At 41.2% G+C, this 72,089-nt stretch overlaps 2 protein-coding genes across 3 annotated transcripts; both read right to left on the bottom strand.

The window, feature by feature from the left end:
- Positions 1-10,235: 10,235 nt before the first annotated feature.
- On the bottom strand, positions 10,236-17,958 carry LOC306713691 (uncharacterized protein). Of its 2 annotated transcripts, none has more exons than XM_079183483.1 (6): positions 17,646-17,958; positions 15,700-15,923; positions 15,551-15,620; positions 15,332-15,422; positions 14,660-14,763; positions 10,236-13,314 (listed from the first exon to the last, which is right to left on the bottom strand). In XM_079183483.1, the coding sequence occupies exons 1-6, from the start codon at positions 17,785-17,787 to the stop codon at positions 12,929-12,931; spliced, it is 1,017 nt and encodes a 338-aa protein (XP_079039609.1). In that variant the 5' UTR covers positions 17,788-17,958; the 3' UTR covers positions 10,236-12,928. The 2 variants fall into 2 exon arrangements, with proteins under 2 accessions (XP_079039609.1, XP_079039610.1); XM_079183484.1 differs by having other exon boundaries at positions 15,700-15,920.
- Positions 17,959-25,240: 7,282 nt separating this feature from the next.
- braf (B-Raf proto-oncogene, serine/threonine kinase) lies at positions 25,241-68,440 on the bottom strand. The gene is made up of 20 exons (XM_079184046.1): positions 68,270-68,440; positions 58,572-58,673; positions 58,111-58,398; positions 55,872-55,975; positions 54,958-55,060; positions 52,365-52,513; positions 50,744-50,863; positions 50,397-50,556; positions 47,792-47,831; positions 45,854-45,973; positions 43,925-44,061; positions 43,725-43,842; positions 42,950-43,034; positions 42,638-42,814; positions 42,515-42,561; positions 42,210-42,328; positions 41,965-42,096; positions 38,853-38,987; positions 29,438-29,591; positions 25,241-27,475 (listed from the first exon to the last, which is right to left on the bottom strand). The coding sequence occupies exons 1-20, from the start codon at positions 68,423-68,425 to the stop codon at positions 27,453-27,455; spliced, it is 2,469 nt and encodes an 822-aa protein (XP_079040172.1). The 5' UTR covers positions 68,426-68,440; the 3' UTR covers positions 25,241-27,452.
- Between the last annotated feature and the right edge of the window lie 3,649 nt (positions 68,441-72,089).

Below are 72,089 nucleotides of genomic sequence, written 5' to 3'. Positions count from 1 at the left end.
TTGTGTTGTATGGCCGTTCTGAAAATGTGTCATTTGCGAGCTACTGCAGTTCACAATTAAAATAAAAATTGAATCTGTTGAGATGCCTCAAAATTCCTAGGAATTATTGTTGATGAGAGTTTAAGTTGGAGTAAACATATTGCCTGTTTTAGTAGAAACCGTTTGTCGAACCTCGGATTCAAGAGGAGCAGTGTGGATTCCGTCCCGTCCGTGGAACAGTGGACCAGCTCTTCACCCTCGCAAGACTACTGGAGGGGTTCTGGGAGTTTGCCCAACCAGTCTACATGTGCTTTGTGGACTTGGGGAAGGCTTTCGACCGGGTCCCTCGGGGGTTCTTGTGGGGTTGCTGCAGGAGTATGGGGTGCCGGACCCGTTACAACGGGCGATCCGGTCTCTGTACGACTGCAGTAGGAGCTGTGTCCGCATTCTTGGCAATAAGTCAGACATGTTCGTGGGTGTTGGCCTCCACCAGGGCTGCCCTTTGTCACCGGTCCTGTTCATGACTTTCATGGAAAGGATTTCTAGGTGCAGCCAGGGGGTGGAGAACGTCAGGTTCGGGGGTCTCGGGATCACCTCTCTGCTGTTTGCAGATGATGTGGTCCTGTTGGCCTCCTCGGATCGTGACCTCCAGCATTCACTGGGGCGGTTTGCAGCTGAGTGTGAAGCGGCGGGGATGAGAGTTAGCACCTCCAAATCTGAGGCCATGGTGCTCTGCCAGAAACCGGTGGATTGCTCCCTCCAGGTGGGGACGGAGTGCCTACCTCAAGTGAAGGAGTTTAAGTATCTCTGGGTCTTGTTCACGAGTGAGGGTAAGATGGAGCGGGAGATCGACAGGCGGATCGGTGCGGCTGCAGCAGTAAAGCAGGCACTGCACCGGACCGTCTTGGTGAAGAGAGAGCTGAGCCGGAAGGCAAAGCTCTCAATCTACCGGTCGGTCCACATTCCTACCCTCACCTATGGTCACGAACTCTGGGTCGTGACCGGAAGAATGAGGTCGCGGCTACAAGCGGCCGAAATGAGTTTCCTCCGTAGGGTGGCCGGACTCAGCCTTAGAGATAGGGTAAGGAGCTCGGACATCAGGAGGGAACTTGGAGTCGAGCCGCTACTCCTTCGCGTCGAAAGGAGTCAGCTGAGGTGGTTCGGGCATCTAATCAGGATGCCTCCTGGACGCCTCCCACTGGAGGTTTTCCGGGCAAGTCCAACTGGGAGGAGACCCCGGGGAAGACCCAGAACACGCTGGAGGGATTATATCTCCCAGCTGGCCTGGGAACGCCTCGGGATCCCCCAGAATGAGCTGGAAAATGTTGCGGGTGAGAGGGAAGTCTGGGTCAGCCTGCTTGGCCTGCTGCCACCGCGACCCGACCCCGGATAAGCAGAGGAAAATGGATGGATGGATGGATGGATAGTAGAAAAAGAAATAAATCTACTGGAATATTAAGGAGGGTTAGACATCTTGTCTTCTTATTCTTTATTACAGTATAATTCATCCCAATCATTCATATTGTAATGTAGTTTGGGAAAGTACTTTACTACTCTGCAAAAGATGTTGGTCCTCCAGAAACGTTCTGTTAGGATTGCAACCCGATCAGAGTCACACATCTCACCTGCTCCTCTATTTAGAAACTGCAGATTCTTACTATTTATGACATCAATATTTCTCAAACTTGTGTTTTCATTTATAAGATACTTTCAGGTGAAGGAATATTCCTGATCATTTCAATTCAGGTTCACTCTTACTCAACTCGTCAATCTTCACATCTTCATCCTCCTAAATGACTAGCAGAGGTCAATTTTCTGTAATTATGGAATTACTTTCCCCACCTAACAAAAAAATGTCCCTCTATAGAATGTTTCAAAAGGTGCCTAAAAGAAAATCTAATTGCTGTTTTGTAATAGTTCTTTTATGTCTTATTGTTCATGTATTTCTTGTTTTAGCTGTTCTATTACATTTATAGTTGTTTCACTCATAGGGACTTGTAACATTACCGTTGCTTATGAGTTACTGCAGGTGTATAAACCAAACAAACACAAGCCCATGCGTACTCTCACATGCACACACACTCGACACAATTACATTCTTTTTCTTTTCTTTCTTTCTTTCTTTCTTTTGTTGTTTGTTTTGTTGTGATGTCATTTCTTATGTATATATTATTTTATGTTGTTTGTAATTTTGTAAAATGTTATTATATAGGTGGAGGCTTCAAATAAGCCCTGTTGGCTTTCTGCCTCTTCCTGCCCTGTGATATTCATTTATCTCTGTTATGTTTGTTTATTTTTTATTTTATTGTTTGAATTGCGCAAAAAAATAAAAAAAACATTACCTTACAACAAAAAAAAATAAAATAGCAGGGGTACACCACCAGTATTCATAGAAACGGGCTAATTAGTTATGTGCAAAATAAATATAACATAATAACTCTGTGCAATATCAACACGTCAAATTTCCTACTTATGTGCAATAATGTGAACCCGCCCATTCAGTCCAATTATATCGTATTTTAGTTGTTGTTGTTTTGTTTCGGTTTATTATATTTATTATACCTTTACTCTTAGATTACTTATTTATTAAACTTGTTTCGTTTTTTTACTGATGTCTCTTGTTGTTGCACTGTCCACTTTGCTGCTGTAATACGGCAAATGTACCCGCTGTGGGACTAATAAAGGATGCTGTTATCTAATATACAGTACTGGGAGTTGCTGCACTGAATGGATATTTAGATTTAGTCATACTTGCGGAAAACTGTTTAAAAGACTCTAAACGTATTTGATTTTTAGATGACAAAGTACATTGTCCAATCAATGAACAATATGTTCAGCACAACTGCAGTAAAAACAGTAAAAACTGCAGTTGGCTTTGACTGTGGTGTATCAAGGAGTAGAGTAGTACGTGTAGTAGTATCTGCTGTGGAGTCCCTTACATCAGTTACATTTTCAGTATCGTTTCAGGTCAGGGTCAACCTTACAGGAAATATCACTGATCACCAACAGAGGTCCATCCAGGTCAAACACTACACGAAAAACTACCATCTACTGTGGTAGCGTTACTCATTTGACACAACCTGCTGCTTCCCATTTCAGTTTAAAATGAACCAGCCGGTGAACTTTGAAATCAGGAGCACTTAATGGTTTACTAACGAGGCCATTCATCACAGGTGGTGAAGCATTTTAAAGTGGGTCAAGACGGTCCTTGCCTATAAACAGCCATCCTTGCACTGACCAGCAGAGGAAGCGAATAGCATTCATTCACCCCCCTTCTCCCTCCCAGTAATATCTTCACTAAAAATAGAGCAGCCAGATTGCTGATCTTTATTGGGAACTGGAGAGTGAAAAAGAAAAAAGAAAAGCCATGGTCCTTGGCCAAGTAGAGCCACAGGATCAGCTCCAGAGGGGGCTGGCGGCTAGACGGGCGGCCTTGGCTGCTTCTAATTCAGGTTCACAAGTGCATCAATCAGTAATGCAAGAACAGGAACGTGAAGAACGTGATTGTGTTCAACGTTTTACAAGTAGAGGGTTTGTGAAAAGAAAAAGCAAGTGTCAGTGTCTTATCCTAATGAACAGGAACAACATGGTGCTCAAAATAAAAAGCTAATCTAGGCCACAGGAGAGGACAAGAAGCTGGAACTGCTAAAAATGCTCAATGGGACCAAATACATTTTGGCCAATAGAATAAAGAATGAATGATTGTATCCTTTTGATCCTATTGATCCTAACAGAGAAATGAATTAGATTATGATTAATACTATTGAAATGGTCTCCTTTCACAGTACTACAGAGCAGCGGTCGTGTCAGAGAGAGGCAGGGAGAGTTTTCTGCCCTTTCAGTCTGAACTCTCTGCATAGACTGTCTGCTGGGTTTATATCTGATGAAGCACAATACCTCCGCCTCCCTCCCAGAGGTCTGACAAACAATCCTGCTGACAGGGAAGACATCCAGGGACCAAAAGGACAGTTCACTGTCTGAAACTTCAAATATATTTCAAATGCCCCTTCAAATAATGACAAAAAAACTGAAATACTTACATGCTTAGATCTTGTTTCTATAACAGTAAGAGGGCAACGTGGCACCATACGAAGGCCCAGTGGGCCCTCATAGAGATGGATAAAATAAATAAAAAGGCAGCAGAGGTCCAGACATTTAGTCCCTAGTATGAGGCAAACCCCCAAAAACTCAACCCTACGTCTACCACAATGCCTTGCAATGGAGTCTTTTCTTTAGACTCTCTCTGCCATAAACGCGAGCCCACAAGAAGAGCACCGGGATTTGAAGCTAATTCTAGGTCATGGCCAAACTCAGGACTGGTCACATTGGACCCAAAAATACTTTTTTTTCCATAAACTTACATTTGAAAGAGACGTCTCATAAATCAGCGGATATTATAAAGAAAAAGAAAAGTGAAACAACTTCCGAGAAAGAACAGTAAAATATCCCTTATTTATATCACTAGAGTTCCTAGACTTCCTCCGTTCATGTGAATGAGCCGAAGAACGAGGCTGGACCAGGACTGGGAAACGGTGTTGCAGAAATCTGTAGAGACCAGACGACAACAACCCTAACAGGGAATTTGAGTCCAGTACGTGTGAAACAATGAAAACTAATAAATAGAGAGCTTGTTACAGAATGTAAATACATTGAGAGGCTATTGCTGAAAAATAGAAACCTAAAATATTGAGGTTTGACTTCATGAAAATCTTTTTTATTATTGTTGGAATGCTGTAAAGCTACAGAAACCGTTCAACTATCAAAATGTTCAGCTCTTTCAGCTCATGTATGCTATATCTCTTCATATTTCTAATCTTTAAACTTTTTGAATTATTCAGCTTTTTGGAATTTCTTTTTGAATGGGATATCTATGGAGAATATTTTCAAATCCTGTTAAACTTCTTCAACTTTCAAAGCCTTCTTCTTCCTCATACTTTCAGCTACAGACACCATAGTTCAACATTTCAACCAGAAGGGTTTTCAGCAGTGCAGTTTAAATGCTTTCGGGCTACAACATTTTTCAGACAGGTAGTCTCCCATTTCTGTATTTTCAGCAATTTGTAATCTTTAAACTTTTTGAATTATTAAGCTTTTTACAATTTTTTTTTTAATTGGATATCTATTTTCAGCAATGTTTTTGCAATTAATTTCAGCTTTCAGCATTCCAACGCATTTTCAGCAGGAAATGCATTTTCTAGTTCATTTTAATATTCATGTTTGCTAGTTATCAGTCGTCTTCCCGGCCTTTTGCTAGTGCATTGCAATGTTTCTTGGCATGCTTTACTGACCCAAATTGTCAGTCAGAGGAACGGTGTGAAATCATTGAGTACTCATGTTCATACTCCAGATACAAAGACAATGGGGACAAGCTGCCATAGTGCTACTAGTGGTCAAAGACTGAAATGAGAGTACCTCAAAGAAACAGCGTGGTTGGATCCATATAGTCCGACACCTTTTTCTATGAAAGCAGCACAAACAAGTTGGACAACTCTTCTCCAATTTACCCTGCTTTACTCCCCAGCGTTTAAATCTAAATTGCCCTGATTGAGGCAACAAGACCGTTTGGGGAATAAAATTGGGTACAAGTCCATCACATAAGCAATTACCGCAGCTAACAATTACAGCCAAGTCATCAGATTGATCAAAGAGCATGTAATCTATGTCAATAAGCATATAAAGCACTACTGAGCACCCTTAAAACATTCCTTTATAAATGCTTTAACACCCTTAAGAATGTTTTGTGTGTGTGTGTGTGTGTGTGTGTGTGTGTGTGTGTGTGTGTGTGTGTGTGCGTGTGTGTGTGTGTGTGTGTGTGTGTGTGTGTGTGTGTGTGTGTGTGTGTGTGAGTAGAAATTCCACTTTCGCCCTGAAGGGAGCGGTGGAGAGAATTAGGTTTTTTCGCAGCTCATGCAGGCTCTGCTGCAAACAGTCCCAACCATAGTGTACAATTTAAAAAAACACATGATCCTGCTAACCACGGGCCCTTGGATGGAATTAGGCAGAAGTCCCAGTGGAAGACAATTGAGCTGATTAAATGTTGCTTTCCTAATTGAGAGAGTCAAGCTAATCTGCGATGAATCCCAGATCTTTTTCCTCCGCTGCATGAGGGAAAGCCATTAATAAACTCTGTATGTCTAATTATAAGTTATGATTAGAGGGGGTGGTTTAATTAACCAGATACTTTGGAGAAGCTCTTGAAAATATTTACATTTTGTTGGAATTAATAAGGAGGGGAGCTTGTCCTTCGGTTTGATGTTGATTTCTAGTCATTCCTAAATAAAGCTTTTTTCATTTTATATTTTTTATACCTACAGAATAAATGAAAACTGAGTATTTATAAGTTGATATATCATATAAATGATATGCTTTAGCCACCCAGTGCACAGTGTTGGACATGTCTTACTTTATTGCCTTTGCTTTAACTGTGTACCTGTGGCGCCATCTGCAGAATAAGAAGGGGAGCAACAACTTCCTTCCGTTTGAATCCAGTGCAGGGATCACACACTGTAGCCGACTGGGAATCTGCAGATGCACATAACAGGCAGCATCCAGATGTGAAATGGTGAAAGTGATACATAAGCATATTGATGATAGTAGATGATAGTAGATTAATAATACACCAGCTCAGAGTGTCACTCAGGGATAATCAGGACATTCTGATATAGGATTTCAAAATTAAAGCCTTTTCAAATCTCATTCATGAGCCAACTTCCTTCTAATTTCAAATTTGATTTTAAAAGAAATAGTCCATAGTTTCAAAATCTCACGACAGGTTAACAGCAGACCACCTCACGGTGTCACTCAGAGAGAACCAGGACATTCTGATTCAAAATCATTTAGCCAATTTTTGTTGAATTTCTGATTAGATTTGAAAGGAAATGGTCAATAATTACAAAGTAATTTGCCCTCAGATTAATAGTACACTACCTCAGAGTGTCACTCGGGCATAATCAGGATATTCTGATGTAGCATTTCAACATTAAAGCCTTTTCAAATATCATTCAGCTAACTTCAAATCACATTCATGAGACAACTTTCATTCTAATTTTAGATTAGATTTGAAAGGAAATGGTCTATAGTTACAAGCTAATTTCTATTAATAATATTATCAGACAACGTGAAAGTGTAGCTCAGAGAATATTGGGACATTCTGATGTAGCATTTCAAAATTAAAGCCCTTTACAATCTCATTCATGAGCTAACTTCCTTGTAATTTCAGATACAATTTCAAAGGAAATGGTCCATAGTTACAAATGTACATCACTACAGATTAATAGCAGATCATATCAAGGTGTCAATAACAGATTCATTATTTTCATATCTGGCTTCTTTCTGTTTGTTATATTTTAACAATATTATTTTGTATTACTACCTCTTGATTGTGTCATTGTCTGTCAATGTGATGATTTATATTTAGGAAACCTGAAATGGTTTTAGTGGTATTTGAAATGATGTTTTGCTGTTTAGTTTAGTTTATTTATTTTTGCACAATTTAAACAATAAAATAAAAATGAACAAAGATAACAGAGATAAATGAATATCACAGGGCAGGAAAAGCCAAAAAGCCAACGGGGCTTATTTGAAGCCTCCCCCTATATAATATTACCATTTTACAATATTACAGAGAACATAAAATGAATATGCATAAGATATGATTACGTGAAATATTGACAAGATGTTTTTACAAGATATGAAATATGATAATAATATCAATACATTACAAGCAACAAAATAAAAATAAAATGTAATTGTGTCGAGTGTGTGTGCATGTGAGAGTACGCATGGGCTTGTGTTTGTTTGGTTTATACACCTGCAGTAACTCATAAGCAACGGTAATGTTACAAGTCCCTATGAGTGAAACAACTATAAATGTAATAGAACAGCTAAAACAAGAAATACATGAACAATAAGACATAAAAGAACTATTACAAAACAGCAATTAGATTTTCTTTTAGGCACCTTTTGAAACATTCTATAGAGGGACATTTTTTTGTTAGGTGGGGAAAGTAATTCCATAATTACAGAAAATTGACCTCTGCTAGTCATTTAGGAGGATGAAGATGTGAAGATTGACGAGTTGAGTAAGAGTGAACCTGAATTGAAATGATCAGGAATATTCCTTCACCTGAAAGTATCTTATAAATGAAAACACAAGTTTGAGAAATATTGATGTCATAAATAGTAAGAATCTGCAGTTTCTAAATAGAGGAGCAGGTGAGATGTGTGACTCTGATCGGGTTGCAATCCTAACAGAACGTTTCTGGAGGACCAACATCTTTTGCAGAGTAGTAAAGTACTTTCCCAAACTACATTACAATATGAATGATTGGGATAAATTATACTGTAATAAAGAATAAGAAGACAAGATGTCTAACCCTCCTTAATATTCCAGTAGATTTATTTCTTTTTCTACTAACACAGTCAATATGTTTACTCAACTTAAACTCTCATCAACAATAATTCCTAGGAATTTTGTAGATGACACTTGAGGCATCTCAACAGATTCAATTTAAATTTTAGATAAATCCTTAGTGTACGATCTTTTGCCACTGAAGATAATACAATTATATTTTGTATTTATATTCAAAGATTTTTATTTGTTTATTTAATTTTAACCATGTAGCATAGGCAATTAAACCAGCATTAGCTTCCATAATCAGTGAATTGAAATTTGAATGGGAGAGAACTAGGGTTGTGTCATCTGCAAACATTATGAAGGCTTTTTGACACATTAGACAATTAGACAGCTTTATATAAATAAGGCTTGTATAAATAAGGTTTATATAATTAAGGCTTGTTTAAATAAGGTTTATATAAATAAGAACACGCTGATGTGTTTTTTATGTTTGTGGAGTTGAAAATGTGAGCTCCAGAGCAATATACAAAACTGGTACCGTCTGCTTTCTTTGAGAAATGAGTGGTGAGATTTAACATGGAGTCTAATGGAGCAGTTGGTTGGAGATCATGTCGCTCTGCAGCTCTTTGAGCCAAATGTGTAAGTCTGTTGGATTCATAGACATCTGTGTGCAACAGCACAACATTTCCAAGCTTTTTGGCCAAAAATGGTGTACAAAGAGTAAAAACTGTGGGACTGGAAGCAATTTATTTGGAAAAATCACAGAATATTTTCCTGCTCTGCTCCACTCTGACAGTTATGTCATCACTCTAGCGCTGAACATTCCGTGCAATACACACCCATTAGAAAATCTGAAACGGACCCAAAATGTTCCTAAAACTTAATCTGTGACTTTATGAAAACTGTCCTTGAATGGAGACATTTTGCTCCGTTTTTTGGGAAAGCCGCTGGGTGAATCTCTCTAAGAAATACATAGCACACGATTCCCGATCAGGCCGCACGTTTTGATGTATTTTTTGCGCAGGTGTTGACAACGCTGTGTGAGGAGAAGTGCGGCAAACTTTCTGAATAAATAGTATTATTATTAAGCCCGATGGATTATATACAGAGTACTTTGGCACAGCTGCCTTTGTGCTACAAAGCCACGCTGAATTATGTAGCTACATTTACTCAACTAGCAATGCGCTGAATGCTTGCGTTAGCTAAACCTCAGAAGTGGGAGGAGAGCGCTTAAATGTAATATAATGGACTTACATTTGTCAGGTGTCCACAAACACAACTCCGAATGAATGTTAATGTGTGTGTGTATAAAAAAAGCAATCGTTTGCTACTATGTCGCACGCAATGTCAAATTTGTTTATTTTCGCTGCTCCCTAACTTCTTCTTCTACAACTTCATGCCATACTGATAGAAAGCTCTGATTAATGCTGCGTACATGCTATATTGGGGAGAGATGGGAAAGAACATTCCAAGTTTAGTTGTATGACCGCATAGTTTGTCGTGTGAGTGTCAGAAATACTGTTAATGGACAATATAACATTATATCCATTAGATATGGGTTTAATTGACTTGAAAGACGGAGTTTGTCTGATTTGGGGGCATTCATGTTTGTTTGGTTTTCCATCCCTTCTGTATAATTGAGCGCCAACTGCTTCCCAGTTAATTACAAAGTGAATGTCGACGTTGGAAACTGGTAATTCTAGAATCTCCTGAATTACCTGAACGCAGCATCAAACGTCAACCTGAGCAGTGGTCTAAACAGTCAGATTAATTGAAAACACCCATTTCAGTGTCCACAAGGTTGACAATTCTTAATGAATCCTTCCATAATGTTTATGAAAAAGATATGTGTATATAAATAAAATAAGTCTATACCAACAGCATCACCTTTTTTGTAGTTTTATTTTCTTCTGAGTTCCCTCAATCAACCCACACATGAAACACAACACTCGACGCAGAAATGTAACTACAGTATGCATAAAAGGCGAGGAGTGATACAAAACATTTTACAAAATAAATTAAGGCAAATATTTGTGGGTACAAAGATGTGTAAACCTTTAGTGTCCGAATTCAGTGACGACATGAAACCAATCACAACATCCTGCAGTGTCTCCAGGTCAAACATCACTAAGAAGGCAATGATCTGTGGGCTTCAACATACATATTCTTATTTGGATCTTGTATTATGAGACAACCGATACTACACGGGCATCTCATTTTGGAAAATATGACCAAACATTTAGCTAATTTTATTACGTCAACATTTGGGCTACTATTATGTACTGCAAGGTTAAATGAAACCTCGGTATATCCTCAACTGTGCAGTCCTAATCTGTAACAGACTGGATCATGTGATGCAAAAATCATCATACGACCATAATTCTTGTATAGTTCAGTCATGATTGGGTAGAAACTGACCTCCGCACAAATTACAGCAAGGTTTCTTTTCTTTTAAAATCAGGACCTAAAAGTTTTCATTGTACTTGGATATTTGGAGAAGCACCCCCAATGTAGCTTGGATGTATGTTATGCAACAGACAGCATGGAAACAACCTGAAAGCCCCCCTCACAGTGACCTCTCACGAGGACTTCAACATCACAATTTAAGAAAAATGACTGCGATATCAGCATCCAACAAACAATCACACAAAAGGTATTACAACGGTAGAAAAATGGTTTGAGAGTTAATGTCTCTCTGGTTGATCAAATGATCAACTTTCTGAATAAATAAATGAAAACACCATACAGTCACAAAGTGTAGACACCAAAAGAAAAGTGGAAAAAGACATGCAGTTATGTGTCGATGTATAGGCGGCATGCCGCAAGCCCAGGTTCACACTTCCTCTATGTACATTAGAATATTCTGGAGTCAAAGTAGGCTCATCACATCCAGCAACATCCCTCTGTGATAAAAAAAAAGTAATCTATTAGTATGCATTAATAAAATAGGAAAGCAACATTATTTCAACAACTCTGCAATTTTCTCATCCCCGCTAGCAGGAGGCAGCACAGGATGGTGCCGGGTTAAGATGCAACAATGAGAACACATTTTCTCTAGAAGAACAAACAGAAAAGCCGGGTTATAAAGAGCTCCAGGCTCATGTCCTGTGGCATTAATCGTGGTGGAATCATCAATTTTCATGGCAGACATTTGTACTTCTCATAGCAGGAAACACACAGGGGAACTAATAACATTAACAGTGGTTTGGTTCATTACACTGTCCCAGTAAGACAGTCCTTGAACTGAATTTGAATGGAACGCAGTCATGACTGTTATCAGTGACATCTGACAAGTTGTCCACCGTGAGAAATGTAATCGTAAAGGCTAAAAACATTGGTGGTATCGACCACCACCTCATTATATGTTGATTATACACGTTTGACATTCAAGCAAGTGCAAACCTAAACCAATATGAACGCACAACAGAATATTCCCTACAAACTGCTATTTATAAAAGCACAAAGTGTGGTGGCAATGTGTTGCACGGTCACGCGTGCGTCAGACCTTTTCCACGTTTTTTGTGCGAGGGTAATATGAGAAGTTTTATGCATCTCTTATCCCTCACCGCTACAAATCAATTATGTCTGGACTGCACGGCATAATTATGAGGATGAGTGACATAAAGGAACAATCTGAATAAATGTGGTGGGAAATAAAGCAAATACAGATGCTTCCATACAGGGAACAAGAGCTCACTGCATGGTGAGGAGGATCAGTGATGCGCTAGCGGTTGAGATGGGCTCAATATTTACGTAATAATATTTTGGAAACCTGGTCCTTTTCTCCATTTAGTTTTCCACTGCAGATAGTAAACCCTCAGTGTGGGCGGGATTCTCAGCCGATAGCGACACCGCGCAAAACGTAATATTCAACGCGTAAATTGCTGAATCTTTTCATCGGTAACCGAACAGAGAAACTGCATTTTGTTAGTTGTGTGCGTAGTTTTGAGGGCAGCCAATTTAAAAAAAAATGTGTCATGTTAACTAAAACAAAAATTGTAGTCGCCATTGACGGTAATATGGCGATTTAAAAAAATGGCAGGTTTGTGAAGGATGTCCCATGACGATTTTCTCTCACCAATCAGTGGCCTGCAGTATTCTAATTACTTCCAGTATCGCCACGGCTCGCTTGGAACCTCGACTGATGTGGTGCCAACATTTCTTATAAAATGTAATTTTAAAAAAAGTACCAGGTACTATGAACAACATTTGATAATGAAAACCAAAAAAAGAGCAGAGTGGAGCTTTCAATGCAGCTGGTGTTAAAGCCTCAGTGCTTCAACAAAGCCATCACTAATGGCCTTCTATGGGAGACTTTGGCGCGATACACATGTAACACACATGTAACACACATGTAACACACATGTAACACACATGTAACACACATGTAACACACATGTTGGTGCTGGTCCTTGGGAGTGTGACAGGAAAATAAAGCCCTATGTGTTGGCGAGCTTTCCTTGTTAGGTTATAATGCCAATATATGTTTTTGGTGATTATACTGAAGGCTTTTTGGAATGAAAGCCTTTCAGGTAATAAATATCAATAGTAATCTGTCACATCTCTGCACAGTGCAGAAGTCCCGCCGTGAGTTCAGTCAGGCCTGTTGCGTCGCCTGAGGCCGGACGACAGCTGCTTCGCTCCAGCCTCCCCAATGTTTGTCTCGTACGAGTCCTCTAGTGAAGGCATGAGCCCAGAGTCCTCCAATTCGTCCTCCTCCTCTTTATCCTCCTCCTTCTCCTTCTCCTCCTCCACATTGCCATCTTCCTCCACTTCCCCGTCTGACTCCTCTGGTACAAGCTCCTTCATCTCTTCACCTTCTGTTGCGGCTTCGTCTTCCAAACGCTTCTGATAGACTTGTTCAGCTTCTGCTGTCCCTGGAGAGCTCTGCTCGTCCGCCAGAGGATGTTCCGCTGCCGAGGCGTCGCCGGCTCCGAGTGACTCGATGAGGTCGTCCAGGTTACGCTCGCAGGATGCCTCTGGAAGACAAGCGACGCAAAGTGAAGATACAGTACAGTCTCAAAGAGGAGCCCGACACAAACTAATTAAAGGGATAGTTCGGTTTAGAAGTGGGGTGGTATGAGGTTCTTGTCCATAGTCAGTGTATTACCTAGAGTAGATGGAGTCGGAGAAACAAACGGCAGCGAAACAATGTACTGCTGTGGACGTATTTTAGACACCTAAAAGAATGTGTTTTAACTTTAAGCTATACTTAAAATAGAATCACTTGCTGTCAGACAGACCGGTCTGAAGGGGAACTGAAGCGGTTATCTATGCTCTGTTCAAAGCCTCCAGACTCCATTTGCAAAAACAGTAATTTGACATCACAGAGCACAGGAGTTGCTGGTCTACTGCTGCCTACATCGGTTAGTTAGTTTCTGTGACTTTGGTGAAACCAAACTAACTCTTTAAAACACCAAAGTCACACAAAAGCAGACATTTGTGGCCATAGAGATGAGTCATCATGACAAGAGGAGAAGTGCTCACTGACGTGGATTTAAACAAACTTGGAGAGAAATAAGCAGTTTGTGTGCAAAGAAAAACTTTTACAAATAATGGGGAGAGAATAACAGTAATTGTGTTCAGTGTATAATGGAGTCACATTAAGTAACAAGGAATGGCTGCACAGAGGTGCCAGAGATGTGTTGGCAGTGATTTAGAAACAGTGTGACCATCCCATAATTCGTCCACCAGAGATCACTGACATGCTCATATTTTAAGTGTTAAATGTCCAGCATAGTACATATTTTCTTTCATAGTTATCAAAACAATATACAAAATACAATACAAATATATATATTTGTATCTGATGTTTCTATTGTATCTACTTTGCATAAATGTCTCCTGAAAGTATCAATGGCCGTCCCTACTGTATAATATTTTCACATTATATCACCATCTATCAATAAAGTACAGAGAAATTTGATTTGATCAATGTCTCCCAGAACTAAATGTAAGACAGGGAAAGTTAATGGGACGTGCAGTCAGACATCAGACTGCCACCACATTGAGGAGAGTAAAATCGGATTCAAAACTATTTGTTTTTAAGTGATGCGTCTCCATGTGGCCACTCGACTTGAATTTTAAGTTGTGGTTCGTCACAACCAAACACGCAACATGGCTGGCATGGCTGTGTGTTCTAGATCTTATTCTCTGGCCTGAGGTTTGCCGTTTCGGGTCTTCATTGGAAAAACGCACCCTCAGATAGTATACTGCATGTACGCATGCGAACATTGGAGGTTTGTGATTCCTGAGCCAACTGAGTCTAAGTAACCGTGTGAATATTAATTCCTGAGAAAACAGTCAGACAGTCGGTCAGCCCACCGTTCAGAGGAGGACAGTCCATTCCTCTCTTCTTCATCAGGTGCCGGATGGTCTGGAGTTGAGACATGATCTCGTTCTTTTGCTCCTGGGCCACGGACTTCACACTGGAGACAAATAAGAAGTGAAAACACGTTGATCTCAGAGGCGCTCCTCTGAGCATGTGGTCTAACAAACACTGCCCTTTAAGTGGAGGAGAAAAGAAACTGGAATAATTATTGTGCTATTTATGGGGCGCCTGTGGAGAAGGTCGGTGGTTTCAATCCCTGTCCATGTGTGCTTGGGCAAGACACTGAAGCTCAAATTAACCCTTCGCTAAGTCCTGGCTCTCAAACACAGATTGGCCAATCATAGCGTAGCATCAGCCAGCTGTCACCAGGGTCAACGATTGAACTCTGCTCCATAGACTCTCACGCAATGGTTCGGTGGATCTGGAGCTCCTCTTGGTTAAACGCTGTGGAATAGTGATTCTTGTTACCTGGAGGGGTTGAAGGCTTCTATGCTACGCTAGCTACTGAAGGTATACTGAATGCATACACATGCTGCTTTTGCTTCTTTATACTACAGGCCTGATAAAAGGGACAGCAAAGTGGGGATCATGTTTCAAAACCGCAGCTGTACACAAGGCGTGGTGGAGACCAGAGCGCATGAAAACTAACACCGATCCTCACTCACCAGTTAGTGAGCGGGTCCAGCTGCGTGAGGATGGAATTGAGCATCCTCTCCGTCTGCGCTAGCCTTTGTTCCAGCTCGCTCAGCTGGTTCTCTGCACGCAAAACAAACACGGGAAAGTAGAAACCCCATATTTGAATTACTCACGGTATTCAAATATATGTTTGACCTAAAGACATAACACAGATATGCAAACAGAAGCCCAGCGCACGCGATACAGACCTGCCTCCACTGACTTTTTGGCTCCCTTTGCAAATTTGTCCTTTTGCGCCTGGTCGTCTGCAGACTTGATCTGAGGGTTGAAAAGAATGATGTGATATATGCATTTTTTGCTCTTTCAAAGTTGTAGCTTGTCTCAATGTTTACTTTACCTTCAAAAACTTGTAGGCCGCAAACACTCCGACTCCGATGGCGTAGAGGGGCATCAGCGTGAACACGTAGCTCTTGTTGCTGTTGGACTTGTACTGGTTGTACTTGTCACTCTTCAGCTCTTGCTCCATCAGCTTCTTCATCTGCTGCATGTTCTCGGCGGTCTGAGATGAACCGGGGGCGTTCGGGTTGACGGGCTGACCCCTGACTGCACCCTGACCTGCTGCTACGAATACAACAATGATCAGTGTCTTACAATCAATCTAAACACCTAAAACGCAGACAGAATGTTCCCCCTGAAGGTTACTCTTGACTGCTGCACTGTGGACGTGCTGGTTAGGACACGTTTTCAATTTAAGATTTACGGTGAGCTAAGACACTTCAAATCCTGGTTTAGTTTGTTGGGCTCATTCAAGACAGGCTTTTCAAAATAAAGCCTGGTTTTCTCAGGAACGTCTCGTTTTACGAAATGTCAGTTCAAAAAAGAGGTTCCATAAAATACTCTGAACTGAAGGACTATTTATTGAGAAAGTGACCAATTAAAAGATGTAAACAAAAGATGAAAATAGAAATAAAGCTTTATGAGAAAGGAAATGACCTCATCACGTTTGTTAGAACCCTTTAAGCATCTGTTGCTGTTCTTCATTAAGAGGTGTGGTTCACACATACATCATCATGTATCAGAGGACAGTGACACACATTTGTGTGATCATGTTGAGAAGACCTGGTTCCCACCGAGGTGTTTCCTTTAATAACAAGTTCAAACTTTTGAGATTATACACAAATGCAAGTTACACCAAAATGTTTTTTGACATGAATATTGATACCATAGCACCCATAATGATTAGATCTCTACATCTTTCATTCAGTCAAAAGATCCCAGTGAGGTATACACATTATGAAGCTGCTGCTTCAATCAATATTTTTAAGTTAACAATGTTTCAAATGTGAAAGGTGATGGACCAACAAAGAATTATCCTTACACTGCTGTCCGTGAGCATGTCAGCATCGTTTATCAGCTTCTTATAGCTTTTCAATGGAAATAGCTATTGATGTATTCACCCAATAAATATGTGAAATGTCTGAATCAAGGAAAAAGCTTGCAATTTTACATTTACTCAACACATTTGTAAATCAAAAGGGAAAAGTTCAGGTAATTTGGAGGGTGACAAATAATTCCCCTTGTGCAACATAACGTCTTACTTTAGTCAAGGTGGCCCATGGCAAGAAACAATATTAAATGTAACTTCTACTCCTTAAAAGTGTGATTCAGTCCAGCTAATGCCCAACCCAGACCTAAACCACACAGCTCTGGCACTGGGTGGATTGGGGGGCCAGTGTGTCCCCCTGCGTGTGTACAGATTGTAAAGCCCTCTGAGGCAAATTTGTGATTTAGGGCATTACAAAATAAATTGAATTGAAATGTATTGTGTCCCTGTAGGTTGGACATCAAGCTACAGATGAGTCACAGCTGGCAGAAAGGAACAAACCATCGCCAGATAGGATAATCCTTTACCCAGAGAGTGGCAATACAAAGTACAGAGAGCATTTCAAAAACATAAATGATACACTGTATACTTCTTGTTAGTGGAAATCATTGCGCTGATTTAAGAGACAGATGTGAACATTTGAAAACAATTCGGTCGACACAAAGTGGGTACCGACTTTACTGGCCTGCATCACTTGAATTGTGTTTAACGGAGCGTTGCACCTTTAACAGACACCGGTGCACAACCACACGTTGATGTGCAGGACAGAAACCCTTCTGTCTCGACCATGAACTGTGCATACGGTCTTCTTTCGTGATTTTCACTTGTTAGTCCACGCGCTAGCTGAGGCAAAGTGGAGAGACAAGCGCGCTCGAGGCAAAATTACATGTATAAGGACACGCGCACAGTACCCATGTTGCCGTGTCCTTTTCATCTGCGACTAAAGTGAGCTTTCCTACCTTTCTTGCTGTAGCGGGGATCCACTCTAGTTTCCTTCGCCCCAGTCCCGCTGCCGACGCCGAACATCCTGGGCAGGACGACGAACGTGAAAAGCACGGCCGTGAACGCCAGAGCGACTTGGTGTGATGTTGACAAAACCATCCTCTCGTGAGCGCAGAACACGGCACGAGACGGCTGCCGAAAAGGAGCAACGATGTGGCTGAAGAGACGAGAGGACAGGAAAGGAACCGCCGAGTAGTCAGGATAACGTCCAGAGCAGCAATGTGCTATTTGAACCGTGAATGTAGACTGTTCTGCTCAAAACAGCTGTGCTCCGAGTCTCTGCAATAACAGAACCAGGATTTCCGCGAAGGGCATTTTCAGAATAAAAGCGTCAAGTGGAGAAACTAGATCATGCCATGAAACTGCCTGTTTTAAAAGCACTTTAAACTCGAATGTACAACAACAAAATAAATAGTGGTGACGCGAGTCTGTTTTAATTGAATTATAAAATGTTGCAGGAAACAATGAGTTTTTTTCAAATATTGTTTTCTGTATTGCTTTCCGGATGGCAGGAGAAAGCACATGCATTGTAGACTAGCTTGCATGGGAGCAGTGATTTATGGGATTATTTTCCTCACCGTCAGGTTGCCAGGCGACCAGCGGTGTGTAAAGACAAGTAATGGGCCAGATGTTACAACACTAGCATGCGATGGCCTGAAAACAACTTGCTACATGTGGATTGTACCTGTGTCGAAGTATTCCTCTAATTTTCTTTTTGTGTGTGTGTGGCAGCACTTTCCCTTTCTATACCATTTAGGTTCGACATGGTTGTTCTTGTGGAGCTATACGTTGTACAATTATACACTATCAGCATTGGAAGAGCTGGGTCTGCTCTTTACTCTACGTTTCACTTCTGTTCAGTACTGCTGAATTTGAGGGCCTGCATTTGTGTAGGAAAATACTTGGGATAATGATTTTTGGAAATACTTACGTTACTGCGCTGAGAAAGAAAAGTGTGTACTGGGTGATTTGACACGTACTGTACCTTCTGGAATAGCCACAGTATGTAAATTGCCTGTAACCCTCTTATGTTGCTCCTACTATGCAACTTATAACCTTACAGTCCAAAAATAAACATGTAGTGGTATTTTCAAATGTATTATATCATCAATTAGTTTTGAATGGGTGTGATGATTAGATACACAACATATTATGTACCATCTTTAAAGAATTACGACTTTTGAGCTATTATTTTGAATGATACGTACCCAAACTTCCGGGACTAAACTATTGACTTCTTCTCTGGTAGTAACACATCAAGGAAAGCCTGCGACTGCCCCCTGCCAGCTTCAGATATACACTACATTTCTGTCTAGAGACAGAAAACTTCACCGGCCGGTTGGTGGCCAGTGTGGCGGGATCTTAGGGGGGAAATGAGGGAACCAACAACGCCACCTGGGGAAACATTAGCTTACAACCTTAAGATATTGTTTTTTAGAGTTGTTAAGACACACACACATGTGTTACTGATATGAGGCAGAGACATGTTTCGTAAAAATGAAACAAAAGGTTTTATTTAAGGAATCAAAGAAAATAGTCAAATTTACAGGGACTGGAGTTTCGGGGGAGGAAAGGATATCAATGGGCAAATGAAATTTACCGGAACCAATAAGGAATCTTAAATAATTATTTACTACGTATTAAGCTAAAATACGCTGCTGAATGAGCCAGGAGTTTCCATTGGTGGGTTTGATCTGGCTCTTGGTATCTGCTTCCACTGTAAACTCTGACGGGAGGTTACTGTGATGAGCGTCATGGATGTCAGTTGACATTATATTCAGCAAGGCCGAGATCCTCCTTGTGGCACCGCAGTGACTAGTCAGTGGCAAGCGTCAGTCAGGCATCAGTCAGGTGCCACAACTGCCAACACCTATAAATACACTAACTGCAGAGATGTGTCTCCTCTCTGCTCTGACTGCAGCTGGGACTGCTGTGAGAGCCTGTGAGTGCTTAGGGGCGGCTCACGGCAGCACCTGCTGTTCGTTCACGGCAGTAACTGTAGAACATACGTGCTTTAACGTCAGAGTCAAAACATCAGAAAAGTCTCCAATAACGACAGAACAAGTCGCTAGATTTGTCGCTAGTAGCTTTTGACAAAAAAAAGTAGCCACGAGGGTTTGGAAAGTCGCCAGATTTAGCGAGAAAGTCAGCAAGTTCGCAACACTGGCACCAACTATATATATGTCCCCAGAGCAACACTGGACGTAACAATAGTTCCTATCACATATAAAACCAAACAAAAATCCATCTTCATAAAAACAAGTTGTACAAATAATAATACATAAACAAGCATATTAAAGCTACTGCAGATGTAAAAACAAACTTACCAAAGCTGTTGTTCACTTAAAGACAAAGTCCATCCTCCTTTCTTTGTTAACAAAGAGTTTAATCTCACGGTGGTTCAGTACATCCATGCGTTTCAGTTCCAGTAAGAAGTCCTTCTCGATTCATGGACACCAGTGAAGACAGTCGAGCCTCCCCAGTTGTATTTCTTGAATATGTTTTAATGCGTTTGAAGGCTGAAAATGTCCGCTCCACAGAGGCAGCAGATATTGGGATTGTCAGCGCCCAACATGTCATGTTAGCCCACTGACCAATCACGTACTTGTAGGCCAGCTAGCAGCTCTGACACGTCAAACAATACGCCCAACATGTCAAACTAAAGATCTGATTGGTTGAAGACTATGACAATCAACAACATCGTCCCCATTCACTTAAACTGCACATGGATTCACTCTGCAGGCCTCGGGCCTCTCTGCTTACCTAGAGACACAGAGGTGAAATCTGATTGGATAAAAGCTCTACTTAAAACAAGCTGCACTGAAGCAGAGCAACTGAGGAAGACAGTAGCTGTGCAATGAGAAAATAAGATAATGGGAAAAATATTTTATAAATCATAATATATGTAGCGTATTTATAATAAAAATTATTAAATAGCTCTAACTTTGTGATTCTGTCTAGGCCAGCAGAGAAGGCCTTGCCGGCCCTGAAGGCCAACCACTGAACTAATAAGACATTTCACTAAGAGCAGCAAGAAAGCTACAGCATTGGGTCTGGATTTGGGAGAGATTCAGATCTCTATGAGCAACAACAAAACATTGCCAGCTTGCCTCCGGATCTATGGTCAGGTATACACAAGAGTGTTTCAAAGAACTAAGCCCAAAATTGTCTCATATTTGAGCTTAACTTCATTTAGGTACATCAGCTAGGTGGCTTTCACACTAACAAGCTGTGGCTGTCCTCAGCTCGTAATTGGGTGAGGCGGTCGCTGTGTGGGACTTTGATACTGTGGCTCCAGCCCCACAATCATTAATGCACAGACTCTGGCTCAAAACGACGGCAAAATCATGGGATGGCAGCGCCTATATGCTGGATATCTTTCAGGTCTAAACATCCCCGATGAAACTACAGTTTGATTGCTAACATGCATTGTCAAAACTCTTCAGTCAGTGAAACTCATTTTTCATTGCTTTCACAGGTCGTCAGTGAAGGTGGGAATCCCATCTGAGCGCAGAGATTTGCCCATCCGCAATAAATGGCTATTTTCAATGACTCTGCGGAAAGAGGAGCATCTGATCAATTACGTGTGGCAATATTGAAAGTTGGAAAAGGAAGGTTGTCAAAAAAAAGCATTAAGGGATAAATCACGACTAGGTTCAGAGCAGCAAAACATACATTATTTAATGTTTGAAAACATGCCATTAGTATTAGTTAATGATTATTAAATAAGTTAAGTAATAAAGTGGGCATTAGGTCGCTGTTAAGAAATGTCTCTTAATATTCAGACTTTACATGTTAATAAAGGTACGAACTATTATAAGTAAACTCTTAACTATGTAAATTAATGAGAAAACTGTTGGTTTGTATATTTCTTATTGAAGGATAATGATCACTTACTTGTGACTTATTGTCAGTAGATACGGTTGAGATCAGGACTCCCTCCATGTAGAGGTTCGCTTGTACCTTTAACTTATATTGTAACCTATGAGTTACTGTGCATGCTATATAAGCATTACTTTACCATAATTAACCATTTAATAACACTCTTTGTGAACCTTGTTGGAAAGTTAAAAAACATGTATCCCTTAAGTAAAGCTTCATAATGCATCAGAGTGCTGAATAAGCATTACATAACTATCATTACATATGTACATGTTCTCTCATTAAAATACAGGAATGAACTCTGTTACACTCAATATGGGAGTAGAGCTTTTTTATCCGGTTCCCTTTAACGCTATTGATGTTAATCGTACTATTGACACTGTTCAGTTGAAATGAGAAAAGGAACAAATAAAGTGTGTTAAAAAAAGGAACCGGTCCTATGTTAACACTCAGATGAGATTGTAATTAGGCTGTATTGTTAAAACACACATGTCCTTACAGCAGTAGGTGTTTCTGGGCACATTACAGTGTTACATGCTGCCACCATGTGGATAGAACACACAATACCCCACCCATACAAATGACACATAAACCAAGCTACTTTTCATGCACTTCTTTAATATATCAGTTTTTCATATTCACAACAAATACATTAAGCTCTTTCTCCTTATGATACAGCCTTAAATATTTTTACACTCAACTGGTTTTTTCACAGAAGTCTGCCTATCAAAATGTCTTTTAATCTTCCATCTCTTTATTTTGAACATTTTATAATTAGTTACATTTGTAGTCTCCATGCCTCCTAGCAAACTGAGTGTCTCCTTTGTACAACTATTTACAGGTGAAAAAAAACAATCAAAAAAGGTCTCCATGAAGTTTTTCATTGTAGTTCTCAATTGAAAGGAATTGATGGGTTTTAGGAGGAGGGAGGAGAATGTTTAAGAAGAGAAAAGGAAAACAGAGAACAGAAAGGTTTTGGATGAAGAGGAGACAGAGGATGTGTGTGTGGCGAGCAAAGCCTCAGTGTTTACTTCAAAAGATTCCATGAAGGTTCAGCAGATAAAGGTCGAAGGAAAAATAAATACGATTCATTCTTGCCCTGGGAAATAGTAGTTACCAAGATCAAAAGCTCTAGAACAAGCAAACAAGTCAACCTTGAGTTGAGCTTATATCATTAGCCACTCTTTTCAAGGTTGAAAATGAACATGTCATTGTCAACATTTAAGCCAAGATAGAAATGTACAGGAAGTCGTCTCAGACTAAAGCTGCTCTAAGATCAGTCTGGCTTTATCTAAAAAGAAAGAAATCTAAGTAGGATTCTAGCCTGGAATCAGAATTTAAAACATCTGGTCAAAAGTCTGAGTCTGTAGAGTTCAATGATTAAACTTAGAATTACATCTTTACCTTCCTTTTCTTCCCCACACGAGCTCATCCCTTTCTGTAAGTACCGGTATTATTGGGCTATTACTTTTTACTGATGACAGAACACAATTTATCTTCAAAGATTTAATGACCAAGAAGTTACCGATATTTCTATCTCTAGTGACTCAAAGTCTCCTTCACAACCTGAAGCAGCTCATATCTTTGAAGGTCCACAACATGTCAGCTCGGTCTTCTTCAGAGAGGACCTTGACATATCAGAGGTGTTCCATGACTGAGGGATATGTTATGTTTAATAAAAGGCCTACAATGTCTCCATACATCAGTCTAACCTTAACCTGCATACTAGTGGAAGTCAAGTATGGGTTAGAAGCCCTTAGAATCTATGGGTGAAACCAGGCACTTTCTGCTGATGCCTGGTATTTAGTACAAGGTGTTTCTGTGAGAGTGCACTCCAAAACCCAATGAACACCAGTTTGTGCCGAACAAGTGTCTGCACAGCAACGGACACACAAGAAGGCATGTGCTGATTCGACCAGCCTGAATCAACTACATGTGTGGGAAGAAAACAAAGCTCCATGTGAACCAGCAACATCACTGGCACTGTCAGAGACGGGCAAACATGACTGCTGAAACAGTGAGAACATGGATAATTCCTTTATGCTGTGTTCACACCAAATGCAATGTTTGCCTTGCGAGACGCACCGGAGAGTTACAGTTCAGAGTTGGAGCATCTTTGATACCAACGCTTCTGATCCACCATGGCTGGGTTCAGAACATCATCCGGATGCGTTTCACCTAGCTGTATTCACTGAATGGAGCAAGTCACGTCGGCTGAATTAATGTGGTTTACTACAGCAGTATGAACTCAAAATATACAGATTCTGCTGTGATTTAATTGCAATAAACAAATCAAAATAATGCCAAAATCACTACATCACAATGCAGATTTGTGAAGTCTGAATTCATGTCTTGTCAGGTCTGTCCGCAAGACAACAAACAACTTTTAAAATGCCTATTTTCTGAATAGAGTTTGGATCAACCAGGGCTATGCTATGCTAACATTGTAGCTTCTCCATCAACACTCAAAATAATGTCATGTAAATGACTTCACTGTCGTAATTAAATACATGTATACACATAGATTCACCTCCAGTCTCTGTACAATTATGAGGTGCTATCTCCGAGCTCTGGGTGCCCACAGACAGCTACAATGACTTTCTCTTCATTTCTTACTTAACGTCAGGACGTCAGTGACAAAGGGAGAATCTGGCTAAGTGGTTACAACTGTTGTGTTGGCAAACAACTATTGATTCATACAGGAAACACATTACAGCATCCATTAGAAGTTGCTATTCTGGTCAGAAGAATGTTAAAAGACCAGTGTGTAAGCTTTTGGAGGAGCAGGTCCTCTTCACGCCATAGTTCTCCGACGAGCATAAAACCGAAGGGACTACCAGTCGCAGTCTGACTTACGTTGCTCTTAAAGTAGTGTTATTACGGTAAGGACGGCCTGAGCGAGGCGAATGCCGTTAACACCGTTTTGCACTCTGAAACCACTTTGAGCTTTCAGAGCAAAAGCTCACCGTCCTTCTGTGTTACCAGATCTCAGCCATAAACTTGGCAAGTACAGTGACAGGAATGTTGAACAAAACTACAAATAATAGACCAAAGTTGTAATAAACCTGGAATAACCGTTGCCGTTATGCAGCACTCGGCACGCTGCGAGGCGAGGTGAAGTGCACCTGCATCTTCAGACTGACGTCAAAGACCACCCAATAGCAGTGGACATTATCCTGCTTTCACCAGTAGACATCAGGCTCTACACAGATTTGGGTTCAGTTACTCTTCAAATATGAATCACAGTTAAGGATATGCTTTTGTTTGCTGTCTTAACCTGGGTAATGTGATGTCAGTCCTGAGATACTGTAGATCTTATGTTTTGGAGCTAGGCTAACAAACGATCCCTCATAATGTCTTGAGGCCTTACAGGTGATCTCGCCTGCAACATGTCACTCATTTAATGGCTCATGAAATGTTATGGGCTGAATGTTAAAAATACAATGGATGGTGGAATTCAATCTTTTTAACCATTTTTAAGATATGGAAGAAAACAGCAAGTGGATGAAAAGTAACAAAGAAAGTCCTTTTCTTTAGATTAAATCATGTTTTTCACTATCTAGCATATTTACCCCCCCCCCCCCCCCCCCCCCCCTGGTTAATGCTGCTAACATTTCCTACCAGTTTGTATTTTCAACATGCTTCTTGTAAAACATTTTATGACGGGAAAATGTCCAAATTACTGGAGGTGGTGATCCAGGGCCTTGTTGAGTACAAGACTCTGCTGGGTCAGGGTTAGCACTGCCCCCCTGCTTCCATTCTTTGTGCTAAGCTACGCTAATCTCCCCACAGCCCTATCTCTGTCCTGTAGGCACAAAGATGAGAGGCAACAAAATGTGTGATAACATGGCTGTGGGGTTAGTTAATGATGGAAATACAGAAATCCTTAATGATGAGAAGAACCAGTCTGTCAGTGTTTGTCTAGATGCTTCAGCTGTGTGCTCCAACTCCACAATATCCACTCATCAGACCAGCCGTCTCTTCACTGCAGGTAAGGTGACATACTCGGCAAAGACAGTCCTGAAACAACAACTGAGCCTTCCTGGCAAAATATTCACAGTTCAGCCCCTGCAGATGGCTCATGCATTGGAAATTAAATTTTGGGTCATCAGCTCTGTATGTCACAATTTATTCTTCAATAAAAAAAAAGAAAAGGCAAGTCGCTCATTTGCTTCTATCCATCTCTACAAAGTGCAAGTACACGAGTCACAAAGAGTAAAACAAGCGCCAAAAGAAATACTGATAGCTTCAAAGTAAAGCAGTACAGAAAATAAATCCCCCCAAAAATAAACAAAACAAAAAAATCACATAAATAAGTAAATATCTGCAGGCCTGCCTGTACAGAAAAAGGCAAACACTGACGATAACAAAATAAAAATAACCTGTAATAACACCTGCAACCCTCAACACACACTGGAATTTAAAAAAGTACAGGTGCATGTGTGTAGAGAATGTAAATGGTGTGATTGAAATAACACTTTCAAACCTTTCGTGACTAACAGATCTCTCCAGAGGATCACTGGTCCTTTCAGCAGGTAACACTGCAGCCCATCAGTGAGCAGCTGCAAGTGCGGTCCCCATTGTTAGGTGAGTGCAATATTAAAGCCACATGAGGGAAAAAGGGAAAAGAAACACGACATGCTTTGCTATTACAAAAAAAAAGAAAGATCTGAGGTTGGGTTTTGTGGAAAAAAAATGTGTGAAGCAAAATAAAAGCTTTGTTGAAAAGATGCTGTGTCACAACTTACTGTACACACTCCGTAGCTCAGTGTAAAGGCTGGCCACTAGCTTGGCTTTGACCCGGCTCTTTAGACTAAATAAGAAACCCCTCTTGTGTAGCTTCCATCACCAAACAAATCTGCATTTTCCCCCCTGTAAACCGCTCCTGTGGTCACAGAACACGTCACGCTTATGCTGCTTTTTCACATCGACGTGAACACCTTTGAAAAGGTAGAGCGTCCCTTTTTCCAACACTGCTAAAGCTGGCTAATTAACAAGCATCTCATTTGTTGGCGTAGACCAGGCTTTTTAATGAGAAATCCCTCTCATGGATCTTTTATCACCAAACAAATGAATATTTTTCCTCCCAAAGAACAGCCCCTATTTTCAGTGGAAAAGCGTAGGCCCGACACTTTTCTACCAGAATCCTGTTTTCATTTGAAGGTTTTGAAGATTGAAAAGGTAGAACTAAATATGTCCGTAGATAAACAGCTATTACCGTTTCCTCATGGGTGTTGAATTTGTTGGAGGCAAACATGTATTTTGCAGAATTTCAGTATTGAGCCCTGTGGGGGCTCAATATGTGACCTGTGGTGTGACCAGAAAGCCTGGCTTACACCTGGCTTATCTCAACTGGCGGACGGCAGGCATCTTCTCCTTCCACGGGCCCCGTTTCTGCAGTCCCTCAAAGAGCAGTCCAGCGCCTGGCTGATAAACCAGTCTCACCTGCACAGGAAATGATGGGACGAGGGGCGCCCTAAATCTGGACTTCTCCTGACGTTTCGCCTCCGTCTCTCCTTCTTTTTGCCTTCACCTTTTTCCTCCAGCAGGCAAGTCTATCTGTGGAGTTTGACGTCTCTTCCTCAAAAACTTTTTGGTATGGATAGCTTTGTAACTTGTTTCTTTTTGTGATTCAAGTTTCTTGATTGTGTTTTCTGTATTTTATTTCCTAATTGAGTTGTGTCCGTTGCTGTTTGCCTGCTGGACAGCTTTTTGTTGGAAGAACTCCAGTGAGGCTGCCTTCTTCAGGTTGACAGAGGAAGAATAAAGCACATTCTTTGAGACAATTTTTTTCAGTTTTTCAGTAATGAATGAATCCACCGCATGGACACAAGACTTTTGAGCAGTGACGAAGAGAGATGGACCTGTGGGATCTGCAGCACTTACTTAAAGGCCGAAAACTCCCCTAAAAAGTAATAAAGACACAGAAGATTAGTATGCAGCCACAGGAATATCAATTCAGATTTTTCATTATGTGCATCTTCACAATACGGATCAGAAGTTTTAACGTGGATGGTTCTCCACGAAAACATGGCTTACTGCTTGCCAGGTACCTGGTCAATAACAGCTTTCTGAGAGGATTACCATACAATTGACCCTTTGCCCCCCACTGCAACTCCATCATGCTGTCAGAGCTACGTTGCCATGGAGCCCACGCTGTCATGAATTTAAGGAACAACACTGTTCTTGTAAAGACAGTTAAGTCTTTATTCTCTGTTACAATCATTAAAAAGCAAAAGCAGCTTGTGTATACACTCAGTGCACCTTCAGCAGCTAGCATAGCATAGATGTGCTAATGCTAGTTAATGTGCTAAAGTGCTCTGCTAATGTTAGCTCCACAGGTTTTCACATGTAATGTAACAATTTAGAAACATATCTCCTTCCAACCTGTCTGGGTAACAAGTATATTTATTACACCACGTTTAACCAGGACAAGCTCCAAATCCACTGAACCTGCCTGAACATGAAGAGAAGCTGAAACCAATGAAGGAGTCTATAGAGCAGAGTCAAAGCGGAGCTGGCAGATGCTACGCTATGATTGGGCGTTCCAGGGGTGGGTGTTAGCGAAGGATCAGTTGGGCTACCTTTAAGGACACAGCTTTAATATTTGTGGTTAATATCTGTGCATATTGTGCTTCACTTACGTACTTCATATAGGTTTCTTGGCATGAAATTTGTATAAGTTAATATTTACAATGCTTTTATCAGTAACACATATAAACCAATTTGTTCTGTCTGTGGGCTTGTGGGCTAGATTGATTCTGGTTTTTGATGGGAAGTTGTGTTAGGAATAAAAAAGGGCCAGGGGGTCCAATTAGTTTTGTCCTTATGTTTGTGTTACAGTCAAGATCTTTTCTGATGTGCTTTGGATCAGCCTGCCACGATAATTATGTTATTGAGTTATCGCACATATATGGAAACAACCTCAATCATATTTGATGACCTCTATATTGCCCATTATGTCTAAACGCGTGTATGTTTACATAAGAATGTTAACAAAATTCTAGCCAACATGATGCCAGAATAAACAACAGGGTTTTCCCTACCATTAAGCCACCTGGGCATTGGGCAGAGAATGCACATTTAAGTTGAAAGAGATCAAGAGTCCATTTTATTTATGGTTTTGGTTGTGTGATTTTATTTGTTCTATTTATATAGGATATTTGATTTTTGTTTTTTTACATTTCAATGTGTGAATATTCTTAAGAATGAATAGATTTTTTAAAATGTATATCATTACATCAGTGGCATAAAAAGAAATCTTAAAATGACAATTTTATTGTTTATTGCAATTATTTTTGGGACAATATATCGTCCAAAAAGTTGTTATCCTTACAAGCTTTGAATGTGTAATATCTACAGGAATTTTTTTTTACAGTAACAGCAACTGAAAGAATAGCAAAATAGAAGCAACTGAAATTAATGAATACATTTAAAACAACATTTCTATTACATAAGGGAATGTATCATTTACATTTACGGGGGAGCAAAACGTTAGATATCATTATTCTATAAAAGGTTTTTCTGTTTCATAAAGCTAGTATTTATTGCTGGCCTATCTATAAAGGGCTTTCTTTATATATTTATTAAATAAAAATAATCAAATCTGTTCAAGTGTTTCCACATTCAATCAGTGTAGTACTAATCAAGTGTACAACAAAAAGTCTATATAATCGATATGTCAGTCTAATCCATGTTTTTATCAATGTTTCTTTGAAGGAGTTTGCGTGCATTTACTTTTATTCTTTGATTTAAGTGTAAAAACATAATTGTGAATTGAGGCCACTGCCGACTTCCTTCTTCAGTGGAGTAGTTTACAAAACTAGTAAATACTACTGTTGAGACTGATGTTTGTATATGAGCTCACCATAGCCGCCGGCTTGGATGGGGGTTTTGGGCGAGGCGCAGGCGTACAAGCTGAAGTCCTCCGTCTGAAAGCCGGCTCGGTTTAGCGAAGGCTCTGAGGCGCTGCGGTGGATCTTGGGTAATGAACGTGCCAGCAGCTCGATGGACGCCAAGATCTGACAGAATACAAAGCACAGCCGCAGGACCATTAGTCAGAATACTAAATAACTAACTAACTAACATAACCATCAACAATGGTGTGTGCTGTGTAATTAATGAGTCATTGCTTCAGTTTGGCTGCTTTTTTTTCATCATGTAAACCTCTGAAGCCCTCTGGTGGCTAAGCTAATCAATTCCTCATTGAATGAAATCGGTGGGGTAATGGGATCAAGTAGAAATACATAATTTAAAGAACGCAGATTAAAAAGAAATCAAACTTTTTTAGGCACTTACAAGTAAAGGTCCTAGCATTCTCCCATATTTTACCCATCTCACTACCTCTGCCCTGCAGTTGAAATATTTGACCATAAATCTCCCGTACTTTAAACCTTTCTGAAAAAGGATTTGAAAAAAGGTTGATGGTAGGAATAGCCACCAGGCCTATTTGATGCGTTTGCTACATCCGCCTTCAGTAAAACAGGTGGCAGTATGTCGGACATTAGCTGTAACATCTAGTGACCAGAAGTCATTCAATCAAATGGCATCTACCAATAAAACAAGAGGAAGAAGAACAGTATAAGAATGATCTTCATGATCATTCTTATACTTCTACTTCATGAAGATGAAGAAGTATAAAAAGAAGTATAATAAGAAGTATTGACCTTAATCTTTGCCTGAAGTAGGAGTAGCTTTCGCATTGTGTGATTTTGTGTTCTTAGGGTTTAGACCAGAAGTGTGATTATTTTGCTTAACACCGCCAGCTTTATTATCCTTTACTTGCCAATAAATATTATTTAAAAGCCGTTATTAAGATTTAATTTAAGGAGAGAAGTTAACTTTTTAAATTCCCAATATGCAATTTTTTAATCAAAATAACGCTTTGTGAGACCGGCCACTCGGCGTGCAAAAAGTGTGCTGGTGTTTTAAAAACTGCTCTCACTGCAAAAACAGGTAGACAGGTCCCCACAGCATGTTTAACAATTGGGTATTAAATAAATAAATAATAAATTAAAGCTGCAAGCAGCATTGATCGGGCCCTCACATATTCACGTACGTTGAGGGTACTGGCAGGAGTCTGGTGGAGTCATTTCTTCATCATGCATTTCTCTGACCATCATACACTGAGTTAAACGGTATTTCCTGTGTCAACCAATGGCGTAGCCAGGTCATTTTGCCAGGTCTTAAGCCTCGAATGTTTTGAGTGTATTGAGGAGAAATAGGAGAATGTATAGTTCCATGTGAACAAAAAACATCTTTTTGTAAAGAAATAAGTTTAAACCAAAAGGTGAGCCAATGCCAAGTCATCTACCATATAAATTAGGCTGGGTGCAGTTTGATTTTATTTAACAAACTTCACGTTTCATGAAATTACTTTACATTACGGACTGGCTCCAAAACGAACAAAAACAATTACATTTACTATAAATGAAAACTCCACATACAAACGCAATTTGGAAACCTTTTTTATTCAATTTCTGCTCTCCAAACATCTTAGTTTGCACATATTTAGATCAGAGAAGTCTTTTTCTGGTGGTGTGCCCACGAACCCTTTTAATAAGTTCAGTGTTTGGGCCGCTGAAATGATAGAATCCTGCTTACGGCCATCGTTATCAGTAGGTGGCGCGATGACTATGAGTTAAAATTGGCATGCAGAAGTCCTAAAGTCATGACAGTCATCAAGCAGGTCAAGTTTGGAACAGTTTTGACAAAGTACAGTCGAGTTACAACAGCTTGATGGCGAACCATGTAAAATGGCTCCCATACCACATCCACGTCGTTCGATGAAACCTCAAGCTTTTGGTAACTTTTAATCACTAAGGTCTTTAGATTGTTCTGACCACATTCTAAGGTGATCTGATTAATTCCCTAGGAGGAGTTCGTTAAAATACAAAGAAAACCCACGAGAAATTTGTACAAAATTAAAAATGGCTGGGTTTAGAGCATGGACCACTAAGACTTTTTTTTAAGTCTACATGCGATACATCTCCCTACCAAATTGTATATATCTAGGTCAGATCAAAGCATGCGGCTTTTCGGCCCCTCTGTTGCGGCTCCCTGAGTCCTCTGTCCACACGGGTCTGCGTAACAGCAGCAGCCGTTTTCTGCCTCTGTTGTCAGATTCGTCACACATTCACAAACATATTGCTGGAGATCTAAAAGCCACATCTCATATATATTGCGGGGATTACGATTGTATAAGTGAGCACTACATCACAGCCACGTATGAAGAAAATATATTTATGGAAAGATCGCATCAACCTGGATTGGAATTCTGTCGAGCAAAATAGTAATATATTCAAAAACGTCAGCGCTACGCAATCCGCCACTTGCATCTTACGTCACTATCTTGCGCCTTTCCTTCTACTTGGCTGATCATGATCTGCAGAGCCCCGCCCTCGGTAAATTATCAATGGATAAATCAAAAAACAGAAAAGTCACGGAGGAAAATGGAGAGTTTAATTCTGCGTGGACGTATTCATTTGCTTTCACTGCCAACGATGCTGGCTTACCTGTATGCTTGATATGTGGCGAGAAATTTGCAAACAACAAAAAATGTAAAGTTGAAAGACGCTTCCAGAACAAGCACACAGCATTTGCTGGAAAGTATCACGCTGGAGATGAGTGAAAAAGAGCGATTCCTCTGCTGCTGCAGCAAACTCTCCTCTTCATAAGAGTTTGGTATTGTTATAACAGGTAAAGTAGCAATACAATGTGTTGACATTTCATAAATACAACAAACTATAGTTTTTGTATGTATAATATAACTATATATAAAACTTTATAAACTGTGACATCAAATAGCTTTTGCGGCTCCAGACAAATTTTATTTGGTGGAAAATAGGACTCTTTGGATAGTAAAGGTTGCCGACCCCTGATCTAGGTGAAACATACTGCTAGAGCTGCATCGTCGAAATTTTGTAGGGGGCGCCATAAAATAAAAAATGTCCGACTTTCTGTTTGGATTAGGGCATACTTCCAAGAGGATCTTTTGTACGTCCCGTCAAGGAACACATACCTACAACATTTGATACAGCTAGGTGAAACCCAATGTTGGGGCTACTCAAAAGGGGGTGCTATCGAGACAATTTTTCATACCGCAGCTGGACACCCCAATCAGACTGCAATTTTCACCACGACTGCCTTGCGTGCCAAATTTCAAAATGTTACCAGTATTCCAAGCACCTCTTTTTGCGACGAAAGTGGTACGATAATAATAATAAACATTAGAATAGCAATAGGTCCTCTGCGTCGGTGCTCGGGCCCTAAATAAATGGTAAATGGACTGTAGTGCTTTTCTAGTCTTCCGACCACTCAAAGCACTTTAACACTACATGTTACCATTCACCCATTCATACACTGATGGCAGGGGCTACCATGCAAGGTGCCACCTGGTAACTAACATTTATACCCATTCACACACCGTAGGCACAGCTACGGGAGCATTTTGAGGTTAAGTGTCTAGACACATCGGCTAGCGGAGCCAGGGATCGAACTGCCAATCCTTTGATTGAAGCACGACCCTGCTCTACCACTGAGCCAGTCGTTCAACAACCAACAATTGGGTGATATCTAGCCAGGTAGCTAGCTACTAGCTAGCAGACAGACAGACAGGTTGGTTTAATTCATTCTCTAGATGAGCATATATTTATAAATTATGCTGATATGTCATCCTCCCAGTTACTAATGGATGATTGATGTGGCACTGTAAAATGGTAAATGGACTTTCTAGTCTTCCAATCACTCAAAGTGCTTTAACACGACATGTCATTCACACCACCTGCCCATCAGGACTATCATTCACTGTAGGCACAGCTTTTGGGAGCAATTTGCAAAAAACAAAACTGTCTTGACCAAGGACACATCAACATGGACTGGAGGAGCCAGGAAACAAACCGCCTATCCTTTGATTGAAAGACGACCCACTCAAACTCTGAGCCACAGCCCCTCCACCCGAAAACCATCCGATCGCTGAGGTATGTTAGCTGCTGAATGTTTCCCAATATCATTGTTTACAATGCTAATGTTACTTGCCAGTAGGTGGCGCTATGACCGAGTTAAAATTGGCATGCAGAAGTCCTCAAACCACGACTCTCATCAAGCATGTGAAGTTTGGGACAGTTTTGACAAAGTACAGTTGTCACAGAGTTACAACAGCTTGGCGAGGTACCAACTAGAAATAGTTGGGCTCACCTCCATGCATAGCACTGGTTCTGGACCAAACTCCTGAAGAGGGGGTGGACTATGATTTTCTGGAGTTGCCGTAGGGCGAAAGGTGCGGGGGAAACTTACGAGCCCCTGGTTAAGCACTGCTGTGTTGGAGATTTCCCGAGGGGAACGAGAGGGTCGATTATCTGACTGCGAGTCGCTGACTGTTGTTTGTGCCTATGCACCGAACAGCAGTTGGGAGTACTCAGCCTTCTTGGAGTGTCTGGGTGGCATTCTAGTAAGGGCACCGACCGGGGACTCTATAGTTCTGCTGGGGGACATCAAATCTCATGTGGGTAACGATGGAGAAACCTGGAGGGGGTTGATTGGGAGGAACGGCCTGCCTGATCTGAACGCAAGTGGTGCTTTGTTGTTGGACTTCTGTGCTAGTCATGGATTGGCCATAACAAACACCATGTTCGAGCATAGGTTAATAAGAGTACTTGGTATCAGAACATCCTAGGCCAAAGTTCTTTGATCGACTTTGTGGTCATATCATCAGATCTGCGGCTGTATGTCTTCGACACTCTGGTGAGGAGAGGAGCAGAGCTATCAACTGATCACCACCTGATGTTGAGTTGGATCAGGTGATGGTGGAGGTTGATGGACAGACCTGGTAAACCCAAGCGTGTGGTAAGGGGTGAACTAGGAAAGTCTGGCTGAGGTCCCTGTCCGCAAGGTCTTCAACTACCACCTCAGGAGAATTTCCTGTGCATCCTGAGGGAGGCTGGGGACATGGAATCTGAGTGGTCAATGTTCAGAGCCGTCCGCCGGCTGCTAGGAGCTGTGGTCGGAATGTCATCGGTGCCTGTTGTGGCGGCAACCTGAGAACCCGCTGGTGGATACCAGCGATGAAGGAGGCCGTCAAGATGAAGGAGGCGGCCTTTTGGGCTTAGCTGGCCCAGGGGTCTCCGGAAACGGCAGACAGGTACCGGTTGGCCAGAATGGCTGCAGCTGCGGCGGTTGTCAAGGCAAAAACCCGGGTGTGGGAGGAGTTTGGGGAGACAAAGAAGGACTTTTGGTTGGCCTCAAGGAAGTTATGGCAAACTGTGAGATGACTCTGAAAGGGAAACCAGGGCTTGGCTCAGGCTATGTTTAGCAGGTTCAGGTTACTTTTATTTGTACCCGTAGGTAGACTTGGTTTTCAATAGAAGGCGAGGCATCCATCTCGACACACATTACAATCAATACAGACAACAAGACAAACATGATAAAAGTACACAAGGCTACAAATCAGTCAATCACTAAATAAAATACAGGGGAGGAGAACTGCAGACACGGACTGGGGAAATTGTCGAGTGGTGAAAAGAACACTATGAGGAACTCCTGAACCAGACCAACACGTCCTCCGTAGAGGAGGCAGAGACTCATTCATTTTCCTGGCAGAGGTTGTCGAGGTAGTCAAAAAGCTTCTCAGCAGCAAGGTGTCAGGGGTGGTTGAGATTTGCCCTGAGATACTGAACGCTCTGAAAATTGTTGGGCTGTCGCAACTCTTCAGTGTCGCGTGGAGGTCGGGGACAGTGCCTGTGGAGTGGCAGACCGTGGTAGTGGTTCCCATTTTTAAAAAGGGGGACCGGAGAGTATGCTTCAATTGTCGGGGTATCACACAGTTTAGCCTCCCCGGGCAAGTTTATTCCAGGGTGCAGGAAGGAGCCTGCGACCGATTGTCAAACCTCAAATCCAGGAGGAGCAATAAGGATTCCGTCCTGGCGGTGGACCAGCTCTTTACCATTGCAGGTCTGTTGGAAGGGTCATGTGAGTTTGCGCATCCAATTTACATGTGTTTTTTGGACTGCGTTCGGTATGAGAGTCAATACATCCAAATCTGAGGCTATGGTTCTCTGCCGGAAAGCAGTGAATTGCACCCTCCGGGTTGGGAGTGAGTCACTGTCCAAAATGAGGGAGTTCAAGTATCGAAGAGTCTTGTTCACGACTGAGTGTAAAATGGAGGGTAAGATGAACAGGCGGTTTGGTGCGGCATCAGCAGTGCTGCAGGGGTTGTACCGGACCGTTTTGGTGAAGAGTGAGCTGAGCCGTAAGGTAAAGCTCTCGATTTACCAGTACATCTATATTCTGACCCTTACTTATGATGGTGAGCTTTGGGTAGTGACCGAAAGAATGAGATTGCGTATACTAGCGGCCGAAATGAGCTTCCTCTGTAGGTTGGCTGGGCTCAGCCATAGAGATAGGGGGAGGAACTCAGACATCTGAAGGGAGCTCGGAGTAGAGCCGCTGCTCGTTCATGTCGGAAAGGGCCGGCTGAGGTGGTTCGGTCATCTGATCAGGATGCCTCCTGGACAGCTTCCTTTAGAGGTTTTCCAGGCACGCCCAACTGGTAAGAGGCCCCGGGGAACACCCAAAACACGCTGGAGAGATTACATATTTGGTCTGGCCTGGAAATGCCTCGGGGTTCCCCTGGAGGAGCTGGAAAGCGTTGTTGGGGAGAGGAAGGTCTGGAATACCCTCCTAAGCCTGCTAGCCCAATGACCTGGCTCTGGAAAAGCGGAAGTAAATGGATGGATGGATATGACTTCAATCGTTTTTTACGTTATCGACTTATCGTACGATAACAAATTCAAGCATGCCTTGAAGACATAAAAACCTGAATGACCTGCAAGTTAAACTCAACACCAAAGTTATTTTACTAGGCCCAGAACACCTCCAAAATCAATTATCTAATGATATAGTTTCTCTAGATGGCATTGCCCTGGCATACAGCACCACTGCAAAGAATCTTGGAGTTATCTTTGATCAGGATATGTCCTCCAACTCTCACATAAAACAAATTTGAAGGACTGCACTTTTTCACCTTCATTGCAATAATCTGCTCCCGTAGGCTGTGCCTGTGGTGTATGAATGGGTGAATGACATGTAGTGTTAAGATAAGATAATCCTTCATTAGTCCTGCAGTAGGGAACTTTACAGAATTACAGCAGTTAAAGTGCTTTGAGTGGTCAGAAGACTAGAAGAGCGCTGTACAAGTAAAAGTTAATTTAGCAATATCTGCTCTCGGTCAACTGGTATTTTCCCCTCTAATTATAAGCATGCTACTGTTTACCCTTTTTTAAAGAATTAAGAAAGTTCAGTCTGGCTTTCTCTCCCTACACCGCACTGAGACTGCTCTGGTCAAGGTCACCAATCACCTTTTGTTTTCCTCCTACACATGCCTGCATTCCATTTTAATTCTTCTTGAACTCAGCTCAGCATAAAATACAGTTGACCACAATGTCTTAATCAGCCGTCTGAAGAACTATGTTGGCATCAGTGGTGTGGTGCTGGATTGGTTGATGGGCTCCTCTCTTCTGTGGGTTCCCCCAGGGGTCTATTTTGGGTCCCCCACTGTTTAGGCACAATATTGACTTTCATTTCTATGCAGATGATAGACAGTTGTACACCCTGATTAAGCATGGCACCACCACTGTTTCTTCTATCATGTCGTGCCTTTTCGACAAAGGAAATTGGATGTCAAAAAATAAATGACTCCAAATTGGATGTAAATATAATAACCCCTGCTGGCCCTCAGCACTGACTTTTGTGGCTCAGGTGATCAAATCGTGCAGTCCTGCTTTGCTCAATTGAGACAGCTAACCAAAATCAGGTCATTCCTTTCATCTGCAGACCTAGAGAGAGTCATTCATGCTTGTATTTCTTCAAGACTTAAGTACTGTAATGCACTTCATTTTGGTATCAGCAGGCTGCAATTGATGCAGAACGCTCCTGCCAGGCTTTTAACTTGTACAAAGAGAAGTGACCACATCACATCAATCCTTATTGCCCTTCACTGGTTACCTGTGAGTTTTAAAATGTAATTTAACTGCACGCTTTTATAGCCTTCAATGGCCTGGCTCCTTCCTATATCTGCAGTCTGCTGTCTTCCTAGGAGCATGACCGCTGTCTGAGATCATCCGTCAGGGCCTTGCTAACAGTTCCAAAATCGCGACTAGTCCCTAAAAGTGACAGGGCCCTTGCTGTCTGGGCCCCTCAGCTGTGGAACTCCCTGCCTAAAGATCTAAGGCAGGCAAATTCAGTATCTTATTTGCTTGTATGTTTTTATTGTGAAGCACTTTGTAACTTTGTTATGAAAGGTGCCATATAAATAAAGTTATTATTATTATTACTACAGGGATGGGTAAAGTTAGAACTTTATTGATACTGCTTATGGGTTTGGTTTTTTATTGATACTCATACTGTGCTTGTGTAAACATAGTGCTGATGAATGAGAGACTGAAAACAGAGCAGATTGAAGTATCACTTTTCTAAATGTTCATGCTTGTTGAAAAGGTGTATTGACAGACCTAAGTATTGGCTTTTTACTTGCGATGGTCTTCTTGCACTTTCAGTCTTGAGTTTAGATATTGTAATTTACTGTTTCCAGTCTCGGCTTTGCTCCGTGTCAGTGTGTGTTTGTTGGACACATCCAACTCTCCTACCCACCTTATGTGGCCTTTGCGGTATTTAAACTTCCCTGTTCATCATTATGTGAAAAACATACAAGATCATTTTGTGGGATATCTACGAATTACAGCGCATTGTTTTTTGTAGGTATAGCTACCAGTGCTGGATGAGACCAGTCTGCAGTGTTACGGGTGGTGGGAAAATGTCCCTTGTTTTAAAATTGACAGGTATGATCAGAGTTAAGCTACGATCAAAGAAACTTAACACGTTCTGTTTATGTTTCACATTAGAAAAACTCTCCAAGAAAAGGGAGAGATTATGCTATTTGAATTGCTGGGAGGCTTTTAATATGAAACATCTGTGGAGAAGAAATGTTGCAATTCATGGACAGAAGCTTCACACTTAATGAAAGAACAGCAAAGCAGGAGTGAATGAAATACATTTTTGAATGAAAAATGTGAAAACAGAAGATTTGTGTGATATGACTATTTCTGTATTGATGGAATACGTGCTGTGTAAAGGGACATTACACTGAATATATAAAGAGTAACATGTTTTGCTAATATATGAAATTGATAATACGAGGGATAGTTAAGAATGAAGCACTGTATCTGACGCAAGCCTGTTTTAAAATAAATATGTGATTCTAAAACTAAACTAGCATTTATTTGTCTCACCTGAGGGAAAAGAGGTCGTTCCTCTCTCTTCTTCTTGAGGCAGTCGGCCATCAGTCTCCTCATGGCCTTTGGACAGTTGCTGCGCACCTTGCTGAAGTCAGGAGACAGGTAACCTCGACCTACCATAAATATGATCTATGGGAATAAAGATATGAATCATAACATGTATTTGTGGAGCTGTGGCTTCCAATAAAGCTCAAATGTGCCACTGGAATACTTTTATATTGTTATGTGTTGATTTTATTGTTCGAAAAATAATTGAATAACAACTAATTAGATTCATCTGAATTCAATTGAGTGCATTTAAATGAGGCATGAATAAACTCCAAATAAAGATCATACACTTTGCAAAATATATAATTTGGCAACACTTTATATTACGGTCCTTGTAATAAGTGTTAGTTATTAAGACTGATAAAGGATTTATTATCTCATACCAGGTATTGTTCTCACTTTAGATTTGGTAGCCCATAGTTAACTGCTAATAAGTGCATGGATAACTGTTTATGATGCTATTACATATATGTATATAGTCTTATCATCTTAATAAGATCCACCTTGAATGTTTTGGGTGTGCCTCCGAATACAATCATAACTGTGAGTCTGTAAAAATCGACAAAAAACTGAATGTGTGTGAATGCTTTTTTTTAAGTCTACATGCGATACATCAGTTTACCAAATGTTATACATCTAGGTGAAACGAACTGCGAGGGCTGCATCGTCAACATTTTGTAGGGGGCGCTATCGAGCCGACTTACCACTCTGAAGCATTAAAATCACATCAGATAACTACATTCAGTATTTTAAATGTGTGTGCCATATTTGGTTATGTTTTGAGCATTTTTAGCCCCTCAAAAACACCTTCGCTTTTCATGGCGAAGAATGCGTCACCATGGCAACGGCCTTTCACTAAACAACAAAGTTTGAGTAACTTTTCATCACAAAGGTCTTTAGATTGTACCGACCAAATTTGAAGTTGATTTGATTATTTCCCTAGGAGGAGTTCGTTAAAGTACACCACCTGGAAATGGCAAAAACGACACTAGAAATTCATAAAAAATTAAAAATGGCTGATTTCCGGTTGGGTTTAGAGCATGGCCCCAAGAGACTTCTTTTTAGTTCAAATATAATACATGTGCCGACGAACTGGCATTATGAACTTCTTACATTTGTGTGGAACTAATTTGATGTTGATCTGATTTACTTACTAAGAGAAACAAGCCAAAGCATAGAGACTTTAACTTCCTGTTACCAGTAGGTGGCACTATGACTATTATACATAATTGACCTGTAGATGTCTTCAGGACTGGAGTCTCATCAAACATGTAAAATCTGGAAAAGATATGACCATGTGGAGTCATTTACATCAGTTTATTTGTTCACGACGAAGGATCGAAATTTGCCGAGCCGCCACGTCGCCGCCCTTTAATGAATTCTTACAATCTTTACAATGAAGCATTATTAATGTATTAAGGCTTTTTCTGGCAAAATCTGAGAGGGATCTGATTAATCTGTGAGGAGCAGGATGTCAAAGTACACAACCTGTAACTTCCTGTTGCCACTAGGTGGCGCTATTACTATGATTCTAAATTGACATATAGATGTCTTCAGGGTCAGGATGTTATGACATATGAGAAATTTGGAATAGATTAGACAATGTACGGCCGAGTTACAACAACTGCCTACGAATAGTGTTTTTGCCACCACAGATATATAGTTCGATAACATTTGATCTATGAGTAATTTTCACTACTCCAAATTTCTGAATTCAAACGGGTCAAATCTCTAGGAGAAGTTCGTTCAAGTACGGTGCCTTGAAATGGTCAAAAACGTCATAAAATTCAAAATGGCCAACTTCCTGTTTGGTTTAGGGAATATCTCCAAGAGCATTTTTTGTACATCCCATCATGTTACACATACCTACCAAATTTCATACAGCTAGGTGAAACCCAATGTTGGGGCTACTCAGAAGGGGGCGCTATCGAGCACATTTTTCATACTTTTTTCGCCACGACTGCCTTGCGTGCCAAATTTCAAAATCGTACCAGTATCCCAAGCACCTGCTTTTCGCAATGAAACACATACGATAATAATAATAATAATAATAATAATAAACAATAGAAGAACAATAGGTCCTCCGCTCCGACTACGTCGGTGCTCGGGCCCCAATGATATATTATAAACTGCTTAGAGCTAGTGTTAGGAAGTAAACGGTGTATTCCCTCTCTAATATCTATTTTACATTGCTGTGAAATATCTCGTTCAAAAACTACAATTTAAAAGATTACATTTGAACAGATAACAGCATTATCATTTATCTTTGCAGAGTACTCATTTTTACTGAATAGAACTTAAATGTAGCATTTAAGTTCTGTGCTGTTGGCAGACGCGCTGGTCACTTTGATTGTCTGAGCAGCATAATGGGAATTAATTAGAATATAATAAGAGTCTGATTAAATTAGTTGTTCCAAATGTTTCTATGGTTGTTCCTCTATGGATTAATTGGACATGCAGTTGTCAAAAATGTTGAACTTTATGTCTTCTTCACTCACAAACGTGTGGCTGTGACGATACTGTGAATATGACAAAATATGACAAATTTGAAACTGATCGGCTGATCAGCTGAAACCCGGCCCCTTACAATCAGCAGCCAATCGACCTTTGGGTTCTAGCGATGAGCGCAGTATAGTCAAAATTCATACTGGTGTACTTTCTATACCCTCAATACCGTCCACTCCTAGGGGCTATTCTCAGCTGATCCACCTTAAAGGGAGAGCTGAAGTTGTGGCTAACCCCCTTCACAATCAGTAGGTGGCAAGCAAGACAAAGGAACTTGGCTTTAGTCTTGAGAAGTTGAAGCATTTATTCACCAGCAGCCTCAACTGTACACACTGTTTATGTTGTTTAATAATCGAAAAATCACCACCCACATAACCCTGCCTTTGTTCAATGTCAGCTGGGATCAGTTCATTTTCTCCTACCGTATGCGAAGGGGTGCTTGTCTAACCAGGGAGCCACTGAAATTTATTGCGACTACTATGAAGAAATAAAACTTACTATACAATGTTTTGTTGTTTTTAAAACATCTGTGTGGTTTATGGAGTCCTCTAACCTGGTCTCTGTTGTTGATGTTGGAGTAGGGCAGTGCTCCTGACATGAGCTCGTAGAGCACGATGCCGAATGCGTAGACGTCTGACTGGAAGCTGTAGGGATTCTTGTCCTGCAGCCGTATCACCTCTGGGGCCTGAGAGAGCACAGGTTACACCGACCGATTATGAGTAGTGTAATAATAAAGGACCAACAGAAGAAATGGAAACTGGTAAAAAAAGACAACTTAGTTAAGGGATGAACACTCACCATCCACAGTATAGAGCCAGACAGCTGTTCAAACTGGTGGGAGCCACTCCAGCGGGACTTGACTGTAGCTAGACCAAAGTCACCAATCTTCACTGTCAGATCCTCGTGGAGGAAAATGTCTGGAGAAGATGAGGTCAAGGAAACACTCTCTTCTTCCAATTCTGAGCTATTGAAGTAGGACTTCTGCGTTCTAAGGATGGAGGTTATATTTTCATCCCTCCATCATCAGCTGATTTGAATTTAATTTGGAAAAAAGGCCTCAGCCTTTAGACAAACTGATTGAGTGAAATGTTTTAAAAGGATACTGTTGCTCTTCAGATCTCTGTGGATGATTGATTTGGCATGCAGGTAACTGAGAAAGAAAAGAGAAAAGTTATTAGACCAATTACACGCATGGCAAATGCTTTTCTATTTGTGGGAGGACTTACTCCATGCCCTGAGCAGTCTGCCGGGCGATGTCAATCAGCTTGATCATCTCAAACTTGGTCTCGATGATGTGCAGGTGGTGGTACAGACTGGAGCCTTCACACCACTGGGTCACGATGGCCAGCTGAGGTTTGGTGGTATAGCCCATGAACAGCAGGATGTTCACGTGACGCGTTTTCCTGTTGCAAAAAAACAAGTTGATGAGAAGACAGAACTGCAGCACTTTCTTTGTTAAAGGGAGACACTTGCGTAATAAGATGTTCATTTGTAGGGAAGTAAAAAGGTGCAGGAACTACCCCTAATTGAAGAGTTACCTGAGGACCCCCACTTCATTCTTGAAGGCCTGAAGCTGTTGTGGTGTGGGAGCAGTGACATTCAACATCTTCACTGCCACATCACCTGGGAGGAGATGGACGACAAAAAAATATTCAAAAATGTGACTGCAAAATTCCAGAGCCCTCCACGGTGAGCCCCAACCTAACCTACTGAGCTAAAATATGTTCAGGTGTACAGCTACTTTATAATTTCATTACTTGTTTCAGACATTTTACACAGTAGGAGCAGTGGACTGCTGTGAAGGGCCCTGGGAGCAACTTGGGTTTTCAGCGTCTTAAGGACAAAACGTTAGCATGTTTGTTTGAAACGGCAAGAATAAATTGGTGAAATTGAGATGCGCCTACTTTGTTGAGAAAATATAGTTTCTAATCTTTTTTAAAGAAAGGCTCAGTAATTTCTTTAAACAGTTGGTCACTGTAGTTTTTAGCAATAACTACTCAAATATAAGTATATAATAATAGTGCATTTGCCTGGGACTACTTTCAGTGGCAGACTGATCCACATTTGCTGTCGTGAGTGTTTGTGGCAGCAGGACGGTCTGTGTGGGATTGAGTCAAATGAAACTACAGTGTGTGTGTGTGTGTGTGTGTGTGTGTGTGTGTGTGTGTGTGTGTGTGTGTGTGTGTGTGTGTGTGTGTGTGTGTGTGTGTGTGTGTGTGTGTGTGTGTGTGTGTGTGTGTGTGTATGGTAATAAAGGAACCATGCAGTGCAACAGTGTGGCTCATTGATGCGTTTGTATAGCATTGGTCTTACCATGCCACTTCCCCTTGAAGACAGTTCCAAATGATCCAGAGCCTATCCTCTGACCCAGAGTGATCTGACCCTCTGGGATTTCCCAGTCGTCACTGGAGTCCCTTCTCCCAAGGGTTTTCTGTTCCATAGGGCACTTAGTCAACACAAGCACGCAGACAATGAACTCCAGAAAAATGGCAACATCTGTGACAATGTCTTACCATCTTATTGCGGTCCTCAGACGAGGACGATGACTTGCGCTCCCTCTGTTGGCATGGGGACTTCTGTGGAACCTTGACACTGGTCAGAGAGCCAGGTAAAGAGGCGGGAGGCGTGGCCGAGAGCCCTGTGGTGGAACCTGGAGGGGGATCAGGGATGAAGAGAAAGGAAACAATACAAGAAGAGAGGTAAGGTGGATAGGTAAAAAAAAAAAACAGTTGAGAAAAAGCAGAAAAGTAAAGAAAGGGCAGGGATAGGGATTGAGGCTTCTGGATCAGTTGTGTGTGTGTGTGTGTGTGTGTGTGTGTGTGTGTGTGTGTGTGGTCACATGCAGAGGTGAGGGGGTGCTTGGTTGAATGGCAGTTACTGGTTTAAACATCTAGAATTCAAAGTTCATAACAGTTATTAACTACTTCTGTCAGGATCACAAAGGATTACATGATGTTGATCAAAGAGGAGCCTGATATGAAACTTTAACTGTTGTCTCTTGAATTCTTCAACGGTGGTTTTTAAACTATTTACAACGAGACCAAAATGGAATAAAAAAGGTCCGGTAAAGTTTAATCTTGGTTAGCACAAAGACTGGAAGCAGTGGGGAACTGCTAGCCAAGCTCCACCAAAAGAGATTTGAAAAGAATATCATAAAACACAATTTTGTATAAGTTAGAGAACAATAGAAATGATAAGAAATATTTAAAATACATGCTCAGTTTGGGCTCATGCTACATTTAACCATTGAAAGATGGACATTCTAATCTGTAGTCATTGATTTTGTTGGCTACAACGACGAGCGTTACATGTGCAGATTTCCTCAACTGTAGGTCGTTGACATTCATTCAGTGAATTGGACAAACAAATAAAAGTAATTCTCACCAGTCACCTGGTTGCCTGTGCTTTTTAGTTTGTTATGTCTTAAATGAAGTAACTGGACTATTCAACTTCACTTGTTTTTAGTGTCTTATTTACAAGAATAGGTTTATTCCAGTTTTCTATCCACAACAGTCTACACAGAACATTTGTGAAATTACAGGTAGATTTAGATCAGTGTTCATTTTGCTACTGAAGAATAAATATGTTCGTTGACAACCTTTTTCTCCATGACTAAGACGAGATGGCAAATGACTCCATCCACTGTAGCCTTTATAAATGTCATGATTCTTTTTGATAACAGAGTATCAAGTGAGAGTGGTACTATATGCCATCTAAATAATTACTATATGTACAAAAATGTATCCGACTGACTCATTGCCATATGCATCATTTTATTTCTGTAGAAATAAGATACATTTGTAACTTTGTTTGGTACAAACGTTTGTTTAAATGTATGTCAGCCACAAATACTGGCTGAAATTTCATATATAAATGGATGTAAAGAGAATATAGAGTCGCAATTTGAATCCTAATTGCATTTTTGGTCAGAAACAGCCCCAGCTGACAGAACACACTCATGTCATTAGTCATAAATGGAACCATTTCTTTAGCATAAAGTAGATCAACTTTAAATACCTTAAATCATGTTGATTATGTTTTCTTTAAAATCTTGCAGCCAACTAAACAAATGCAGTTATGTGTGTTTGCATTTTGAGTGTGAATAAAGTCTGGAGTCAGAACAAGTGAACAACAGATTTGAAGAATTATTGACTAATTATTGACTTCAATCAACATTACTTGCTCTAAGGGGCATTTCTGCAACCAAATTACCAACCATAGAAAGAGCCGTGTCTGATCAGAATAGACGGTGAGATCTATGTGTAACCTATGAGCTATCAGCTTGTGGTAGAGAGAGCATGTACGGACATAAAGGGGGAAGAGAGAGAGAAAGAGAGAGGGACACACAGTGGAGGTGACACAGGGCTGAGGTTGGTGTGTGGGGAGTGGGGGTGTGGGGTGGAGAGGGTGAAGGACACAGGAACACACAGAGGCCTAACTACCTCGGAAAACAGGCTCAGGCTCAAAATCAAACACTATGTCATTGGGGTAGGAGTATAGGAGGGGGCTTGAGGTCCGTGTTCGGTGCTTCCTCAAGCAGCGGGCGGGGTGGGTCGGGGGGGCTGCAGGGCAAAGAGAAACAGACAGACCATCACTGCTACTCACCCTGCCCCTCTCACCACGAACTAACTACAGTCCATGGCTACAACTGAGCTTCTGGATGTCCTCCTACCACACTACATGGCTTTTTTTAGGGTAGGCTTTACACTGCTAAATTAAAAATATATGTAATACATTTCATTGCCACGTTTTGGGAAATACTCTTACTTGCTCTCTTTTTCAGAAGCGAGATGAGAAGATTGATATCAGTTTCATGTCTGTGTGTTCAGTAGACTTCAGAGCCAGAGTCAGGCCGTGGTTAGCTTAGCTTATCATAAAGACTTAAAGCAGCTACCTGGCTACGAAGCTACATACACAATACACAGACTAACACTCACTGATTTTCGCCTTGTGTCTTGTTTGTTTAATCTGTACACAAACAGAAATAAAAAAAAAAATGTTGTGTTGCACCATTAACCAACCAGTTAGAAATTGTTGCTCAGCAAGTAAAGCCTCTAAAATCTTTGAGAAGCTGGCGATTCTGGAGAGTGGACGACTAATGGTAATGTCTAATCAATATTACTCAATCTGTAACTTAATTGAATTGAGAATATGTTGAGCTCGTCAGCAGCTAGCCAGCTGCACAGTTAGCACTATTTAGCTACAACACATTCATGTATTGTAGGTATTCAGACTGCTGTGCGTCAAGTCAGTAGAAATACCCAGAACAAGACAAGACATAAACCACTACAGCACTGTGCACTACAGTATGGAAGCCCTCACCGCCAACTGTGCTTTAGCATTAGCATGACGTAGTAGTTTGGACTGCTGGGAGGATTGTTAAGACTGAGATGCAGATTTGTTCTTTAATCACCACTATGCATCAGGTTCTTGCTAGTTTTCTATGAGCTGTCTTAATAATGCTGGGTTTGCAGCCCCAAAATAAAGCATATACATGTATTTTCCAGAACGTTGAACAACTCCTTTAAGTAAATTTCTATTGCAATTTTACAAATGTTGCACTGGATTAATAAACAATGGGTGAACCTCAATTCAGGAATTTGAACGCAACAGTTCAGTGGCGTTGTCAAACGTACTGTAAATATGCCATAGAAAGGCAAGAGTCCTCATTAAGGATGTCGGTTGGATATCTTCAAAAGTTGCTACCAGACTTCTCACAGAAAGTAAGAGCATGTTCATCGCATATCCAAACCCTTTGAATGATCCCTTAACACTGATCTGTTTATTCATGAACTACTGCATCTACTTGAATAAACGAAACGTACAACCTTGGCAGAGTCTGTATGTTTCTCAAACTTTTAAGTACCAGCTGATGTTTCTGAACTATAATTAGCTCTCTTATCAAAAGCATGTAACCTAATCAATCATCTTTAAATCATAAAAACTAAAACAGGCCCCGAACTAACTGACAAACTTAAGCTGTTTTTAACATCACTAAACTTGTGAAAAATACATTAGCTTCGTGTGTTCCCTCCTTCCTCCTCTAAGGAAGAGCTCAGTCTGGAAGAACAGCTCAAAGTAAGAGTGAAAAGAGAAAACCAGGACTGCAGAAGTGGAAGTTCTGTTCTACCAGAAACCCTGACCCACAGATCTGAAAAAAGGTGTCCTCAGCTACTGCTCTCAGTGAATGGTAGGGTGCAGGACTAAACTGAACAGACTCAACTTCTTGGGTCTGATCTTCACGCACACACAAACACACACACACCACACACACACACACCCACACAAACACACACCACACAAGACCAAGAGCACGCAGATGCGGGATGGTGGGAAAAAAGCCACAGAAAGAGAAACAAGTCTCCTATTTTGATCCTTACCTCCATCTGACCTTGGCAAGCCCTGATCTCGAATCAGGTCCTGAAAAGAAGGGACAGGAGAAATTAACAATATACTGTAAATACTTTTCACACACACACACAGACAAAATGTACTGCTCTGTTTACCGTAGCAGCATTCTTATGAACCGTTTGTAGGTTGAGGTTTATACATGTTTTCAGAACCAATGCCAGTACTGAAGGTTTGTTCACACTGAATGTCAAGTCAATTTTAGGATTAAGAGCAGTGGCGGATGGTCAATAGAGGGCCATGGGGCCTGGCCCCACCTTGAGCCCCGAAAGAAAAAAAGAAAAAAGAAAATCCTGCGCTTTTATTTTGAAGGGGATTTTGTATGCAGCCTGTCTGCTCGTCATCTCCGCTTGTGTGCACGTCTGAGAACGCGCACCTAGTGGGCCTGGCCCCACCGAGGCGGGTTTATGAAGCAGTTTAGCCAATCGCTGATTAAAGATATAAATGAATGACATACAATTTAGCCAATCAGCGTCCTCAAATAGATTCAGAGTTGGGCCAAATCGTTTTGGCCCCACTAGCTGCGCGTTCTCGTCAGGAGAAGTCTCTACAGGCGAGCATGAGCGCCAGCGCGAGCACTACTCCTCCAAGACCCATCTGAGAGGAGAAGTTTGAGGAAAAAGTACAGTGAAAGAGCTGATCCCAGATCAGCCTGACCTCACAATCAGACAGCAAACTAGCGGGAAAGGGAAGCAGTACATGAAGCTTCTCTACTAGCTGCACCGGACAGGTTTGGCTAGCTGGATGCAGTCATGCTAATAACTTATTTAGCTTTTTAAAACACCGGGGACAGATCCAGCACGGACAGTTAGGGAGTGAGGGATGAGGAGGTAACATGAGAACATCAGGGCACACATGAGAACTCTGTCAAGCTACATATTAAGCAAAGTGAACATCTTTTCTTCTACATAGTTTCATGACAACTTGGTCATGGAGGCATCAACATTTAATTGAGATGGTAAATTAACAGTGAAAACTCATCATAGCTTATATCTATAAGCGTGTGTTTTATAGTATACTGAATATTATTATATGATATATATAATACTGAATTCCCTGTGAGGGTGACTAAAATAAGATGTCCTGACGTGTTTATCAAAGTGTTATTTACTGCATCAAATAAATGTTGAATATTTAACTGCAAAGTAGTAATGTGTGTTTGATACCTTCATTTTTTTACATTAAATCATACTGGGGTGTTTGCTGAAATTGATTGGATGGCCCCACCTAGAACATTTTCCACCAGCCGCCACTGGTTAAGAGTGACGTTCGCTATGGGGGGCGAAAATGAATGGATGTATCCACATGAGTTGTACACATTTGAATGAATCCACTTCATGAACATCCATCTAAGTCTAAACTGTAGCACAAACTAGGACTGCCATTTTTACAAACAAATAAATGTTCAAATGAATAAGAAGGAACATAATTTGTTCTAGTTCATTCGAACATATGTATCCCAATTCTAAATGATGCTGTAGAACTGAAGTTTATATTCAGTGACAAGAGAGTTGCTTTATAAAAAGGAAGCAAACAGCCTTACCTTTACAAAACAGTGTACTGAACTGAGTGGAACTAGGCGGAGGCCATGAATAATATAGTGCTTACATCATCATTTTCCAAAAGCTCCGTTTTCCGTTTTCCATGATGGACTGTTTTTTACAGTCCATCATTTACCAAGACAAACCATAGTCGAGGCAGGCCCGCCACAGTTTCATAATGCAACGAAAATATTTGTACCCTTCTCAGTGGGTGGGGTCCACAGTTTGCCTGGGGGATTCAACTCTGCAGAACCGGGTACCGCTACTCTGTGTGAGAGGGTTCCCTTGTGGGATCACTCCCCGGCGTTGGCTGGCCTTTGCCGGGTGCTTTTCCCTGTGGCGGTGCGCCGTGACCGGCTCTAGGTCGGCTTGGAAAGGCCCGCTTACCTGGATTTCACCACGTTCAAGGGCTGTGGAATTAGTGCTTGCTGTGCTCTTTCTACCTTTGGGGAGGGACGTGGCCCCTGCTCCCTACGCAACTGTCTACCAGGTACTATGTCCTCAATGTGTCCTGAAGGGATGTCGGTAACCCATCCGAGCAATCTTGAAACAAGGACCCTGTCTCGTTTACCATGCTTTGTGGCGAAAACTTCTTTGCTGTGACACAAAGTCTTGTGGGAAACACTGCATTGTCTACAGGCTGCTCGGGGAAAATACTGGTTTGATGTAGACTACATTCAGGTTTTTACAGGTTGCAATTTTAAAGAACAAGTGGCGTAGGGCTGGCCAATATTTAGAGTTATCCTTTCCTTTTTTGTACGACGTTTGAAATGCGTACATCATGAAATGAATTTCTTAAAAGTGCATAAAAGGTCAGTTTGTCAAAAAATAACATGATAGCCGCTATTAAAATCTGCCAAATGTAACTGCTGCTTCTAGTTGGTTAGCTCCTTTTCTCTGGTTAAGGTATGTTAATCAGTAGTATCAGCTTCTGTTTGGTTGGACCAAAACCTGCAGTCATGATGACCATTCATAGTAAATGGTTGAGAAGCACACATCAATCAGAATCAGTCCAACAAAGTGGTAGCAGACTCACATCGATGTTGACAGGCTCAATTGTATTGATATGGACGTTTGGGGCTGAAGACGAGCGGTCCCGCTGGCCAAACTGGTTGCGGTGGTCCTCCTCATTGGGCCGGAAACTGGGCGGGATGGGTATGGACTTGGACGGGGACACAGTGGTGTGGCATATAGAACTGGAAAGATGAATTTAGTAAGTGAAAGGTAGACCAACCTTTTGGGACTTGCAGAGATATTCACATTTCTGTTATTATTTTAAGCACTCTGAGTAAAAAAACAATGTTGTTGAACATACACTAGAGAAGCACATTAAGAGGAGAATTACTCCTCCTCCACTGAGGAGTGTGAAGGTGGAGTACTCACCCGGTGGAGTCTGATGGGGGGAGTGATGGACAGGCCTCAGACACCGGGGTGGTTCCCTCTGACGAGACCTCCTCCTGGGTAAACGGGTGATGCTCGAAGAATTTCGACACTAGCAACAAGCTGCAGAACAAACATCATCAAGATTACTTTTCTATTATTCAATTATCCTCCACACAACTTGTTTCGGGGCTGGAGCCGAACATAGAATTGAATCAGGAGACACTAGACACTAGACACAGCTGTACAGCAGAGAGCTTGGTTAAGAAAGGGACTAACAAGTTTCATGTTATGTTCTCACATCGCACAATTGTTCCAGAGAAAATCCAGGACAGAATCAACATTTAGTTTGCAAAAGCAAAACGACTCAACACTCAATAGCAAGAAAACAGACCAACAACTATGTTTAGCAACCTTAAAAGAGTACTCAATAGATTTAGCGTCACACACCTACAACATTGTTAAAATCATAATAGACAGTTTATTAAAAATTGGTGAAGCAGAAATATCATCTACACATTCTTTCTTCTTCTTAAAACCTGGCGCCTACATTATCCACTAAGCAACTCAACAGTTCAGTCAGATATTTGGGCATTTTATGTTATTTATGACTAATGTAGCCTGGAGCCTCTACAGATGGGAAGTCTTGTAAGCTAACTTCTTTCTAACTCCACACCTCCATATTTCTTTCCCCCAACCCATGCTGACTCAAGTGACATCACTTGGGGAGATTTATCAGACTACACACACAGCTCCCTCTGGAGACACTAAAGGCTTTATAAAACTTTTTATCACAAGGAAGTAGTACTCAACACATGGAAACACACTGATGTGTAAAATGTGTGGAGTTCGACCAGTAAGTAAGTAAGTAAATAAATAAATATATATATATATATAGTTCAATGTCTGGCAAGTCTGACATGGAACAAATAGATGAATTGCTGACTGATTAAAAACTCTTGAGGCATCACAATGTAATAAAGCATGCAGAGTGAATACATTTCAGTCGCATACACCAGCATAAACCCATCCACCAGGTTCCTGCACAAAATGAACTAAAAGCGAGAAGGCAGCGGGTGAGAACTAGTGTTTTTCTTGTGAAAGCCTGGCACTGATTGGGCAGAATGCAAGTGACTGTTGAGCAGCATGTGTGTTTATTTTTCGGGCCGCGTCGTGGGTCTTACATTAACGCCATTTGACTTGGATATAATTAGGGGGTATCTGGTCAGTTCAGGTACTGAGCTGGCGAGTACGGGTTTGCAAAACTGGACCTGTCAGGGTTTCTGCCATCCGGTACATTTTGACGGAGCTAACGTGGTTTTACATATTGTATGAGTTGTAGTTTACACAGCAGCACATTTTGTCCTCCTCTAGTGGCTCGTTAAAGCAGTACAAAGGCCTATTTTGCGGGATATGTACAGTAACTACATCATGTGTGCCTACAATATTTATAGCTCTGGGTCAGTTGGTACTGAGTAATAAGTAATAGTAATGGCCCCTTTCAAGCACTGCTATAATAACACAATCTCAAGAGATTCTTGTACCATAACAAGAATACATTGTACAGTTGGTACAATCTCAAACTAGTTGCTGCATCAGGGTCCTTTCCTTGTGTGTGACTTACTCTAGTTGGTCGTAGTTGACACACATTAGGGGAACCTCAGTGCTGCAACGCTGGTGGAACTTGTAGCCACAGGTCTGACAGCGGAAACCCTGGAAGAGCAGCTTTCTGCAGAAGTCACAGAAGGCCAGTGTGAAGAAGGTCTTCCTAACCTATAAATCAAACACAAACACAGAATCAGGACCAAGTAGGGTGTAGCGGGTTAGACCCTTTTAAGTGAAGAGGGGTGCCAGTCAGAGTCACGTCTGACAAATAATAGTTATAAAATAGAAAGAAAATAGCTCATTCAAACCATACAAAACAATAAAGCAAATACCCAGTAGCAATGAAAAAAAAATCACCAAGAACCAGCACTGCAAAGCAAATAGACCCCAACCCAGTTCAGCTTTTAAGAAGCGTATTCGATCAAGAGAGAATTGGTGTATGTTTGAGTTGAGTTTGTGTCCCACAGTCTTAAATTCCAGACCACTCGGTAAAGATTTTGTTTGTTTGTTTTTTCACAACTTAAAACAGTTCAGTCCCCTCTAGCACAACTCAAGAAGAAAGACAACTCAAAACTGTGCTCCGGGTGTTACTGCAGATCCCCACAAATGAACAAATCAGGAAATCGAATTACAGTGTCTGCATCTGCCATTTAACAACAGCAATTATACATAATATAAACTATATACTGTACATCGGGTACTCACAGTACCTTTGAACAGTTAGTCAAGAGTCAAGTCAGGTCTGCATCAACCTTGACTCCTGAAAGACACCAGCAACTCCTGGAGAAACTCAGATGGGGAAATATAAATCCACCAGATTCTGCCTCCTCCTGACAGACTCCAGAGAAAATTGGCTTTAGCTTTTTCCAGTTGCCGTTCCCATTTTACGAAAAGCCAACCAAAAGGTAAGATTCAGCTCTGCAGGGAAAACTGGAGTGGACTCCTGGACTGCCGAGTTTATAGCAAACCGGAACTCTGGGAGGTATTTATCCCAAAGCTTATGCTGGTTTCCGGATGCAATCATTGCTTTTAAGGTGCGGTTCACTCTCTGTGAGGTTGGTCTGGGGATGATAGGCGGATGTAAACATAATGCATGTAGCCGCGCGTTGTTTAGCACCACATATTGGTTACAGGAAGTGGTGGACTATTTGCAAAGCATAATTTCCAGGGTCAAATACTCCATGAAGGAAAAGAACATCTAACTCTTGGTCGCGTTGTCCGCAGACATTCTCGGCCGTGTAAGCCAAGGTCTCGCAAAGGTGCGAGGGCCCGTTCATCATTAAAAGTTATCAAAAGCTTTTTGATTTCTCTTTGCTTACAAGATATGGACCAATGAACTTCTTAGGGGTGTGGCTTATATATCAATACACAACTTCAAAACCATTTGTCCTAAACTCACCAATGTTGCAGCATATGTGCACATTACATTCTGTTACATACCCTGACATTTTCATTCCATTCAACCAAACCCACTATTTTGTGCTTTTTTGTCACTTTTTGCATTTTTCAGCCTTTGTACTTTAACGAACTCCTCCTACAGAATTGATGGGATTGACCTCAAATTTGGTCAGGATGCTCTTCAGACCTTTGTGATGAAAAGTTATTAAATTCGTGAGTTTTCATTGAAGAACCTGGTGGCCATTTGGCCTCAATCTGCATGAAAAAGGAAGTTGTTATAACTCCAAGGTACATTATCCAATCTGCACAAAATGTATTATACATGATGCTACTTCAAGCTTGAGCATATATCAATGCCAACATTTTCAATAACTCATAGCACCACCTACTGGCAAAAGGAAATGTCACATTTTACACTTTTATTTACTCCTCCTAGCTAGTTCACCAGATCAGTCTCAAATTTGGTAAAGATAGCCTTAACACATTGATGATGCATAGTCATGAATATTATGACTTTTCGTTGGACGCTGCTGCCATGGCACAGCATCATTCACCTTGAAAAATGAAGCTGATGGTTCAGTGGCTTGGGATGCTCAAAAACTATATATTTGATATGGGTTTTTGGCTTGGCCATTTTAAATTGCCTCCAGAGCGCCCCCTACAATATTTCAAAAGAGCAGCCCCAGCGCTATGTTTCAGGTACATGTATGAAACACGCTACTGAGGCTCCTGACTGTTTGTTAAATGAATAAATTGTAAAATTGCCAATATGTCTTGTTTCTTCCTTGTTACTGATAGACTTCAATCATCCAATCCACCAAACAAGAGTCAATAGCAACAGCAGAATAAGCTGTCTGGCATTGAGAAATAATCTACCAAACAGAAATTTCTGAACTTTTTGTTCGATGTTTATATCATGTATGTCCTTCATCATAGATTATCAGTGTATTTCTTGCCAGAATCGATCATGGCACATGAAGCAGAGACAAAACACCGAGTAAGCAAGCCAGCCGTGGAGCTCTGAGCAGCGGCACATTCTGTGTGAGTAGCCCAATTGGTTTCCATACAGCGAAAGGACGCCGGCAGCGCTATGCCAAAAATCGTGGCTTTTACACGTCCAGTGTGAACCTGGTGTAAGGGTGAGCAAAATAATTAATATATAATGTTTATTGTCATTTGAGTTACAATGTGACATTTTGTCTAACAGTACTTACAAAGTTGTGTGTGGTGAGCGGAACATTCTCCAGCACTTCTACATGTAACTCCTCTCCTGTCAGCCAGGAGATGTCTGTGTCCCAGCCAATCGGCTTCTTCTCTCTGAAAGAGGAAGTGGAGAGGTAGGGTAAAGGTCTACACCTCACACTGCTGTTTGTCATACACCATATAGAAAGTTGCACAAACATGACCATGATGGTTTCCAAAAGAAAAGCAGCACATGCCACATGTAGAAAGTCAACCTTTCATTGATTAATAAGGTCCACATTCAGACAAGGTCCTCTTGTTCCTCCTTTTTTTTGTTTTCCAGCATGCATTTCATATCAAACAGTCATAACTGATATCATTTTCACGTCTGAAATGCTTTAGACTAGAAATGAACTGTTCAGATTTTGAATACGTGAAACTATGCCTTAATTTTCTTTCTTTTTATTTTTTTCATATATACATTTATTGTGCCATACAGCTTATTGCCTACGTTTTCTGAGACCTGCTGGCCTGTCAAATCCAGCCGGTCATCTCGGCAGGCCAGCTCTTGAGGTTACCAGCTGGTCAGCATCCATGGTCATACCAGGAAGAAGAGTGTGACCTCAGCAGCTTTCGGTAATTTACAGCTGGCTCGTTGTCGTCGTTACAACGGCGTATTAGGGCCATTGTAGATTAAAAAAAAAAATGATTATGGAGCAAGTTTTTTTCTCGGAAATGAACTACTTCAATCTCGGAAACTATTTTTCCCCCAATATTACACCCCTCCCCTGGCTCCTTAATTATTTTTACCTACAGTGTGCCTAATACGCAGTAGTACTATAGACTTTTAAACATAAGATATAATTCCTTTTGGAGGAGAGCAACTTATTTAATAAAGTGAGTGAATACTTGACACCAGTGATAGGATGACTTCATGTAGACTTACCCGTCCTGTATCCTATAGACTGCACAGCATTCTGGAATGAGGCCTCGCATCATCAGAGCTTTCTTCAGTGAGTCTCTTACAGTCATCCCACAGCGAGCCGGAACCTGAACACACCACAACAGCACTCGCTGAACTAACATCAAAAAGGAAATGAGCTGACACAACCACACCAAGTGTGGATGTTGAAACTTTCAACTATAAAGTTGGAGTGAGAATGTTCCTTGTAACAATTAGTCTCAGGGAAACTATCTCTCTGAGTGCTGGCCAGAGTGGAGTTCACCAAAGTGAAAAGTCAGTCACACCTTCATTTAACACTCATTTATTTCACACTGATCATAAATCTGCAGAGAGCTAAAAAAGCTTCCTATAAACAGACAGCAGCCCCTTTCGACTGTAGGGATCAGGGTCTAAATTATGTTCCAGGGACATTTACCCCCAAAAAGGCCCTGGTCAGGGGGTAGTTCAGGAAAGTGCAATAATATTCGGGATGGGGTTTGCAGGGTTGAGTGTCGTTGATTGGTCAAACACACAAAGCTCATTAAACAAATTCAGGACCATTTTAGGCCTCATGCTGTGGTCCCATTGTGTTTTACAGCTAATAAGTCCCAGCTATAGTCATCTGCAGGCATCTGTTTGCAAAAAAATATTCAGGCAGAAATAAAAACCTTCTACTTGTGTTCAAACTTCTATTACTCAATGCAAGTAGCACTTACAGTGATTCTGACTGTTGGGGAGTGTTACCTTTCAAAAGAGACCAAAACCATGCATGTACTCCAAATGGTTCAAGAGCAGCTTTCAATTTACTTTGGGTGTGCCTTGGATAGGCATTTTAGGCAAATTTTACTGGAGTGGTAACCGGTTAAAAGGGAAATTCCGCCATTGTCAACCTGCAGTCACATTGTGGGAATTTGGTCCCCAATTTTCGAATATTGTGGACCAAAGCTTTGAGTTGACAGTAGTAGATGTATCTCACTCTTTTCAGATTGTCAACTTACATCTGGGACGGCCCCAAATTGAATAGTGTAAAGAGGCCTCAAATGTGTCTGCTCTCTGTGCCGTATTCTGCCTTCTGTGGCTCTGTGGCTTTCAGAACCGCCAATATTAGCTTATGACAGATAGCAGTGTCCTATATATGTGGGCTTTTGATTAACAGTAAATGTCAGTACAGAAATATCAAATTATGTTTGAGGTCAGTCAGAAACAGTGTCTACAATACATTTGTAAAATGTAAATGTACCAATCTATAGCAAGACAGAGGACTGAACACTAAACTTTTTGGACAGCAGAGAATACAACTGGGAAGTTAAAAACTAATTTAGAAGTAAAAGCATTGGGGACTACTACTTGGTCTGTACCAAATGTTATTTTTGTACATTCAAAGCTTAAATTGGGGTTTTAGAATGAAGCATAATATTTTAGGAAATCATCACCTTAGAAAAAAATGTAAATCTCAGTTTCAACAAAATGATTCATTGGATAAAATGAGTTTGTTTTTTCATTAAATCAACTTTCTTTATTGGACCTAACTTGTCAGTGCGTGCAGGAGTGAACATTTTGTTAGGATAAAATTTTGTTGAATAAAAACGTGTTGTGAAATTTTATTCTAAAATGAGTACAATACTTATACGTTTGAATACCCTGATCTTTATCTGCAACTATGCAAAAATACCGGTTTAAAAAGAATGAGTACACATATGCAGCATTCAAATGTTGATTTAGGATTTGAATGTCAACGTTATGAATAAGGCTTTGAAGCTCCGAACTTCGGATGAAACAAAGCTACAATGATCGTAGTACCAGCGCTATTGCGCAATAATGCTTTTCCAGGTAAGCTTTGGTTTTCTCTGGGTTCACAAAGAAAATGTTATTCAACTTTGTAAAAATCCCCAAAGTTTCAGTTTATTGAGCAACTGCTGTAGTGGAGCCAATTTCTCTCAGAATATAGAAAGTAAACCACAGTGGCACGCTTCAGAAGGACTGTTAAAAGAAATGCTGAATGCGAGATTACACTGAGTTACAGAAGCTAACTTATAGCTATTGCTAATTGTAATTTTTATTCTACAAACATGACATCTATCATACTTCTGTCTGAAATTTGTGATATTGGGCTGAACTAATACAATTTAATGGAATAAGTAAAATTAATTTGCTTTTGGTTTCTTATATTGGAAGAACCAAATCCAAAACCGAAAAATCTTGTTCACAACATAAGCATCCTTAGAGGGGACGTCAGACATACCACTGTTCTCTGTTTGTTGGGCAGGAAGACCCTGACGATGGGCTTCTGGGGGGAGCGAGGGTTGGCTCGGCTGGCATCGGTGGGGGTCTGCAGGACAGCCAAGGTATTGGGGGCAGAGGGAAAGGCCTGAGCCCCCCCAGCGACCCCACAACCTCCCATCTTGACCTCCAGAAGGGCTGGCATGGTAGAAGGAGAGCAGGAGAAGTCTGTGCCGTTGCCCATGGCCTCCAGCAGCTGCTGCTCCCTCTGCTGCAGGGCGTCCAGTTTACTGGTGTACTCCTCATAGGCCTGACACAGACGACCCACCAGAATACACTGACTCAACAGCTTCCATACATGAAGTGACACTTACTTATATTGTCTTGTAATGTGTTAAGGCGGCGTGAAGTGTATACTGCATGGATGTAAAACCTATCTATATTTCTCTGCAAATGCATTCTTTCAAGTCAAAACTATCTTACCTCTAGATATATGGAAGGAGGGTTGTGTTCTCCTCCAAACTTGTCCAGAAGGGCCTCTAAGTGTTCCTGTGTCAACTTTATCATCTGTTTGATATTCCAGATCTGTGGGGAAGCAAAGCAAACAATATGAACAATTTGAAATGCTTCAGCAAATGAACAAGAACCAGAGTTGAAGGACTAAAGATTACAATTTCCTGACTTGGTCTTCCCTAAATAAGGCAACAGTTGATGTCCAAAAGATTCTCACCTAATGTCAGGGTCAGACTACATCATATATATGTAACTAGTGGTGTAACGGATCATGGATCGATCCGTGATCTGTGCGGATCACCCCTCACGGTTTGGCACATGTGAACCGCGGATTAATATACATTTCTTTTTTACAGTTTAATCATCATAGTGTGAAATAAAGTTTTACTGCCGCTCATACGTTTTTAGGTAATACATCTCTAAATATCTATGCAGAGTGTCAGTGAACAGATATAAAGCAGTAGTGTGTTCACGTGAATGGAGCAGGTTAAAAGCATTTGACGGTGAACGTCATGGCGAGCGGAGGAACTTCAGAAGCCCCTGGTGTCATTTAAGTCACATATTTGGTTTCCTTGTTACTGATAATGACGGGATAAGGGTGGTGGACAAAACCGTTAGGGTATGTAGGCGTTGTTTAACGATAAAGACATACGACAACGGCAATACATCGGACATGTCCACACATATGAAGCTCCACCATCCAAGTCTGTCAGCGACGGGGGCCACGGCACCACAACAATAACAACAACAACAAATCACACAGCATTTAAGAAACCGTTTGTGGCCGAATCAGACCAGGCTAAAGCTATTACCAAATCTATTGGGGTATTTATTGCTGCAGACATGAGGCCATACTCTGTTGTGGAAAACAAAGGATTTCAAAATCTGGTTAAAGTGCTTGAGCCACACTATGAAATCCCATCACGCACCCAATTCAGTATGAAGATCATTCCAGGTCTCCATGAAAAGCCAGCTCATCACAGCGGAGTGGAGATTCATAGTCTGGCGCTGTAGACACGCCCCCTCTGTGAGAGTCACAGACAGGCGCTGTAGACACGCCCCCTCTGTGAGAGTCACACAGCCACAAATATGGAGCTACCCTTTCCCCACACAATGAAGATATTCTCATCTTTCTGAAATAAATATCTTAAATAGTGCTTTTCATGTAAGACTATAGCCCAAAGATTTGCTTTAAGTGTTGAAGTTCTTTAAAGATTTAGCAAATTTTTCATGGGCGCAACCCACATACTCAGCTCTGCTGCTCATCCCACAAATGCATGTTCCTTACAAAAGTGGCACCATTTAAAAAGGGAAATAAACAGGCTTTCCAACAGTATAAGATTTATTGCCAAGAAGCATTGTTACAATAAAGAAATAATCTACCAAACACTAATGTCCTTACTTTTTGTGCCAAGTTTATATTAGGGGTGCAACGGATCACAAACCTCACGGTTCGGTTCGGATCACGGTTCGGATAATTTTTCGGATCAGTAAAGAAAAGGGGAGGAGACAAATATAACTTTGCTTTCCATTTATTAATTAAAGAACTTTAAGAACACTAAAAGCAAAGAACTTTGGGCTATAGTCTTACATAAAAACAAAAATATTGAAGATGTCCAATTTGAAACAAAATGAAATAAATAACAAATAACAGTAAAACATTCAAGAATCCTCAATTCTGTTAAGTTTAAGTGCAACATGAGGTATGTTGAGACCCTCTTCCTTTGATCAACATTTAAAGAAATAAACAGCCAGTGTCTACACAGCATCAAAAAAGTGAAAAAAAGAAAGAAAGTAGAGCAGACCGGAGCTAGCTTACACTGTTTCAACTGAACTGAACTGAACTGCGAGGCAACTACTTGGGTCTATGTTTAGACCCCAATAGATGCTTTAATAGCTTTAGCCACAAACTGTTTCTTAAATGCCGTGATGATAGCTACTTGTTGTTGTGGTGCCGTGGCCCCCGTCGCTGACAGACCGGGATGGTGGAGCTTCATATGTGTGGACATGTCCGATGTATTGCCGTTGTCGTGTGTCTTTCGCTTTAAACAACGCCTACATACCGTAACGGTTTTGTCCACCACCCTCATCCGTCATTATAAGTTACAGGGAAGACAAAATGCTCCCAAACTTGCGACTTCAATGACGCCGGGAGTTTCTCAAGTTCCTCTGCTCGCCATGACTTTCACTGTTAAATGCTTTTAACACGCTCTGTTCACTGAACACACTACTGCTTTATATCTGTTCACTGACACTCTGCATTGATATTCAGGGACTTGTTACTTGAAAAGGAACAGCAGCAGTAGAACTTTATTACACACTATGATGATTACGCTGTAAAAAAAATAATCTGCGGTTCACAATCGTGCCTAACCGTGAGGGGTGATCCGAACCGATCACGGATCGATCAGTGATCGGTTACACCACTAATATATACAATGCCTATACAAAGTATTCACCCCCCTTGGATGTTTTCCCCTTTTCTTGCTTGTATGCATGAAATCATGGTCAGTATAATTTGGCTTTTTTGTCAAGAATTTGCAAAAGAAACTTCTTTCATGTCAAAGTGAAAACAGATTTTTACAAACTACTGACTGACCTAATTCAACAGAAGTCCAGCTAGTTGATGCCAGCAGTGTCACAAGTAGTGAAATGCAGATGACCTGAGTGCAGTTGATGCGTGTCAAGTGATTGTAGTATAAAAACACCTGTGTCTGGGAGGTCAAGTTTCTGGTTCATCAGTATTCCTGCTACAATTGCAACATGAAGACAAAAGAACACTCCAAGCAACTCAGAGAAAAGATCATTGAAAAGTATAAGTCAGGAGATGGCTACAAAAAGATTTCCAACTCACTGGACATCCCACAGAGTTCAGTTCAATCCATCATTAAGAAATGGAAGGAGTATGGCACTTGTTTAAATCTGCCTAGAGCTGGCCGTCCTCACAAACTGAGTGACCGGGCAAGAAGAGGACTGGTGAGGGAGGCCACCAAGACACCTACAACCACTCTGAAGGAGTTCAAAGCTTCATTGGCTCAGATGGGAGACACTGTACATACAACAACTGTTGCCCGGGTTCTTCACCAGTCGAAGCTGTATGGGAGAGTGGCAAAGAGAAAGACACTGTTGAAAGAATTTGCCCAAAGGCATGTGGGAGACTCCAATGTCAATTGGAAGAAGGTTCTTTGGTCTGATGAGATACAAATTTAGCTTTTTGGCCATCAGACTAGACGCTATGTTTGGCGAACACCAAACACTGCACATCACCACAAACACACCATCTCCACCATGAAGCATGGTGGTGGCAGCATCATGCTGTGGGGATGCTTCTCAGCAGCAGGCCCTGGAAGGCTTGTAAAGGTAGAGGGGAACATGAATGCAGAAAAATATCACCAAATCCTGGAGGACAATCTGACTCAGTCTGCAAGAGAACTACGACTTGGGAGAAGATTTATTCTCCAGCAAGACAACGACCCCAAGCATACAGCAAACGCTCCACAGAAATTGTTCAGACAACAATGAATGTGAATGTTCTGGAGTGGCCAAATCAAAGCCCAGACCTCAATTCAATTGTGAATTTGTGGCTGGACTTGAAAAGAGCTGTTCACGCCCGATCCCTGAGCAACCTGACAGAGCTTGAGCTGTTTTGAAGAAGAATGGAGAAACATCTTAGTGTCCAGATGTGCCGGCCTGAGTGAGACATATCACCACACACTCAGTGCTGTGATTGCAGCCAAAGGTGCATCTACTAAATACTGACCTGAAGGGGGTGAATATTTATGCAATCATTTACTTTAATTTATATATTTTTAATTAATTGACATTATTTTGTTAAAATCTGTTTTCACTTTGATATTAAAGAGGGTTTCTTTGCAAATTATTGTCAAAAAAGCCAAATTATACTGACCATGATTTCATGTAAAAAATTCTGCTCCGCAAAGTACAGGGCTGTGATGCGCTGAAGAGGTTAATGGTAATCATTAGGGGTGTAACAGTACATAAAAGATATAGTTTGGATTAAACCCCGATTTAGGAGTCACAGCTCGGTTCATACTCTGGTTTATGAGTCAGTTCGGTGAGAGTTAGGTACACCGGAAAAACAAAAACAAATACTGTTCAGAAATAAGTTAAGGCTACACTTAATCATCACAGTATAACACCAAGTAAATTTAACTTCTGGGAAATCTAACTGCCCAGTTAAAAAGCAATTGTAAATCAATTTCACCTGCTTTGGTGCAAATGAAAGAAACGACAGATGGACAGGTGAAGCAACAACAAGATAACCCCCAAAAAAGGAATGGTTTGGCAAGTGGCTAGTGCCATTGTCACTACTGATAGCATGAGGCAGTACTTGCAGTCCATTGATGTTGTACCAGTATTCCAGCTCTTTAAGAATGGCATTTCCATACGAGCCATCACAACAAGGTTTGAAGTGTCTCCCAGCAGTCTCAAGAGCGTGGAGGAGAAACCAGAAGACGAGCCATTACACAAGGAGTGCTGGGCAGGCCGTAGAAGGGCAACAACCCAGCAGCAGGACCGGTATCTGCTCCTTTGTGATAGGAGGAACAGGAGGAGCACTACCAAAGCCCTACAAAATGACCTCCAGTGAGCTACTTGTGTGCATGTTTCTGACCAAACTGTCAGAAACAGACTCCATGAGGGTGGCATGAGGGCCTGACGTCCTCTAGTGGGACCTGTGCTAAGCACCAAGCAGCTGCATTGTCATTTGCCAGAGAACATCCACATTTTGGTTCACAATTCTGGGGGGGGGATATCCTTGGAGGGTCGCACAGACCTCCACGTGCTAGCCAACGGTACCCTGACTGCTGTTAGGATTAAATCCTCGACCTTAGGCTGGGGCAGTGGGCCCTGGCGTCTTTCTGGTGCAGGACAGTGTCCGGCCTCATGTGGTCAGTGTGTAGGTATTTCTTGGATGACAAAGGCATTGAAGCCATTGACTGGCCTCCACGTTGCCCAGACCTCCATCAAATTGAGAACCTCTGGGACGTTGTGTATCGGTGCATCCAATGCTGCAGAATAGCACCACAGACTGGAGCTCACTGATGCCCTGATCCAGGTCTGGGAAGAGATACCCCAGCACACCATCCGCTGTGTCATCAGGAGCACGCCCAAATGCTGTCAGGAGTGCATACAGGCACGTGGGGCCAATCACACAACTAAGCCACATTGTTGTAATGAAATTCAGGCAAGTTGGATCAGCTGTTCAATTTTTCACTTTGATTTTTGATGTGATTTTGAATCCAGCCCTCAATGGGTTAATGATATTGGTTTCCATTGAATGTTATGTCATTTTGTTCTCGACAAATTACACAATAAAGATTTTCAAATGTAGTATTTTGTATCAAGGTCCGATGTGTGATGTAAGTGTTCCCTTAATTGTTTAGAGGAGTGTAGCTAAGATCAGTTTCTTTTCATTTATTTTGAACAAACATATGTGCAAGTGTCGAAGACAAACAAAATCATCCTGCTGGGGACTGGGGGAGCGTTTTGCCCACTGGCAACTTTGGTAAACTACTTTCATCAATAAAATAAGGAACATTTCAAACACTCCTGTAATACACTGTAAACACTGAACCAACACTTGCCCAAAAGCCAACAGGTTATAATATGCTGTTAAACTGCAAAGCATCTCTCATGCTATGACTTTGTAAATACTAAATAAATAGAATAATAAAAAATAAAACTTTATTAATGTTACAATTAGTTCCACCTTGGCTGTATGCCAATGCTCATGCCAGGCAGGTCTACCAGCTCCGGTGTTTCATTTGCTCTCACCATAGTGTGACTGACTGACGGTTCTTCATGAATCCCCCTAATCTCTGTAGGTATTAGGGGTGCAGTGCATCACAAACTTCACTAGGTGGCACTATAACTCTGATTCAAAGTGACCCTGTGGATGTCCTCATGCTCAAATGTGTGAAATTTGGAATTTGGAAATTAGTAGGTTCAAAACAACAGAGTCGTATCAGACTCGCTTTTTAATCTTAGTTCCGCTCACTATGTCACACAGGTGCATGCCATCTAATGTTGCTAGCTGTCCACCTCTTTACCTATTTTTGCAGTTAGGCCATCTTGTTACTACCAAGATGGCGACGACTGAATCCACCCTCTTTGAAATTCACAACCGCTCTTCAGTAACGTATGGGTGATGTCACAGACACTGCGTCCATGTTTTATACAATCTATGAGGAAGTGTTGAGTTTCATTAACAGCAACCAAAATAACAACAAAGTAGAACAATAACACAACAGGTGGCCACATCGCCTATCAGTTGACTGCCACTGAACAAAGTGAGCGTCTCAAATCTACGGGGAAGGTAGGGGGACAAGTGTATCACAGGATCAGTCTAAACCCACGTTTAGACCCATGTTTTCATCTTGGTGAGGATGAAACATGGTATTTACATGCACTCCAGTCCTACATTCAGTCTACAGTCCATCTGACCTCACTAATGAACCTGGTCACCATCTATAATTAACATTTAACCAAGATTTATGTTATTGTTTAAATGCAAACACAGAGTTCCCAATAACTTGTATTCTCCATAAAAACACACAATTCAAATAAGGAAATAAAAGATTGTAATTTTATGGATTAAAACAAATCTTGTCAGAAGTTTTATGATTTATTATAAGATGCTTAGAGCTAGTGTGAATCGGTTATAATTTATTATCTATTCATGTTTATCCTTCAAACAACTGTATTGATTCAAGTTTCTCACCAAAACTACATTTTACCACATTACATTTGAACACATCATGATACGTTATATTTACCTTCGCCCAATACTCTTTTTATACTGAACAGAGTCTAAACGCATCATAATGTAACCGAACCTTGTCCGTTAGCAGTGCTGCTAACATTACTAGCTCTCCTCCGGTCGATGGGTTGTTTACAATGTAACATTATCAGAGATACGCGACCAGAAAAGCATAAATGATGTCCTGATCGCATTTTTTACTGAATATTGGCGGATAACGATGGTCAGTAAAACTTTATTTCACACTGTGATGGTTAATGTTAAACTGTGTCATTAATCTGTGGTTCAAATGCGTGCCGAAGCGTGAGGGGGGATCCGAACAGATCACAGATCGACAGTGGTCCGTTACACCACTAACCGCAAAAATAAAAATGGGAACGGAACTTTATCTGAAAGTCAACTACACGCACCAGGGTCGAAATGTAGTTCATGCCCTCCAAAAAGTCCCTGCTCAAGAGGTTGAACTGGCGTAGAAACTTTTAGGATGAAGTTTGTTTCACTGAACGGCATCCATTGTTTGTAGAAAACAACAGCAAACAAGGTTTAAACATGGTGGGAAATGCAGAAAGAATTTTAAAATAGTTCCTGGACTTCTGAGCTGGAATAGTCAACAGAACATAGAACAGAAACTATTTTGATTGATTAATCTTGTGAAACAAAAACACAAAACATTCTTTGGCTCCAGGTTCTCCAATGTGAAGATTTACTGCTTTTCCACTTTTATATCACAGTAAACTGAAGATGTTTGGGTTGGGGACTAAATGACAACATCTGAAGAGCCACAATGGAATCAGGAGACAGACAAGAAATTCATCTGCAGAACAATCAATAGAAGTAAGAATTGCTGAGTTCAGACCTCACTAGAGTTTAGTTTAGGGACAATAATTCCAGGAGATGGTTCTGTGAAGGTGGCTATGGATTTCAGTGTGATGGATTATCCATCTGCAACAAGTTTGGAGACTTTCCAATGAACTGAAGCCAATGCATGTGTGGAAGGAAGGAAAAGTTAAAAGTGATGCATTGAAAAATGGCCAGTGGTGAAGTATGGATAGCTTGTGTATGGGCGAAAACATGCAAAGCCAATGGTATGGCTCTTTAATATTTCATGTCAAATAGTGGAGCAATGTGCATGTCTATAAAAGTTTTATTATGGTCCAACACCACCTCAACCAACATGGCCCCTGGATTTTAAATAGGTTTCTGCTACCATCCAGGCATTAGCTGGTCAGAAATCAGCCTTAGAGATAACCGGTTGAAAACAGCTGGAGTTATGAGGCAATTGAATATTAAGTTATCATTTAATGTTTAAGAAGAGTATGACATGGTACACCAGACCCCTCTATAAGGACAACTCACAACAAGTTATGAGCTAAGCTAGATATGCAGACGTGGTGACAATAGAGTTTAAGACTGACTGACATTATGATATTGGCTTTCTGCATTAATAATTGAAAATTAACTTAAGACGGAAACCCACCAATTTCACACGTACACAAGTTTACTCATCACGAAGAGTACTCGGCCTGCTCTGGGGAGCTTTGTCAAGTCTCAGAAAGTAACCCTGATGATGTCATAGTGATGTCATCGGGGTTACCTCAGATTCCGCAAATTAGGGAGAAGTCAGTGTTACCAACTTGGCCTGTGGAGTTAAGGAACAGGTGGACATTTACCAGGTCTAGGGAAACAGTAGTATTGGTTGTATTCATGTCAATTGTTTTGGGAGCTTAGGACTAAAAGTCAGGATATGTTAACCTCTGCACTCCACTCTTGTGAGTGTGTTTGTATTAAAAGACCGCTGTCAAACTGACAAGTTGACAGGAAAACTCCTAAACTGCTGCGCTGATGAGACTTGTTGGACCGTAGAATGGGGCCAGGGGCCACATTAGTCAGAGGTTTCTGTTTAGAATAGAGAACATGTTAACCTCTATATAAATGTAAGGGTAGGCCATCTAGTAGCAATATCATATTTAGAAATATCTGAACAGTGACTGGAAGTATGCTGCTAATGCGATGGAGCCTGTCGTAACGGTCCAGCAGGGAGGCCTCTGACCTGCAGACTGAACAGATTCCCAGGATGGGATCCATTGTCACTGTGTATTAAATGATGAGGTCACAGCCTGACAGAAGGTTCCGCCTGTGTGTGTGTGTGTGTGTGTGTGTGTGTGTGTGTGTGTGTGTGTGTGTGTGTGTGTGTGTGTGTGTGTGTGTGTGTGTGCGTGCGTGCGTGCGTGCGTGCGTGCGTGCGTGCGTGCGCGCGCGGACGTGGGGGCGGGGATTGTAAAGCCTATAATATAAATAAAAGTAGTGTGTGTAGCTAAATTACACCTACAAAAAACACAAGCACGACTTCAGTTAGCCTCCACCTCCATCATCATCACCATCATCATCATCATCATCATCATCATCATCATCATCATCATCTTTAAGGTAAAGGACCTCAGTGGATTGGCCAAAATGAAACTGGGCACATTAGAGTGCATAAGAAAACAGTGTAATTGCGTGTCTATTTTGCGTTAACGGCGGTGTGTATGTGTGTGCGCTCGGTTGGCGCACCAGGCTATCGCTGCAGTGAGCCTGGAAGACGAAGCCAAGAGCGAAAAGAATAAAAGCAGCAGGCCCGAAATAAACACAGGCTCCGCCGAATAAAAGCTTCCCTCCTGCTCGCACTCATCCGCCGCATTGTTCTGGTCAGTGGGAGCCGCGTGTTACGGTGGAATCGTTTACGTTTAGAGCGTCGCCTTGGTTCCCCGCACTGCATCGCCCACGATCCACGGTTACAGCCGGTGTTTCCTGAACATTTACATCCAGTTACCTCCGCTTGGAGCCCGTGTCCCCCTGCCCAGCTCAGACCCCGCTACCCCACCACCACCACCGCCGCCGCGCTTACCTCCTCATCCTGCGGACCTCCGGGGATACCCGACGTGCAGGAGGAGTCCAGCCCTGCACCCAGCTCCTCCAGGCCCGGCTCCCTGCCCGGCTCCCGCTCCGTGGTGTCTCCGTTAAAGACGGGCGGTGGGGACTCGGCGCTGCTCAACGCCGCCATTTTAAACTGCGAGGAACTGAGTGGAAAATAATAGAGGGAAACGCAGGCTGGAGCTGAGGACAGGAGGGGGAGACAGAGACGCTGGACGGGGCTCCTCTGGACTGGAGGGGTGGCACAGAATCACTACTGTATAACTGACACAAACTGATTTTATTTGTATTATTATTATCATTGTATCCTGGTGGGCAGTGAAGATATTTTGTTTATTACTTTTACAACTATAATCATTAATATTATTATCATTGTATCCTGGTATGCAATAATGATATTTTCTATTATTTGTAAAGTATAATAATACAAATTATTATTATTCATTGTATCCTGGTGGGCAATAAAGATATTTTCTATTATTTGTATTATCATTATTATCATGAGGCCCTGGTTACTAGGTCATGAAGTATATAGTCCCAATAGATCATGAAAACCTATGGGTGCAACCTTTTATGGTTCACATGGTAGTATAACAAATAGGGTTGTTTGTCGCCAAAAGCCTTGCTGCTTATGTAAATATCATATTCTATATTTTATCTCTAAAAGGTACCTTCTTGTATAGACCTACATGGTGTATTCTAACTATAGGATGGCACAAACTCGACTATGACTAAACCCTTTAATGTAATGTCGTGGAATGTCCGGGGCCGAAACTCGCCAGTTCACTAACAAGGACCACGGCAATAACAATATGAGTTTCGAGAGGTTTACTGCGTGATGGAATGATTGTTAGATTTAGGAAGCGGAAGGTGTCGAGGGAGAGGGATGAAGGATCCTTCATCCCTCTCCCTCGAACCCCTCATCCCTCTACCAGTCTTAGTATAACAATATAGACAATATAAACAGGTTAAACTGTGGATTTGAAATGCAAGATATATACAGTATATATATATATATATATATATATATATATATATATATATATATATATATATATATATAGTAGAAACCAGTGGTTGGCCTTCAGGGCCAGCAAGGCCTTCTCTGCTGGCCTAAACAGAATCACAAAGTTATAGCTATTTTATAATTTTTCATAAATACACTACATGTATTATAATTTATAAAAATATTTTTCCCATTTATCTTATTGTCTCATTGCACAGCTACTGTCTTCCTCAGTTGCTCTGCTTCCAGTGCAGCTTGTTTTAAGTAGAGCTTTTATCCAATCAGATTTCAGGCCCCAGGCCTGCAGACTCACAGACTCAGTGAATCGCTTTGCAGTTTAAGTGAATGGGGACGATATTGTTGATTGTCATGGTGTTTAACCAATCAGATCTTTAGTTTGACATGTTGGGCGTATTCTTTGAAGTGTCAGAGCCTACTAGCTGGCCTACAAGTACGTCAGCATTAAAGCAGCTGGCTCAGCATTAACGTGCGCCGTGATTGGTCAGTTGGCTAGCGTGACTGTTTTGAAGCTAAAGCAGCTTGCAGAAGTTAGTATTAGTAGTAACAGTTCAAGTTGAAAGATATGTATGAAGTTATGACATTGACATGACATTTTTAGCGTTTTGCTTGGTGTAGATTCTTTTTTTTTTTACCTAGCTTTGTTTTTTAACACTCAATGGTTGAAGGGGGAGAAACGGATTTCATTTCAAGGACATTTCAGGAAAACCTGGACAGGGTCGGTCAACCCCACAGCTAGCAGCCCTGAACCATCATGGAAAAGGATTTGTACGAACGGTATTTCAGCATCGGAGAAGCGTTGCATATTTTATGGCTGGGAATGCGTTTTATTTGCAACTGAGCATCTTAGGGATTGGAGCTGTTTGGAGCTACGCTACGCTAACCAAGGCAGCAAAATGACACCATAGCACGACAGGACACTTACAAGCTATGATGCTTTTGAAAACTTTTGGAGAGACCATTTAGAACTCAACGAACACGTTCGCAGGAGGACCTCTGGCTGGAACTGAACTGAACAACCGCATCAAAAAGGAGGATATACTTTGTCTCTAAGTGAACATCATCTGTGGTAAGTGAAGTGCTTTTGTGTTTTTACCTCTGCAGTAGCGTTACTACTGTGTTCATTTGTCTATGGTGTCGTTTTTGTGAAACGGTTGATGTTGGTCCCTCTGATGTGAATATTTGAATGGCTCGTGCTCTTTAGTGTGCGGTGGAATACTGTTTTAGCGCCGCAGTGTTGCTGGATTGATGTCATGCTTTGTTGTCATATAAATATATGTGACTGGTTCTTGTGAGTTTGTTCTTGTCATTGTGTTAATTACATTGATTCTGACTTGTCCGTTAAGGACGAAGCATCCCGTCATTGCGGGGTTAGGGTCGGACATTTGATTCTCTGTTTGGGGTTTTGTTTTGTTTTTACAAAGCAAGAATTAATGTCTGGAGAAATGGGGATTGTGTGGTGACTGCTTTAGCCCTGTTTAAATCGGTAGGGAACAGCTAAACGCTGCGGGGAGAGTGTAGCGTGTTTGCTGCTATTCTTCTCCGCTAAGCTAGTTTAGCGTCACGTGTAGAATGTTTTTCTTCCGGGGTCGGAGTGTCAGACAGCTGTCTGTTACGTCATGTGGGTTGCCAGTTTGAGCAAAGTCCACCGAAAACATTATATTTCCCACAATTTAAGCTTCTGCATTTTCCAAACTCACTAGTAGTATTCAAACGTATTGTTCGGTTCGTAAGCCGCGTACCGAACGGTTTAATATGAATACGTGTATTGTTACACCCCTAGAAATGAATAATAACCAGTGGCAGCTGGTCAATAGAGGGCGCTAGGGCGCCGCCCCACCTTGAGCCACAACAAATAAAATAAAATAATAATAATAAACTATACAAATTGTCAATATTTGTGTTTTTGAAATGTGGAATCACCCAGTAATATGTGTAAAATATGATATCTGCTGTAAATATCTGCTTTTCCTGCACGTCCTCTCCGCCTGTCTCCACGTCCTCTCTGCCTGAGCACGTCTCAGCTGGCTGGGGCGCTGGATAAACTGCCCAAAAGAGGCGGGTCTATGAAGCAGTTTAGCCAATGATGCTTTAGTGCTGATTAAAGATATAAATGTGTGACATACAATTTAGCCAATCAGCATCCTCAAATAGATTAATCTGCACGTTCCCGTCCGGACTAGTTTCTACAGGCAGATAGAAGGTTTTGCATTTTGGCCATCATGCGAAGCTTCTCTACTAGCTGTACCAGACAGGTTTGGCTAGCTGGATGCAGTCATGCTAAAAACTTATTTAGCTTTTTAAAACAACGGGGACAGATCCAGCACAGACAGTTAGGGAGTGAGGGACATGAAGCACCTGTCTGAGAAATGGATATATAGTTATAAATAAATAATATAAAATATATATATATATATATATATGTATGTGTGTGTGTGTGTGTGTGTGTGTGTGTGTGTGTGTGTGTGTGTGTGTGTGTGTGTTTTATATTATAGTGAATATTATTATTTGATACACATATTATATTATACAGAATATTATTATATGATATTTATATGATATTATACTGAATTGCCTGTGAGGGTGACAAAAATAAGATGTCCTGACGTGTTTGTCAAAGTGTTATTTACTGCTTTTTATCATGTTGGAATAAAGGTTAAATATTTAACTGCAAAGTAGTAATGCGTGTTTGATACCTTAATTTCTTTTCTCAAAAATGTCATACCCATACTTAAAGGGGCTTATCTCTCGAACTACAAGGTCTATTTGA

The sequence above is a fragment of the Pholis gunnellus genome, assembly GCF_910591455.1.
Source record: "Pholis gunnellus genome assembly, chromosome: 22".
NCBI classification, from domain to species: domain Eukaryota; kingdom Metazoa; phylum Chordata; class Actinopteri; order Perciformes; family Pholidae; genus Pholis; species Pholis gunnellus.
This window is presented reverse-complemented; position numbering and strand designations above follow the sequence as displayed.

Bases quoted from the DNA above. Each gene is read 5' to 3' on its own strand.
- LOC306713691 (XM_079183483.1), bottom strand. From the start codon at position 17,787: ATGGTTTTGTCAACATCACACCAAGTCGCTCTGGCGTTCACGGCCGTG. The intron at 15,621-15,699 runs GTAAAGTAAACA...TTCAACCCTCAG, and splicing joins CGGCCTACAAGTTTTTGAAG to ATCAAGTCTGCAGACGACCA. The intron at 14,764-15,331 runs GTGAGTGAGGAT...ATTTGTCTCCAG, and splicing joins CTGGACCCGCTCACTAACTG to TGTGAAGTCCGTGGCCCAGG.
- braf (XM_079184046.1), bottom strand. From the start codon at position 68,425: ATGGCGGCGTTGAGCAGCGCCGAGTCCCCACCGCCCGTCTTTAACGGA. The intron at 58,674-68,269 runs GTAAGCGCGGCG...GCTTCCCCACAG, and splicing joins GAGGTCCGCAGGATGAGGAG to ATCTGGAATATCAAACAGAT. The intron at 42,097-42,209 runs GTGAGTGTTCAT...GTGCTCTCTCAG, and splicing joins CTGGCTCTATACTGTGGATG to GCCCCAGAGGTGATACGGCT.